At 49.3% G+C, this 72,089-nt stretch overlaps 2 protein-coding genes and 1 long non-coding RNA gene across 3 annotated transcripts; 2 read left to right on the top strand and 1 right to left on the bottom strand.

Annotated features, from left to right (window-relative positions):
• Positions 1 to 37,751: 37,751 nt before the first annotated feature.
• LOC100191955 (HXXXD-type acyl-transferase family protein) lies at positions 37,752 to 39,474 on the bottom strand. The gene has a single exon (NM_001137379.1). It carries the CDS (start codon positions 39,363 to 39,365, stop codon positions 37,902 to 37,904), a length of 1,464 nt encoding a protein of 487 aa, NP_001130851.1. The 5' UTR covers positions 39,366 to 39,474; the 3' UTR covers positions 37,752 to 37,901.
• A 2,320-nt stretch (positions 39,475 to 41,794) lies between these two features.
• LOC103628962 (GDSL esterase/lipase At1g71691-like) lies at positions 41,795 to 43,330 on the top strand. Its single transcript, NM_001352154.1, has 3 exons — positions 41,795 to 42,141; positions 42,247 to 42,371; positions 42,455 to 43,330. The coding sequence occupies exons 1-3, from the start codon at positions 41,889 to 41,891 to the stop codon at positions 43,175 to 43,177; spliced, it is 1,101 nt and encodes a 366-aa protein (NP_001339083.1). The 5' UTR covers positions 41,795 to 41,888; the 3' UTR covers positions 43,178 to 43,330.
• Positions 43,331 to 54,947: 11,617 nt separating this feature from the next.
• On the top strand, positions 54,948 to 55,504 carry LOC109940341 (uncharacterized). The gene is made up of 3 exons (XR_002263141.2): positions 54,948 to 55,021; positions 55,131 to 55,291; positions 55,385 to 55,504. It is a non-coding gene; the product is annotated as an uncharacterized lncRNA (long non-coding RNA).
• Positions 55,505 to 72,089: the final 16,585 nt, after the last annotated feature.

The following is a 72,089-nucleotide window of genomic DNA, read 5'->3' as shown; positions in this document are numbered from 1 at the left end:
TCACCGGAATAGCCCAATCGTGCTCACCAGAGTTCAAGAACCCGCCGGCGCACGTGGACCGGGTAAGCCCCTGCACCGTTTTCCAATTCCTTGCGCGTATGGCCTCTGTGTCACCCCGTGAAGCTCCTCGTGCACCCCAATTGATCTATGCCGCCGTGGTTTGGCCGGAGCAGGAGCCGCCGACGACCCCCGCCGCCTGTGCTCGTGGCCAGGGTAGCTCCGACCACCTCCGACACCAACCCGCACATCGGCGTGACCGTTGCGACCTCCCGGACGTCACTGACCACCCCGCCGGAGCTCTACTGCCGCCGGTAAGCCCCACCGCCGTAAAATGTACCGCGGGCACTGTTTAAGCCGGTCAGGGAGCGCGGGTTAGATTTTAGTTAAGTCCAGGGGGCTTTGCGCAATGTCAGTGACTCAAGCCAATAGTGGACCAAGGGCTGTTCTGTGAGAAAAGAAAAGGAAAAACCCCAGGGGCCTCGGCGTAAACACGTTTTCTTTTTCCATTTTCGAATTTCTTTTCTTTTGTTATAACAGATAGCTAAGTAAATGCATAACTTGTAGAATAATCATCCAAAAATGTTCAAACCAATTTTGCTAGATTCAGAAATTTATGAGCTATCAGAGAAAAATAATAGAACCCATAGCTTCTGCATTTCTTTCTGAAGTTTAGAATTAAATAAGAAAACCACTCAAAACCCAATATTAGGAGGAAAAATAGGAATACTGTTTGACCAGGGTTAGAAAAATTTTGAGAAGCTTATATCTACCTACTAGACCAAGTAAAAATGTTAAACCCCTCTGCCCACTCCATTTAAGTTAGTTTTACCCTTTATTCTATAATATGCTTAAGGATAAGGAAAATAGAAAATGCAACTTAATTAATGAACCAGAGAGTACTTCTATTTTTGTTAGGTTACTTATTCAATATAGTTCACTGGAAAAATATATCATACCTTGGTTTAGTACAAATTAAGTAGGATATCTTTTATTTTAATAAAACAAGGATAACTTAGAAAAACCCTACAAAAATGACCCCAAGGTAAAAACACCCCCACCCTTGGGATGACTATTGTTTTATTAGAGAGAACTTAGGAAAAATATGAAATCTGCTGTTTGACATTTTTCAAATAATAATGTAGTAGAAAGTGCCTTTTTGGCATTAAACTTAAGAAAAGCATAACTAAATAACCACCCCTTAGTTTTCTGTGATTTTTAGCACAGAAACCTATTATTACCATAGGATGCCAACAAAAATAACCTTTAGGGCAGAACCTACCCCTAACTAAGAGGTGTAGTGTGAAGTGGCCCAGTTTGCCTACCTTTTTGTTATTTTGTTTAAAGCCTAACTTTTATACTTTAAGCCTCAAAATTCTTAAAACAAGCTAGAATAGCCAGTGATGACCCACTGGAATTTTTGCAGAATTTTTGGAAATTATTAAAACCCTGTTGTAGTTCAAACCTACCCTAGAAACCCTAAATGGAAATTAAGGAAAGGAAAATTGAATAATGGAAATTAATGTCATCCTAAGACCTTTGTTAATTTGTCCACTGAAATCTATAAAGACAATACCAACCCACTATGTTATCCTAAAAGGAAACCTAAACTTAAAAGGTCATAAGTCTATGTATCTATATCTATATACCACTAGCAGCCCAGCGTGACTAAGAAAACCCTAAGTTACTTCTTAACTTAGTTTCTTTAGCTTATTGTTCTTAAATCCTGCATAATCATGACATACATGTTCATTGCATTTCGATAGACTGTAATCTTGCTGACGGAGAGTACATCCTCATGCCGGAGCAAGGAGCTGCTCAGGAGGTAGCCCCAGATCCAGCACCCGAGCCTGCACCAGAGGACCTGCCTGCCACTGCTTTGGAAGGCAAGCCCCGGTTTTATGCACAACCGTTATATATGCTATTTTACTGCACTTAATGTTTGTAGGCTTGTACTGTGCACTTAAGTGTAGGAGTTGAATGAAACCCTAGCTGCATGAACTCAGGATTCCTTTTTGTGATGGATACTAGTATGCTAGGTCAAGTAGCTGCTTTGCTAATTAGGGATCTCGGTAGAAGTCGAGTGATTTTTCTAGCACTCGCGCGAGGTCAGGAAATTGGTTGTATCCACTTTCTTATCATAAAGAGATTGGTTGGTGAACAACAATCCATGGGGATTGGTTGTTCACGGGACAAAAATTGGAATAAGGATTAAGGTGTGGTACCGTGAGTCAAGCGTTTGAACGTACTAAACACATATCGAGAAATATGGTAAATCGGTAAGCCTAGTACCTGAGTGAACCTGCCCGCAGACATATCCCCTCACGCGACCTGAGACGAGGTCTCCCATTTCGGTTATGGTGGGTACAAGTGTGGTCACTGCACGACGGCCAGTCGGGGTCAGTGGGGCATTGTACGCCAAGGCGGTGAGCCCTGATCTGTTGCCAGGGGATCGATGGGGACGGTTGATGTGTGTGGGGACGGAGTGCCCCTGCATGTTGTGTGTTTAGGTTTACCTTGCAAGGATAAAAACTCGATTCGAATCGTCTGCTTCTCGCAGCTAATGAGACTGCTTGATCCATGCTGCTACATTGAGTAACAAGTGGAATGATGCGGAGATGATATAAGATGTTGATTGCTAAAATGTTTGCTACTTTGTATGAATAGATAGTACATTTTTAGCCTTAAGAGAGTCACACTTAACTTTGACTAAGTTAAAATCTTGATTTAGAAACTCAGCTAGTGCTTTTGGCAACCAAACCCCACAGCCAAACAGCTGCATGTCTAGAGGTAGAGGAGTAGACTCCTCACACCGGGTAAGTCTAGCTGAGTATTAGTATACTCAGCCTTGCTTGTGGCATAATTTTACAGGTTCTCTGGAGGAGATGGTTGCTGGGATAACTTGGCCGTCCACCTTGCCACCGGGTTGGACTGTTGAGTGGGACCCTGCCTCGGCTGAGGAGGAGCATGAGGAGTGATGGGACAGGCTTCCCCATCCCTCTGTTTAATTATCGTTAGTTTTATTCCGCTGCACTTCGAACAATGATGACTACTTTTGCAAAACTCCGATGATGATGTAATAATTTAATACTCTTTAATGCATGGTTTTATGCTTTATTGTATTTGCTCTGTGACTCACCATCGAGTGAGTTTGTGGTACTTGATCCTGTCAGTGGCCTTGTCGGACTGGATCCGAGGGATTGACGGGTTATTCCCATTTAAGTGTGGTCTAGCCTCTAAGGCGGGACTTAGGCACTTAAGTTGGAATAATTTGGGCAGTTCCGCCACAGGACCATCTCACTGACCTCGCCGAGACATTCGCGAACATGCGAGACGCACGACTCCGCCTAAACCCGGAAAAGTGCGTCTTCGGTGTTCGCCAAGGCAAAATATTGGGCTACCTGGGATCGCACCGCGGCATCGAGGCCAACCCAACCAAAATTCAAGCCATCATAAACATGAGGCCTCCGCAGTCCGCCAGAGACGTCCAACGCTTGACCGGGAGATTGGCCGCCCTCAACAGATTCATCTCCAGATCCGCTGAGCGAAGTCTCCCTTTCCTCAAAACTCTCCGTGGCGCAAAAGACTTCGCTTGGGGACCAAAGCAGGCAGCGGCCTTCGCCTCATTAAAACAGTACCTGTCAGAGTTGGCAGTCCTTACAAGCCCCGACTCTTCACTACCTCTGTTGCTCTATGTTGCGGCTTCGCCGCACGCGGTCAGCGCGGCACTGGTGCAGGAGCAGACAGTTGAGGGCGCGATCAGGCAGTGCCCAATTTATTACGTCTCCGAAGTGCTGACGCCGTCCAAATGTAACATGACAGAGCTGGAGAAGATTGCCTACGCAGTCGTTATGTCTTCGCGCAAATTGCGCCATTATTTTGAAGCATTCAAGGTCCGGGTCACCTCAGACAGGGGACTCGGCGAATTGTTCAGAAACCCGGAAGCATCGGTGAGGATTGCCAAGTGGGCGGCCGAACTCTCCGGCTACCACATCAATTTCGAGCCCAGGACAGCCATCAAGTCACAAGTCCTGGCAGACTTCGTCGTCGACTGGACTGGGCCAATAACACAGCCGGATCCGCCCGCAGAAAAGGTTTGGACGATCCACTGCAACGGCGCATGGTGCCATGCGGGGGCAGGCGCCGCGGCAGTCATCACCTCGCCAACCGGAGTCAAGCACAGATATGCGGCTCGCCTCAGCTTCGCTCTGGAATCTGACAGATGCACAAATAACATAGCAGAATATGAAGCAGTCATCCTTGGTCTCCGCAAGCTGAGGGCCCTTGGGGTCACCACCTGCATCATTAGAACAGACTCCAAGGTAGTTGCCGGCAAGGTCGAGAAAGACTATGCAGCAAAGGACCCCGCACTCATGCAATACCTCGCGGCCATCCGAAGTCTCGAGAGACAATTCAAGGGATTCACTTTGCAGCATGTGGACCGGGCCAAGAATGAAGAGGCCGACACATTGGCCAAGGCTGCCGCTAGAGGTGAGTCCCTGCCCTCCGACGTGTTCTACCACTTCATCGGCACACCAGCCGTCCGGAGCCCCGAAGGGCTCCAAATAACCAATGACAGCGAGGGCCACCGAATAGTCAACCTTATCATGACCGAAGACTGGCGGGCACCAATAACTCTGTTCCTATAGGAGTATTATCACCCAACCGACATCAACGAGGCCAAGCGCATCAAACATCGAAGCCGGGACTTCGCACTGATTGGGGGCCAACTCTATAAGAAGGGGGTCAGTCAGCCAATGCTCAAATGCGTCACCGAAACCGAAGGTGTCCAGATCCTACGCGAAGTCCACAGTGGTACCTGTGGCTCTCACGCAGGGCCAAGGGCCCTAGCTGCTAAGGTGATCCGCCAAGGTTTCTACTGGCCCGCAATGATCTGCGCCGCAAATCGGGTCACAAGGTCCTGCGAAGCCTGCCAGAAGTTTTCCCCTCGATCAGGCAGCCCTTCACAATTTACAAAGCTGATCGCCCACACATGGCCTCTCCAGCGCTAGGGCCTGGACATCGTCGGGCCCCTACCCACGGCTCAGGGGAACCTTAAGTTCGCCTTCGTCGCTGTCGAATACTTCACCAAATGGATCGAGTCAAGGGCTGTCTCCACAATAACATCAAAGACTGCCCAAAAATTCTTTTGGCAAAACATTGTTTGCCGCTTCGGAGTACCGTCCGAACTAACAGTCGACAACGACAAGCAGTTTGACAGCCAAGACTTCAAGGACTTTTGCTTCTCCATCGGCACCAAGCTTGCCTTCGCCTCAGTCTATCACCCGCAGTCCAACGGAGTTGTGGAACGCGCCAATGGAAAAATCTTCACAGCTGTCAAAAGATGCTCCTCGACGAAAAAAGGGCAAGTGGGCCGATTTGTTACCCGAGGCGGTCTGGGCACTAAACACGATTGAGTGCTGGGCGACCGGGTTCACTCCTTTCCGCCTTCTATACGGATCGGAGGCCATGACCCCACAAGAAATAAAACATGGGTCCCCGCGAACAGTTCCTTCAGCAGTCCCCGACGTGGACGAGCCCACTTCAAAGGATCTCATCGATGGAGACCGAGTCTTCGCCCTACAAGCTCTAAACAAATACCAAGCCTAGACAAAAGCATGGCGCGACCATGCAGTCATCCCAAGGGAATTCAACGAAGGGGACCTCGTACTAGTCCGAACAGCTCGGACAGAGTCCAGGGGCAAGCTAGAGCCCAGGTGGGAGGGCCCCTTCATAGTCAAGACGAAAGCTTCCCCTAGCGCTTACAGGCTCACAACGCCAAGCGGCAAAGACCTGGAGCACTCCTGGAACATCGACAACCTCCGCAAATTTTTTGTTTGACTCATCAGGGCTGATTCGCCCTTGTAATTCGCAAAAACAATTTTATTTTGGCCCGCATTCTTTTCGTCCCGGGGGGTGAGGTTTTTAACGAGGCGGAGCCATGTAATATACAAGTGAAAAATCCCCCGCAAAAACATGCGTCGAAAAAAGACCGCGACGACGGTCTTCGACATTCGACCAATACGAAGTCACCGCGAGGCTCAGCGCTAGCCACCCTCTCGTGCGACAACTCCGTGCAGAAGTCGCCTAAGGGTGCAGCCGGATTAGCACAACAAGTGCGAAAAATCGAAGTCTACCGCAAAGACTTACCGTGCAGAAGTCGCCTAAGGGTGCAGCCGGATTAGCACAACAAGTGCAAAAAATCGAACTTACCGTGCAGAAGTCGCCTAAGGGTGCAGCCCGATTAGCACAACAAGTGCGAAAAATCGAAGTCTACCGCGAAGACTTACCGTGCAGAAGTCGCCTAAGGGTGCAACCGGATTAGCACAACAAGTGCGAAAAATCGAAGTCTACCGCGAAGACTTACCGTGCAGAAGTCGCCTAAGGGTGCAGCCGGATTAGCACAGCAAGTGCGAAAAACCGAAGTCCACTGCAAAGACCATCCGCGCAGAAGTTGCCCGAGGGCACAGCCGGACGAAGCGTAACAAAAGCAAAAACGACCACACCAAACTGTCCGCACCAAGACCGACTTTATACGCACCAGTCCAGCATAACAAATACACCTGACCAAGCACGTAACGCCTTCGCGAGCATAGCCAAATGTGCGAGGGCACACAACTTCATCATACAAGCCTTTACACATGTACAAGCGAGGGCATCACACTCTACATCGGCTCAACCTTCGGAATAATTCCCATCTCCCTATAGTTAAATAACATTATCCTAAGCTCCTCACCCGCAAAAAGACTTTGCAATTCCCCTTCACCTGTACTCGCGGCGGCAGGCAAGGACAACAGTTCCTGCCGGCCAGCCCTATTCACACGAAGCCGACCGCCCTCCGCCCCGCTCACCCTACGCTTCGCAACCGCCCTTCGCCGCCTGCGCCCAGTACTCGGACCAGGCACATCTTCTGTGTCCGCAGCGTGCGGTGAAGCCTCCGCCGCTGCCACATCCAAGGCCGCAAAGTAGTCCAAGTCCTCCTCCGACGACTCCTCAGTCCACTCAACCAAGCTCCCAGAGTCAGCAAAATCAGAAAACTCAGATGCAGACCCATCATATTTATTACCACCATCCACGGCCGAAGCCGCCAAAAAATTAGTAGTGGCGGTTGCGTGCGCAGGCCCAAAATCTTGAACCTGCGCAGCAACCAAAATTCAGCAACATATCCAAAATTCCCTAACTATCCACACCCACTACGCCACCTGCGAAGACCCAGCCGTCGCGGGAGCCTCCGCTGTTGCCTCCGCTGTCGCCTCCGCCGCCACCGTCGCAGGATCTTCAGCCCTCGGCGCAGCGGCTGCGGGGCATCAGGAGCGCCTTCGGCGGTCTCTAGGGGCGGGTCTCCGCCGGCCGCAGCAACTGCGGGGGCATCCGGAGCGCCTTCCGCAGTTTTCGGGGGCGGCTCCAGGGCGGCCCCGGACATGGCCTCCGCCGGGTTCGGCTCCGGGTCAGGCAGCGCGCTGTTCAACGCCCCGAAATCATCCACCCTCTCGCCACGCGCCGCCTAAGACACAGCACACAAATTCAGCAAACCCACACATAGCCCACATCCAGCAAACGTCAAACAAAAGCCAAACGTTACCTGAGCCCTCGCCGTCTCGGCCCGCTCCCTGACCACCTCGCGACCGTGCGGGCCCCACATCCGGTCGTAGATGGCTCCGGCGGATTCCTTCACTATAGGGTCCTCAACCTTGTAGATATCTCGCTCAAAATCCTCATCAGCTTGGTCGAAGACCTCAAAGTGCCGGCACCCTTCGCGAGAGAGCGCGTTCATCGCCCCCTCGCAGGTGACCAGGGAGGCATACGACATAAACCCCTCCACAATAGTGGGGAGTGCCTGCAACTCCTCCTGCACCCACTCCAGGCAGCGAAGTCCGGGCTCTCGTTCCGGCACTTCGAAGTCACCGGTCCGCGCGCTCAGCTCATGGTATGAATCCATAAGCTGTTTGTGCGTCCGCTCAGCCTCCGTGCGCGTCGCGGCCTCGGTCCTCTCCACACGGCTCTGCAGGGCGTTGAGCCGCTCCTCCAACTGCTCAGCGCGCTCCCTGGCAAGACTGCCCTCCGCCCGCGCCAAATTGGCCTCCGCCAGCGCAGCCTGCGCCTTGGCGAGGGCCTCATTGGCCTCCCTCCTCTCCTCCACCAATTGGCGCCGGAGGTCAGTCTTCTCCCCCTCCAGCGCGGCCACCTTGTCCGCCAGCTTGCGGCACTTACTGTCGGCGGCCGATTTTTCCCGGACGGCGTCAGCATGTTGCGTCCGAAGTCTCTCGACTTCGGTAGACACAACTGCCGTGAGGGCCCCCGACGCCGCGCGGTCTACGAAGTTAGCCGCCTGCAAAACACACGTAAGACCGCGGCCCCAGCCAAGCCGATAACAACAAAAAAAACCGAAGTCTAGCTCAGCGTACCTGACTTAGTGCCTCCTTCATCTCCTTCAGCCGGCGGGACACAGCGCCCGCCTCGTCCCTGACAGCAGCGAGTGCCGGCATCTCGCCTCCGGCACTAAGAGCACCGCCCTTCGTCTTTGGCACTACGGCAGCCGTCATGGTCGCCGCGGCAGGCGCAACAATAACAAGTCGGCCTTCGTCCGACCCTGCGACGTATCAACGAATTAAAAAAAAATCGAGCCAACGACTTACCAACAAGATAGTCGTCCACACTAATATCGGTGGCGAAGTCGGCGACGCGCTTGCCCGGCGACGGCAACCCTCGGGCCGCCTTCGCGACCTCCGGCACCCTGCTGGACGGCGGCACAGCCTTCGCAGACTTGGAACCACTGGCGCCAGCCGCAGCCTCCGGCGCCTTGCTAGATGCAGGGACGGCCGACTTCGCCGCCAGCGGCGGCTTGCCTCCGCCGGGGGCAGCAGCCTTCGCAGCCCCTCGCTGCCTCTTCGGCCTGGCTTCATGAAGCCTGACAACCGCCTGGCGCTTCTGTGCAGCTCCCTGGCGATCCTTGTCCATCACTGCCGACACAACAGCAGCAATATTCCGCCCGTAAGGAAACACTTTCCATTCACGAACCATGCGAGATGTAAAAAAGTCTTCGTCGGCCGCGTGGGGGATAGGAACATTCCTAGGCCACCAACCCCCGGTAACCCTCAGCATCCGCGCCGAAGACTCCCGGAGCTCGGGCGAAGACATCCTTCCCCCCGGGGCCGCGCATGTCCTCATCAACTCTCTAGCAAAACCATCGGAAACCCCAAGTCATCCCATAGCAGTACCTAGTTTCCTCTTCTTAGAGGATGGGGCGGCCGCCGGCGCAGGGTCGTCTCCAGACTCTACCACCGGCTTCTTCCTGCGGCGGTCCACATCGTCTTGGCCGGGATAGCCGTTATACAGCAGTCGATTCAATTCAAACACCCTGTTCAAACGGTCATTCGACCCGCGGATATCCCAACTACGCTGGCCCTCTGTCCTCGGCACGTACCGGCCAACGATCCGCACTGCCCCATCCTCCGCCTCACGCACAAAGGCGGCCGGATCGCGGCTTTGCAGATCCAGCGTGAAGGCAGGACTTCGCACCAGCTTCCCACCATGGGAAGGCATCTGGCGAGGGCACACTTCGCCCAACGCCCAGCCATGCGCCAAGGGCCATACCCCGTACGCCACAAATTCTTCAACCAAGTCGCGCCCACTGCTCAGGCCGGCGGCGCACCGAAGGGCCCCTTCGTCTGCATCCTCCTCCGCCACCTCAAAGGGCGGGTATGCTGAGTAAAAATGCGAACACATCTCGGACACGGGGAGCCCCTCATGGTCTTCGACGGTACCCTCTGCGACGTAAAACCAAAACTCATTCCAATTGCCCCACTTGTTGCGGGCGCAAGGAACCAACTCGACTACCTCCATCGTGGTCTTGCCGGTCTTCGGCGTAAACGTACAGGACCCAAACTGGGCAACTTCATCTCCAATCATCCTCTTCTGCCAGTGCAGGCAATAGTACTTCGCAAAGACTTCGACTGATGGCTGTCCGCCGTACGAAGTCGTCGCCCAGACATACTTCGACAGAGCCACCACGGCATTCGGTGTCAGCTGATGTATCTGAACGTTGAATCTGCGCAGGACATCTCCAACAAATCGGTGCGCAGGCAGGCGGAGACCGGCGGCGAAGAACGCCTCGAACACAACCAACTCGCCTTCCGACTCGGGGACTTCCTCCGTCCCCGGGACACGAGCAACTCCGCCGCCAAAGTAACCCAGCCGCTGCATATCTTGCACGCGGACCGACGACATCCGCGACACACCAAAATCCACCGTATCGCCGGCGCGCAACTCCTCCGCCACCAAAGTACTCAGCGTCTCCTCAGACGAGGCATCGGTCGGCGGCGAGGCGTCGGCCGGCGACGTGGCGGCAGCAGAAGAAGAGGAGGTCGGCATCGCTACGTACCGTCGGCGGCGGCGGGCAGTCTGCTTCACTCGAGCCAGATCGCCGACGAACAAGAGCAAGGAGGGCAGACGAGCAGCAAGACGGTGGAAAAGGCGGCTAGGGTTTTCACGGAGCGCGGAAAGTGAAGTTCAAAAAGCGCCGACCCCCGCCCCTTTTTATACACAGGGCGCGGCGCTTCGGGAAACCCGCAGTCCAACAGTACGGTGTCAATCAACGGTCATGTCAAAAACCCCCACGGAACCACTTCGAGCGAGGGCAGCGTCTCCGCCATCTAGCGACGTCTTCGGCACCAGATGACTTTGTCGAACCGGTCCCTCGGAGGGCAAATGTTGGGGCGAAGGCAAAGACGCCACCCTTCGCTCGAGGCCTTCGCTGCAGTCGTTGGTCCAACGGAGATAAAACGGACAGGGACACCCTTTGCCCCATACGACATCAGACGAAGGCCTGCGACGAGGTCATCCCACCGTGCGGCCTCATCCAGCTCGGAGGCCCACGTGTGATCCGACCCATTGTAACGGGCCCTGCGTGGCCGCTGCGTGTTACGGGCCTAATTTGTAAAGGCATCCCTGTAATTACAGTCTGTAACCCTGCTTTATGGGAATATTATGGGGATAACCTAGGTTTCTGAGGGCACATGTGTCCTTAACACGAGACGCTGGGCGCTCAGATACCTATAAATACCCCCGCACAGTGCCCGTGAGAGGCTAGATTAACAGAGCTTTTGCCATCTCGTGCGAGAACCCTGTTTATGTCAACTCTCATCCCCGTTGGTTCCCCTTGCACCTGGTAGCAAGTTCCAACAGAGTTAAAGTGTCCGATTTGGGCGACCTCATCCGAGTCGTAGCCCTCATCCCCCACCGTAGGTACCAGCGCTCTAAACTCAACAATGTCCCATATACTTGCGTGGAGTGAGGTTAGGTGATGCCTCATTTTATCACTCCACATACAATAATCTTCACCATCAAAATATGGTGGTTTGCCTAATGGAACGGAAAGTAAAGGAGCGCGCTTAGAGATACGGGGATAACGAAGTGGCATCTTACTATACTTCTTGCGCTCATGGCGCTTAGAAGTGACGGACACTGCGTCGGAGCCGAATGTGGAGGGCGACGAAGAATCGGTCTCGTAGTAGACCACTTTCTTCATCTTCTTCTTATCGCCACTCCGATGTGACTTGACGCGAGGAGGTGATTCCTCCTTGCCTTTGGCGCTAGACTCCCTTGATGGAGCCTTCTCGTGGCTTGTGGCCTTCTCGCCGGTTTCCATCTCCATCTTGGTAGATCCTCCCGACATCACTTCGAGTGGCTAGACTCTAAATGAAGTACCGGGCTCTGATACCAATTGAAAGTCGCCTAGAGGGGGTGAATAGGCAGAATCTAAAATTTATAAACTTAAGCACACACTACAAGTCGGGGTTAGCGTTAGAAATGAATTTGAGTCTGAAAGAGAGGGGAAAACAAATCAACCAAGAAATAAGGCAGATGAACATGGTGATTTGTTTTATCGAGGTTCGGTTCTAAAGAACCTAGTCTCCGTTGAGGTGGTCACAAAGACCGGATCTCTTTCAACCCTTTCCCTCTCTCAAACGGTCACTTAGACCGAGTGAGCCTTTTCCTTAATCTCCCGGGTCACTTAGACCCTGCAAGGACCACCACACACTTAGGTGTCTCTTGCTTCGAGTATAAATCACTTTGAGAAAAAAAATGAGAAAGGAAGAAGGCAATCCAAGAGGCAAGAGCTCAAAGGAACACAAAATCTCTCTCTCACAAGTTACTAAGTGCTTGAGTTGAATTTGGGACTTGGAGAGGCTTTGATCTTTTGAATTATGTCTAGGAGTGAATGCTAGAGCCCTTGTATTGAATGTGATGTTCAGAAATCTTGGATGTATGGAGTGGTGGTGGTTGGGGGTTATTTATAGCCCTCAACCACCACATAGCCGTTGGGGATGGCTGCTATCGATGGGCGCACTGGACAGTCCGGTGTGCCAGCCACGTCACCCAACCGTTAGGGTTCGGGCGCTGTCGACCGTTGGAGTCTTTGTCTTCTAGTGGCACCGGACAGGCACTGTTCAGTGTCCGGTGTGCCTCTGACGGGCGGCTCTGACTCTGCGCGCACTGTTCATCATTGTTCCTCTGAATCTTCCGCTTTTGCAGTCGACCGTTGCGCGAAGGAGCCGTTGCTTCGATGGTGCATCGGACAGTCCGGTGGCACACCAGACAGTCCGATGAATTATAGCGGAGCGCGCCCTGAGAAACCCGAGAGTGAGGAGTTGGACGTTGTACGGTCCTGGTGCACCGGACACTGTCCGGTGGCACACCGGATAGTCCGGTGCGCCAGACCAGGCCACTCTTGGTTTCTTTGCTCCTTTGTTTTTGAACCCTTTCTTCAATCTTTTATTGGTTTGTGTTGAACCTTTATGCACCTGTAGAACATATAATCTAGAGCAAACTAATTAGTCCAATATTTGTGTTGGACATTCAACCACCAAAATTATTGGATGGCCGTGATGGGGCTTAGTGTACCAAATCGGCTAACTCAGTCTGGTTCGTCTGATTTGGATCATGCGTATCAGAATCGATCTCTACTATTTTATGCACGGATCGTTGATCTTGGATCCTGCGGGCAGGAGCGCATGCTAGTTCACTTACCACCGCGATCTAATCTGGGCCGTCTGTTGTGGATCGGACGGCTCTTATGGGCCGATACCCTTTGGACCTGGAAGATTTGCTAAAGAATCCCTCAGATTAACAAAAATGAACTCGCCGTCCACGAGCACTGCTCACTGAGTCTTAGGAAATTTACGTGTTAGCCCCTGTTATTCTCTGAATTCATACGCGCAGTCCAGACAACGGATAAACTCAGAGAAAATTATTTTAATACAAAAAATAATGGTAGAAAGTTGTATAAATCATAGAAAATTCATATTAAATTCTTTTTAGTCCATTCCAGTTCCTATAATATTGTATTAATATTGTTTATCACCTAATGACTCTGTTTTAGCATGAAAACTAAATTAAATTTGATCACTTAGTTATTTTCGTACCAAACACATAAAATCTTTGGAAATTCATAACTCACAATCCGTAACTCCGATTTTGTCCGTTCAAGTGGCGTTAGCTTCGTCTAAATATTTAATACACAGTAACAACACTAATTATACCATATTGCATAATTTTATAGTTAGATATTTATTCATCCTATGTCTACTAGATTAGCTCTGCTAAATCAAAACTAACCCGACCATAATCATAATGTGGTTAAAACATGATCTCTAGTCAAGTATAATCTAGATTAAAGTTGAATTGATTATTTAGAGTATATTTTCTCATATGATGTACAATAATCAATTTATAATTTAATATTCCAACCACGTGGAACTTCCATAGATCATAACTCCTTAATCATGACTCTGATCTTAGTAGTTCTCGATCCCATGATCTCGTAGCTTCACGTAGATTATTATTATTCAGTTTGTTCTTATGTTTGATGTGATGTTAATTTTGTCTATACCATGTTTGTTTGTATTACTACGACTAGCGTGAGGTCACGAGTCGCTTGAGGATCATCCTGGTGCTGGAATCTCAAGTCTCAGGCAAGTTGTGCCCTTGATCACATTTATAACCCAATCATGTTCTTTAATATCACTTATTAATGCATAGGTTTAATTTTAATGGGACCCAATAGGTCACCATAGACTGTTTATCTTTTTACCTTGTTTACCCCTGAATCATTGGGTAGTTATGCTATTGCTTTACATGGTTTTGGGTCAATATTTCATTATATCCATGTTCCAATTATTCCGTTATTTTATTTATGTTCATGTCAAGATCATTATTATCTTTAATTGGAACATGGAGCTTAACTTGAGAAACACGTGCCACCACAAGGGAGGAATGGGACCCCTTGGCTAACTAATTAGGAAAGCTAGTGGAGCTCCGAAAGGGGCAAGGGAAGTAGGGGAGTTGCATGCAAGGAGGTTCTCGGGTTGATTTTGCTTCGATGGCGGTTAGACAGGGGATTTTTGCAAATGCTCTTCCCATAAACTGTAGCGGGTTTTCGGAAGCTAGTGGAACTTTGCAAAGGCCTCGTAGTGGATCCCTAGCCATTCACCTCGGTAGTGTCTAAGGGCCTTGCAAACCCTGGTGACATGGGATACACGACTTGTGGGTACAGGGTACAACCTCTGCAGAGTGTAAAACTGGTATACTAGCCGAGTTCACGGTCATGAGCAGCTCAGGACTCTTGCATGATTAATTTATGGAACTTAAATTTAATTTGTCATTTGCATTATATGGGATTATTTATTATTTTTGTTCTATTATTTATTATGGTTTGGTATTTACTTATATTTAGTAACTGCTAATAAAATTTGACCAACTTATTAAAAGCAATGCTCAGCTTTAACCCCTATTGTTGATCAACCTTACACCTCACATGAGCTCCCACCTTTGGCGAGTTCATACACATTATTCCCCACAACTTGTTGAGCGATGAACTAGTGTGAGCTCATCCTTGCTGTATCAAACCCCCCACAGGAGAAGGACATGTGGTTCAAGAGGAGCCACGCAATGAGAAGTTCGATTTGATCTAGGTGGCGTCTCCCAGTTGACTTATTGGCGCCAAACATGGAGTTTAGTTCGATTTATATTTATCTTTTATTTTGTAAGACTTCCGCTATGTAATAAGTACTCTGATTTTATTGTGACATTTATCTATATACACTCCGTTATTATATGTGTTGTCTTCTTTGGCGCATGTATGAGATGCACCCGGCTTTGTCCCTTAAAACCGGGTGTGACAATTTCTTTCCTAATAATATAGTTTACTTTCTAAAATATATGATTTGGCGCTTAACTATTGGAGCTCAATTTTTAGTACCCTAAACACTTCAAATGATGTAGTATTTTAATTCTTATTGCACTATTTTGAGACACATTGTCGGAGATGTTCTAATTCCTTTTGTTGAAACCTTCCACGGTTTCTCTCCTTCCAAATATTCTACCAAAAGTATATGTTGGGGACTTGTTCTCAAATGCTTCGAATTAAGAACAAGGCAACACAAAATGTTAAATATTAACGCCCTTCGTCCTTCGAAACATTATTTCCCTTAGGACATAATGATCTTCAGACGAAGGTCATGAAGGACATACCTTCGAACATCGAAGGTATGAAGGTAAAAAAAGGAAACGAATACAAAAGATAACATAAACAGTCGTGTAACATTATCAACTCATCTTCATTATATTATCATGAGAAAATAAAACAATATTGAATTACATTTGATACCTTCGACTTGATAGACAGCAAAGGTACAAGCGTGATGCAAAAGCAAATGCCAAGTCAGTGTGATGCAAAAGCAAATGCCAACATTGGCGCCCACCTCCGGTGAATCCTTTTCGACCACCTTCGGCAAGCACTGACCTTCGTCATGCCACTGAAGAAAGCTTCAGCGACAGGGGTTGTCGCTCTGCAGCCGCTGGACCCAAACAAGGAGACCCTTTCTCTTCGAGAGGTCTGAAGCCAGAAGAGGAAGGCCACTAGTCCAACACCCCAGGAGGACGAGTTGGACCAAGAAATCAGAAACATGGAGATGCTTCATCAACAAGTACAAAGGAAGAAGGAGAAGATGGCTCGACTAGCCGACCTTCAAAGGCAGATTGACGAAGCCACTGAAGAAGTACGCCATCTTGCTCAAGATGAACAAGAACGAAGGCCCAATACAGGGAGCTTCATCAAGAAGGCTTGTTCGATGATGATGGATGGTATGATGATTTTAATCATGGTACCTTTACTTTTGACGATGCTTCTCCCTTGGCAGCAGAACTGCAGGCTATCCCATGGCCCCCATCATATAAGCCACCTCAGCTTCCTATGTATGATGGGCATTCAGACCCGAAGCAGTTTTTGATGAGTTATGAAGCAACCATATCTTCATATGGAGGCAATGCAGCTGTCATGGCCAAGTCCTTCGTCATGGCAGTTAAGAATGTGGCCCAGACATGGTATTCTTCTCTTCGGTCAGGAACTATTACTACATGGCAGAAGCTCAAGGATATGCTGGTGACAATTTTACAGGGATTTTAGACGAAGCCAGTCACAACTTAGGCTCTCTTTCAATGCACGCAAGATCATGAGGAGTATCTCCAAGCATACGTCTGAAGGTTCTTGCGCCTGAGAGCACAAGTGCCTACAGTGCCCAATGAAATTATCATCGAGGCCATGATTAAGGGGCTTCGTCCAGGACCTACTGCCCAGTATTTTGCTAGAAAGCCTCCACGGACTTTGGAGAAGTTGCTTCAAAAGATGGATGAATACATCCGGGCTGACAATGACTTTCGCCAAAGAAGGGAGGAAGCCTACAGGTTCTCTGAGATGACCAGGGGCTTCGAAGGAAGAATCCATCCAAGGCATGTCAGGTCAATCCATTCCACTCAGAGTGATGACAGAGGAAGTCAACAACAGAGGCCACAATATTACTCGCAAGCTTCGGGGCAACAACAAAGCTCTTTCCGGCCGCCAGCTCCAAGAGGCAGAGGCGCCAGGGGCTTCAGAGGAAGGTTTGGGGATCAGCCTAGAAAAATTTATTGCCTATTCTGTGGTAAGGACAAGGGCCATACTACAAGGATGTGCCATGTCACCATTCAGAAACAGAAGGAAATAGCAGAAGTCACATCTCAACAGAACCACCCGAAGCAGGTCATGCACACTGCTTCGTATCACTCACCCTACATACCAGAGTATGTGGGTAACCATCCTGCAGCTTCTGTTGCTTCGGCTAGCCAGCCACAGGCATCTTGGCAACAACCTCCACCTCCGCCACAACTACAACCTGTATATTCACAAAGCCAGCAGCCAGAAGGGAGCCAACAGACCCATCAGCAGCGAGACTTCAGGGAGGAGTCCGAAGCTCGTACAGTCAACAGTATTGTGCCAGAATCGAAGCATATCTACTAAGAGATATCCTACCCCTGAAATAGTTTTTACATTCATTGTCGTTTTCTTTTTTAATAAGGAACAATTATTGAAAACTTAGTTCTCTTGTCATTTTCCATTTCTTGTAATAGCTTCGTTCTTGCCATAGTGAAATATATCTTCTCCACAGACTCACGAAGTTCAAAAAGTCGCCAAAGCTACAAAAAGTCGTTCTAAGGAACGCGGCATAAGTATCACCGAAGCTACAAAAAGTCGTTCTAAGGAACGCAAAGTAAGTTTGCCGAAGCTACAAAAAGTCGTTCCTAAGGGAGCACAGCGTAAGTTTTCTGCTCAAAAGTCGTTCCAAAGGGAATGCAGAGCCAAATACGGCCGAAATATAAGGCGAAGCGCGAAAAGTCAACGCGAATACCGCCAAAATAGAAGGCAAAGAAGTTCAAAAGACGTTCCTAAGGGAATGCAGAACTTACGGCGAAAAGTCAGCGCTGATACACCGAAAAATAAGCGGTGAAGCCAAAAAATAAACAGCAAAAAGATTGTGTATTCCACTATGGGGGTGTGAGTGTGTGTCTTCGGCACAAATATCATTTTGCATAGCATAACATCATCACATCATTTCGCATAACATAACATCATACATCATATTGCATCAATGGCACAAGAAGGGGATACAATGTTGATCTTCGGAGAATGCTTCGAAAAAGTGAAATTGTGCTAAGGCACAAAATAAGTTTTGAAGAAATACAGCTTCATCAGCTCTGATGTGGAGGAAAAAATCTATTGTCGACGAAACATTAATGTTTTTGCCACGGTTGGAGGATTTTTTATGAAGCATAAAAGCCCTTCTTTACGAAGCATGAAAAGAAGGGAAGGTATTTTTTCGCCGAAGGCTCAAAAATGGTATGTACATAAAAGTTTCATGCATCGCAAAGAAATGAATTACAAAGCCATTTATATATTACATTCAAAAACCATGAGCACCAAATATTACAAGCATAGTCCAGCAAATGTTACATTTATATTCTGGCAATGTTTTTACAATAGCTATTCTTCTTCTTTCAAAACTTTATCTGCAGCTTCGGTCAGCAGTTGGGTAACGACTTCGTCCATAATAGTTTCGGCCATGCTAATAATTTCTGTTGATTCCTTTGCCTCTGGGTCGGCCAGTGACTCGAAGGGCTCTGGGGGAGGAGATAGTTCAGCTGCGGTAGAAAACATAAATTAGTTCGAAGTCATAAAAATAAACAATAAAGTTAAAAGCTATTAAGTAATACCTATCCGCCTTTCGAGTTCCGCAGCTTTTTCAGCTGCTTTCGTTGCTTCTCTAGCATCATGAGTATCTTTTTCGCTCTTCTTTATTATTTCGTGGGTCATCCCTCGGCTGCCATTTTCCCAGATGTCAGTGAAAAAGTTTCCTCCAATTAAGCTTGCTTCGGCCGAGGGGTCCTTCATATCGTCAACAGAGAAAGCAACTTCGGCTTGGGCCAAAATTTTCACATGTTCGCACCCTGCTTTCTCCAAAATAGCTGCAACTCCTCTTGCACCAGAGAAGGCACAGACGTCCCCGCGGTCGCTCAAAATTTCTTCAAAAGCTTCGGCTTCGCTGCTGATCCACTCAATTGGGCCTTCGGGGTCGCCCCGTATGAAGTTATCTTCGCTTGAATATGCGACAACGTTGGCGAAGCTAGTTTTTATCTTTTTCACGCATTCCACAGACTTTTCAAAACATCTTTATTTTGATGAGCGAAGTTCTGCAACTGTTTTTTCCCAATAATTTTTCCAGTAATCACTGGCATCTCGTTCAGCTTCGGCAACAACGCATTTTAATTTGGCTTCAGCCAGCTGTTTCCGAAGGTCTTCAATTTCACATTTCTGGGCTTCAGCTTGGGCTTTGGAAGTAGCTTCATCTTCTTTTATCTTGTTCACCAATGAAATTGTTATTTTATCTTTTTCAAGACCTTCGTTCCTTAGTTCAATTACTTCTAAACGAAGGTTGTTCAGAGCTATAGTGCATCCTTCGTCTTCGGTATTTTTCTGCGCCCTGAGGGCATTGCTAAGGATCAGGCCCTGCAAAAAGAAGTACGGTATTGAGTATAAGCAAATGAAAAATTCGTTTTTAAGTACAAAAAATTGATTTTCACACCTTTATACTATTATATGCTAAACTGTCGGCCAATTCATCTTTTGACAGCACTGAAAGCCCGTCTTTTAATGTCGGGAATCCGAAGCTTCTACTCATCTCCTGGCAGACAGAAATCTCCTTGCTGTCTGGGAGACAATACAAGAAATCCTCTTCTCCGCTGCCGTTGAATACTAATGCCCCCTTTGGATATTTTAGCTTCTGGGCATAGTGTTGAGCTTCTCATTCTTCTTCTTTAGAGAGCTTTTTTCCCGAAGCATGACGGATAATATATTCAATATTTTCTTTTAAAGCTTCAGGAGAAGGAGCGGCAGCTTTTTCAGGCAAAATTTGTTCTATAGCTTCTTCCTCCTCTACCTTTTCTCCAATTTCCGAGGATTTCTCCTTGGTGGGCTCTGAAGGCCCAGCTTCGGCATCGGCCCGGCTCATTGAAGCTTCGGTTTCGGTCGACTTTGTCTCGGTTTCAATCTATGTTTTCGAAGCCTTGGCAATTTTTCCTGGAGTAGGGCTTGAAGTTTTTATCGTCTCCAGCACATCTAATACACTAGCCTTCCTTTTTCTCTTGGGGGTTGCTGCCAGATCTTTTTGTGTCTTCGGCACCTCCACTCCTACCGAAGGGCTTAGAACTTCTGATGTTTTCGTCTCTTCGGTTCTCGGTTCTTCAATTTTGTCAGCCTTCGGCATTGTAGCCGGCTCTTCAATCCTCTGCGTAAGAGCAGGTCCTTTGGCTTCAGTAGCCGAAGAGGTCTCACCGCCAAATTCAGGCACTGTGGCCGCCTCAATGTAGCGCGGTTGGTGAGTAAGAACCTTCACCTTTTTCTTCTTCGGCGCGGGCTCGCTTGGAGCAGCTGAAGCAACATCCTTCCCAGAAGTTGCACCCTTTCTTTTCTGCCCCCGCGGCGGGTACCGGTAGTCAGGGTACACAAATCCAATAGCGTCAAAAACCCTATTTAGTCTTTTCTTTTTTCGGCTCCCAAAGGCCGCGGATAATGCATTATCTTCAGACTTGGAGTATGCTCCAAGTAGTTCATCACTAGTATTCTCAACACATTTCAGCCAGTCATCGTCTGGTTCGATAAATTGGTCTCTAAACATGAAGGTATATTTCAATCGAACCAAACCACCTTCGCTAGGGTTGCTGATGGTCTCTTTTGGCATCTCACAGTTGTCTATCAATGGCCATATCCTGTAGGCCACATGTTCTTGGACTAAATCCCTTGTCCCGATGAAAGAGCAAACTATGCCGAAGGCGCTTCGGCATTCTTTGGCTGCTTCATCAATTTCTACCTTTGGTTTCCGAAGGCCGAAGCAGGACCAAATGGGGCGCATGATGATCTCTGTAATGTCTTCTCTCGCCTTTAAATCATTCTTCACATAGAACCATTCTTTCATCCAGTCTCCGGGCCATCTCTTCCGAAAAGTTGGCACTGGGCAGCTTGAGCCAGAACGAGCAACGAAGCTATAACAACCAAAATTGTTATGATACTGTTCTTTACCCCAGGGCTTCGTCTCATACGAAAGTTCGTGCATGCTGCAAAAACATTTTGCACTTGGCTCCAAACCTTGACTCCTCACGGCCCAAACGAAGATCCCCATTCTGATAATTGCTTCGGGAGTAATCTGGTGAAGGAAAATCTGATATATCTTTAAAACTTCAACCACAAATCTGCTTAAGGGGGACCGAAGCCCAACTTTGAAGAAGCTTCGGTAGATCACGACTTCATTTTCTTTGGAAACAGGAACAGTCATGTCTCCGCTGTCAGCCCTCACAATAGACATATCTCGAAAATACCTTCCTCTCATATTATCAAGATGACTCTGTCTGATAGTCAATTTCCCAAAAACTGCATGGCTTGGTCGCCAGGGCCGATCTTCGGAGTCTTCGCCCCCACTTTCTGCATCATAGATGTCGTTGTCATCAGTATCTTCAGATAAGCCTTCTAGAATTTCTTTCGTAATTTTCTCTATATTTGTTTTTGCGATTGACTCAATGCATCCAGCAGTCTTTTCCTCAAGGAGCTTCACGAAAATGTGTCCTTAAATCCGAAGCTTAGAAAATATAAGAAACTAAGCAACTGTTGGCAGGCAAGAGCTGAGAAATTAAGCAAAGCAAAGCAGGCGTATCAAATGTGCTCGGGGTGAGTTCTTATTTATACGCCCAGCGCGCTCCAAGTTGGAGGGCCCCGTCTGTTATTGACTGTTGCTATTCTAGCAAAGGGAAAGTGTTTTTTCGGACCTTTGGCTTAGGGCCTTCGTCCATATCGCAATCCGAATTCGTTATTCTAACAAATTAACCTTGCGAGGGGCTACTGTTGGGGGCCTTCGTCTTCAGAAGGTCATCAAAAACATGATTTAACAATGTTTCTGGAGTGTAATACATGAACAGGTACCTTCGGACTCGGATCAGAACCACAGTGTGAAGAAGCACAAAGAATACGAAGGTTGGCGCAGAGCTGAAGCTATGCGCAAGGGAGCTTCGGCATGATAGCAGAAAAGGGAACCGACTTAAAAGGGAAAAGACTATTTAGACCTCGATGGATCACTATAGAGTCATTATCAAATGTAAAGGGCATGAGTGTAATTTTATATGGGCTGCGTCCCGTGCCTATAAATAGATGAACAGTGCTCTCGTACTGTTCACGATGACTGTTTATGTTATCTTTTGTATTCGTTTCCTTTTTGTTACCTTCATACCTTCGATGTTCGAAGGTATGTCCTTCATGACCTTCGTCTGAAGATCATTATGTCCTAAGGGAAATAATGTTTCGAAGGACGAAAGGCGTTAATATTTAACATTTTGTGTTGTCTTGTTCTTAATTCGAAGCATTTGAGAACAAGTCCCCAACAGTATACATATTGTGATCCTTTCGATCTATCCTTGTCAATCCTTCTCCCCCGTTTTCTCCAAAATTTCAGGGGTGCTTGGTTTCTATGGACTAATTTTTAGTCCCTACATTTTATTTCATTTTAGAATTTTAGTTTCAGCATTTGATAATTTAGGAACTAAAATGAAATAAATGACTAAAAATTACTTCCTAGCAACCAAACACTCCTTCAGATGCTATATCCTGTGCAGTAGGTCCCACTTATGACACTAGATTCCACTAATCACGTATCATATTGCAACTCTCTTGCAAAGTTGCAAAATTTGCATAGATGTCTTTTTCCCCTACTGGCTGTTATATAACTTGCAAATAGGGTCATTTGGCCCTCCCTTGTGTACGTGCGGGTAGAATTGGGGTGGTGGGCCGCGGCAGAATGGCGCGCTCGTAGGAGGGAGTGGGATGGGCCGAGCAGAGAGAGATTCAGTCCAAGTAAAGGTTTTTCCTTTTTATTTATTTATTTTTGTTTTCTATTTTCAATTCCAAATTCAACTCAGATTTTAGGTTTAAAATTCAAAATAAATGTAAAGTCAAAAATCAAATATGAATGTGTCAATATTTTGTTAATTAATCAATTAATTTCCCTATTTAGACAAGTGCTTTTAAATATAAAACTCATACACACTTAAATAGAGAATAGGTATTTTAAAAATATAATCTCTAGTTTGTACTATTCTTTAGTGAATAATTATGTCGGGGACCATAATTAGGGGTACCCTCAAGACGCCTAATTCTCAGCTGGTAACCCCCATCAGCATAAAGCTGCAAAGGCCTGATGGGTACGATTAAGTCAGGGATCAGTCCACACGAGTGACTCGATCACGCTTCACCCGAGCCTAGCCTCGGCCAAGGGCAGCCGACCTCGAGAGACTTCCGTCTCGCCCGAGGCCCCCCTTTTTACGGCGGACACATCACCGGCTCGCCCGAGGCCTTGGCTTCGCTCAGAAGCAACCTTGACTAAATTGCCACACCGACTGACCAAATTGCAGGAGCATTTAACGCAAAGGTGGCCTGACACCTTTATCCTGACACGCGCCCCCGGCAGAGCCGAAGTGACCGCCGTCACTCCACCGCTCCACTGACCAGTCTGACAGAAGGACAGCGCCGCCTGCGCCACTCCGACTGCAGTGCCACTCGACAGAGTGAGTCTGACAGGCAGTCAGGCCTTGCCAAAGGCGCCACGGCGAACTCCGCTCCGCCCGACCCCAGGGCTCGGACTCGGGCTAAGACCCGGAAGACGGCGAACTCCGCTCCGCCCGACCCCAGGGCTCGGACTCGGGCTAAGACCCGGAAGACGGCGAACTCCGCTCCGCCCGACCCCAGGGCTCGAACTCGGGCTAAGACCCGGAAGACGGCGAACTCCGCTCCGCCCGACCCCAGGGCTCGGACTCGGGCTAAGACCCGGAAGACGGCGAACTCCGCTCCGCCCGACCCCAGGGCTCGGACTCGGGCTAAGACCCGGAAGACGATGAAACTCCGCCTCGCTCGACCCCAGGGCTCGGACTCCGCCCTGGCCTCGGCCGAACGACTTCCGCCTCGCCCGACCCCATGGCTCGGGCTCGGCCTCGGCAACAGAGGACAGACTCAACCTCGGCTTCGGAGGAGCCCCCACGTCACCCTGCCTAGGGCACAGACCCGCCACGTCAACAGGAAGCGCCATCATCATCCTACCCCGAATCGACTCGGGTCACGAAGAACAAGACCGGCGTCCCATCCGGCCAGCTCCGCCGGAGGGGCAATGATGGCGCTCCACAAGCTCTGTGACGACGGCGGCCCCCAGCTCTCTTACGGAAGCAGGACGACGTCAGCAGGGACTCGACCGCTCCGACAGCTGTCCCTCCGCCAGGCTCCGTCGCACCTCCGACAGCCACGACATCACGCCAGCAAGGTGCCAAGATCTCTCCGGCTGCCACATTGGCATGTACCTAGGGCGCTAGCTCTCCCTCCGCTAGACACGTAGCACTCTGCTACACCCCCCATTGTACACCTGGATCCTCTCCTTACGACTATAAAAGGGAGGACCAGGGCCTTCTTAGAGAAGGTTGGCCGTGCGGGACCGAGGACGGGACAGGCGCTCTCTTGGGGCCGCTCGCTTCCCTCACCCACGTGGACGCTTGTAATCCCCCTACTGCAAGCGCACCCGACCTGGGCGCGGGACGAACACGAAGGCCGCGGGACTTCCACCTCTCTCACGCTCGACTCCGGCCACCTCGCCTCTCCCCCCTTCGCGCTCGCCCACGCGCTCGACCCATCTGGGCTGGGGCACGCAGCACACTCACTCGTCGGCTTAGGGACCCCCCTGTCTCGAAACGCCGACAGTTGGCGCGCCAGGTAGGGGCACGCTGCGTGCTGACGAACAGCTCCCCGTCAAGCTCCAGATGGGCAGTCTCCAGCAACCTCTCCGGCCCGGGACGGTGCTTCGTTTCGGGACTCTTGAGTTCATGTCCTTCGACGGCAGCTACGACATGATACTTCTTCCACCGCCGCGCGACTACGACAATGGCGGCCGACAACCCGCCCGCCGGCGGCGGAATCGACGACATCTTCCCCGCGTGGTGGAAGAGCAACATTCGGGCTCGCTCCGTTCTCTCCCCCGCCAACGGAGGAGTAGGCGGGGCCATCAAGGCCAGGCGGGAGGCCGCGCTTCGTCGGCCGTCGAGCGAATCGACGCCCCCGATGCCCCGACGGAAGGCACGCCGGACGTCGACCTCGCGTTCAAGACGGAGGCAAGCGCCGTCCCCCCGCGACACGCTGACCCCGAGCAAGAAGACAACGCCGGCGCGCTCGCGGAAAGCCTGCAGGACGTCGCCCTCGTACCTGAGATGACGGTGCAACCAGTCCCCGATGTGACTACGTCGCTCCTCGTCGACCAAAAGGTACCGACTAACTCCCATCTTGCGTTATTTCGACTCGGCCTCAACCCGCCAAACGACCTCGTTTTGGCGGGCGCTCTCATTGAGGCGAGTGCAACCCCACTGGGGTTTCGTATGCGGTCGCCTTGGGACCGGCTGACGGACGTCTCGACCTACGGGCCCTCTGGGTCCGAGGAAGATGACGATCCCAGCATCTGTTGGGATTTCTCCGGACTTGGCAACCCCAGTGCCATGCGGGACTTCATGACCGCATGTGACTACTGCCTATCCGACTGTTCCGACGGAAGCCGCAGCCTTGGCGATGAGAGCTGCGGCCCAAGCCGCGAATGTTTCCACATCGAGCTAGGGGATCCCTCCGAAGGCAACCATCTCGGCATGCCGGAGGACGGTGATCTCCCTAGGCCGGTGCCTCGCGCCGACATCCCACGGGAGCTAGCTATGGTCCCCGCTCCGGCGGGGGGTTACGACCCACAACTCGAGCAAGTCCGCGAAGCGCAGGCCAGGCTCAACGAGGGAACAGAGGCGCTTGAGCCGATCCGTCGGGACGTCGGACAGGCATGGGTGGGCCTACCCCTGGCCGGAGAAATACGTCGCCTGCCCCAAGGTCTCCAGCACCGCGTCGCCAACGATGTCAGGGTCAGGCCGTCGCCCGCATCCAGCGGGGTTGGTCAGAACCTGGCAGCCGCAGCGATGCTCATCCGCGTGATGCCGGAGCCATCAACCACCGAGGGTCGGCGAATCCAGGGAGAGCTCAAGAATCTCCTGGAAGGCGCTGCGGCCCGACGGGCCGAGAGCACTGCCTCCCGAAGGCAAGGATATCCCTCGGAACCTCACGCCGCGACTTCCCGATTCATGCGAGAAGCCTCGGTCTACACCGGGCGCACGCGCAACACCGCGCCTGCGGCCCCGGGCCACCTCGGCAACGAGCACCATCGACGCGACCGTCGGGCTCACCTCGACGAAAGGGTGCACCGAGGCTACCACCCCAGGCGTGGGGGGCGCTACGACAGCGGGGAGGATCGGAGTCCCTCGCCCGAACCACCCGGTCCGCGGGCCTTCAGTCGGGCCATCCGACGGGCGCCATTCCCGACCCGGTTCCGACCCCCGACTACTATCACGAAGTACTCGGGGGAAACGAGACCGGAACTGTGGCTCGCGGACTACCGCCTTGCCTGCCAACTGGGTGGGACGGACGACGACAACCTCATCATCCGTAACCTCCCCCTGTTCCTCTCCGACACTGCTCGCGCCTGGTTGGAGCACCTGCCACCGGGGCAGATCTCCAACTGGGACGACTTGGTCCAAGCCTTCGCTGGCAATTTCCAGGGCACATACGTGCGCCCCGGAAATTCCTGGGACCTTCGAAGCTGCCGGCAACAGCCGGGGGAGTCGCTCCGGGACTACATCCGGCGATTCTCGAAGCAGCGCACCGAGCTGCCCAACATCACCGACTCAGATGTCATCGGCGCGTTCCTCGCCGGCACCACTTGCCGCGACCTGGTGAGCAAGCTGGGTCGCAAGACCCCCACCAGGGCGAGCGAGCTGATGGACATCGCCACCAAGTTCGCCTCTGGCCAGGAGGCGGTCGAGGCTATCTTCCGAAAGGACAAGCAGCCCCAGGGCCGCCCATCGGAAGAGGCTCCCGAGGCGTCTGCTCCGCGCGGCGCCAAGAAGAAAGGCAAGAAGAAGTCGCAATCGAAACGCGACGCCGCTGACGCGGACCTTGTCGCCGCCGCCGAGTACAAGAACCCACGGAAGCCCCCCGGAGGTGCAAACCTCTTTGACAAGATGCTTAAGGAGCCGTGCCCCTACCATCAGGGGCCCGTCAAGCACACCCTCGAGGAGTGCGTTATGCTTCGGCGTCACTTCCACAGGGCCGGGCCACCCGCCGAGGGTGGCAGGGCCCGCGACGACGACAAAAACGAAGATCACCCAGCAGGAGAGTTCCCCGAGGTCCGCGACTGCTTCATGATCTATGGGGGGCATGCGGCGAATGCCTCGGCTCGGCACCGCAAGCAAGAGCGTCGGGAGGTCTGCTCGGTGAAGGTGGCGGCGCCAGTCTACCTAGACTGGTCCGACAAGCCCATCACCTTCGACCAGGCCGACCACCCCGACCATGTGCCGAGCCCGGGGAAATACCCGCTCGTCGTCGACCCCGTTGTCGGCAATGTCAGGCTCACCAAGGTCCTGATGGATGGGGGCAGCTGCCTCAACATCATCTACACCGAGACCCTCAAGCTCCTGCGCGTCGATCTGTCCTCCGTCCGAGCAGGCGCTGCGCCCTTCCACGGGATCATCCCTGGGAAGCGCGTCCAGCCCCTCGGGCGACTCGACCTCCCCGTCTGCTTCGGGACGCCCTCTAACTTCCGAAGGGAGACCCTGACGTTCGAGGTGGTCGGGTTCCGAGGAACCTACCACGCCGTACTAGGGAGGCCATGCTACGCGAAGTTCATGGCCGTCCCCAACTACACCTACCTGAAGCTCAAGATGTCGGGCCCCAACGGGGTCATCACCGTCGGCCCCACGTACAAACACGCGTTCGAATGCGACGTGGAGTGCGTGGAGTACGCCGAGGCCCTCGCCGAGTCCGAGGCCCTCATCGCCGACCTGGAGAACCTCTCCAAGGAGGTGCTAGACGTGAAGCGCCATGCCGGCAACTTCGAGCCAGCGGAGACGGTCAAGGCCGTCCCTCTCGACCCCAGTGGCGACACCACCAAGCAGGTCCGGATCGGTTCCGGGCTCGACCCCAAATAGGAAGCAGTGCTCGTCGACTTTCTCCGCGCAAACGCCGACGTCTTTGCGTGGAGTCCCTCGGACATGCCCGGCATACCGAGGGATGTCGCCGAGCACTCGCTGGATATTCGGGCCGGAGCCCGACCCGTCAGGCAGCCTCTGCGCCGATTCGACGAGGAGAAGCGCAGAGTGATTGGCGAAGAGATCCACAAGCTAATGGCAGCAGGGTTCATCAAAGAGGTATTCCATCCCGAATGGCTTGCCAACCCTGTGCTTGTGAGGAAGAAAGGGGGGAAATGGCGGATGTGTGTAGACTACACTGGTCTCAACAAAGCATGTCCGAAGGTTCCCTACCCTCTGCCTCGCATCGACCAAATCGTGGATTCCACCGCTGGGTGCGAAACCCTGTCCTTCCTCGATGCCTACTCAGGGTATCACCAGATCCGGATGAAAGAGTCCGACCAGCTCGCGACTTCTTTCATCACGCCGTTCGGCATGTACTGCTATGTCACCATGCCGTTCGGTTTGAGGAATGCGGGCGCGACATACCAGCGGTGCATGAACCATGTGTTCGGCGAACACATCGGTCGCACAGTCGAGGCCTACGTCGATGACATCGTAGTCAAGACAAGGAAGGCTCCCGACCTCCTCTCCGACCTTGAAGTGACATTCCGATGTCTCAAGGCGAAAGGAGTCAAGCTCAATCCTGAGAAGTGTGTCTTCGGGGTGCCCCGAGGCATGCTCCTAGGGTTCATCGTCTCCGAGCGAGGCATCGAAGCCAACCCGGAGAAGATCGCGGCCATCACCAGCATGGGACCCATCAAGGACCTAAAAGGTGTACAGAGGGTCATGGGATGCCTCGCGGCCCTGAGCCGCTTCATCTCACGCCTCGGCGAAAGAGGTCTGCCTCTGTACCGCCTCTTAAGGAAGGCCGAGTGTTTCGCTTGGACCCCTGAGGCCGAGGAAGCCCTCGGCAACCTGAAGGCGCTCCTTACAAAGGCGCCTGTCTTGGTGCCCCCAGCGGATGGAGAAGCCCTCTTGGTCTACGTCGCCGCGACCACTCAGGTGGTTAGCGCCGCGATTGTGGTCGAGAGGCAAGAGGAAGGGCATGCATTGCCCGTTCAGAGGCCGGTCTACTTCGTCAGCGAAGTGCTGTCCGAGACCAAGATCCGCTACCCACAAGTTCAAAAGCTGCTGTATGCTGTGATCCTGACAAGGCGGAAGCTGCGACACTACTTCGAGTCTCATCCGGTAACTGTGGTGTCATCCTTCCCCCTGGGGGAGATCATCCAGTGCCGAGAGGCCTCGGGCAGGATCGCAAAGTGGGCGGTGGAAATCATGGGCGAAACGATCTCGTTCGCCCCTCCGAAGGCCATCAAGTCCCAGGTGTTGGCGGATTTCGTGGCCGAATGGGTCGACACCCAGTTGCCGACGGCTCCGATCCAACCGGAGCTCTGGACCATGTTTTTCGATGGGTCACTGATGAAGACAGGAGCCGGTGCGGGCCTGCTCTTCATCTCGCCCCTCGGAAAGCACTTGCGCTACGTGCTGCGCCTCCATTTCCCGGCGTCCAACAATGTGGCCGAGTACGAAGCTCTGGTCAACGGGTTGCGGATCGCCATCGAGCTAGGGGTCAGACGCCTCGACGCCCGCGGTGATTCGCAGCTCGTCATCGACCAAGTCATGAAGAACTCCCACTGCCGCGACCCGAAGATGGAGGCCTACTGCGACGAGGTTCGGCGCCTGGAAGACAAGTTCTTCGGGCTCGAGCTCAACCACATCGCTCGGCGCTACAACGAAACTGCAGACGAGCTGGCTAAAATAGCCTCGGGGCGAACGACGGTCCCCCCGGACGTCTTCTCCCGGGATCTGCATCAACCCTCCGTCAAGCTCGACGACGCGCCCGAGCCCGAGGTACCCTCGGCTCAGCCCGAGGTACCCTCGGCACAGCCCGAGGTACCCTCGGCCCTCGAGGGCGAGGCACTGGACGTCGAGGAAGAGTAGAGCGGGGCCACGCCAGATCAAGATTGGCAGGCCCCGTACCTGCAATATCTCCGTCGAGGAGAGCTACCCCTCGACCAAGTCGAGGCTCGGCGGGTAGCGCGACGCGCCAAGTCATTCGTCTTGCTGGGCGACGAAGAGGAGCTCTACCATCGCAGCCCCTCGGGCATCCTCCAGCGATGCATCTCCATCACCGAAGGTCGGGAACTGCTGCAAGAAATGCACTCGGGGGCTTGCGGCCACCACGCAGCGCCCCGAGCCCTTGTCGGGAATGCTTTCCAACAAGGCTTCTACTGGCCAACGGCGGTGGCTGACGCCACTAGAATTGTCCGCACCTGCGAAGGGTGCCAATTCTATGCGAAGCAGACTCACCTGCCCGCTCAGGCTCTGCAGACGATACCCATCACCTGGCCCTTCGCTGTATGGGGTCTGGACCTCGTCGGTCCCTTGCAGAAGGCGCCCGGGGGCTACACGCACCTGCTGGTCGCCATCGACAAATTCTCCAAGTGGATCGAGGTCCGACCTCTGAACAACATCAGGTCCGAGCAGGCGGTGGCGTTCTTCACCAACATCATCCATCGCTTCGAGGTCCCGAACTCCATCATCACCGACAACGGCACCCAGTTCACCGGCAAAAAATTCCTGAATTTTTGCGAAGATCACCATATCCGGGTGGACTGGGCCGCCGTGGCTCATCCCATGTCGAATGGGCAAGTAGAGCGTGCCAACGGCATGATTCTACAAGGGCTCAAGCCTCGGATCTACAACAACCTCAACAAGTTCGGCAAGCAATGGATGAAGGAACTCCCCTCGGTGGTCTGGAGCCTAAGGACGACGCCGAGTCGTGCCACGGGTTTCACGCCGTTTTTCCTGGTCTACGGGGCTGAAGCTATCTTGCCCACTGACCTGGAATACGGCTCCCCGAGGACGAGGGCCTACACCGATCAAAGCAACCAAGCTAGCCGAGAGGAATCGCTGGACCAGCTGGGGGAGGCTCGGGACAGGGCCTTACTACACTCGGCGCGGTACCAGCAGTCCCTGCGACGCTACCACGCCCGAGGGGTCCGGTCCCGAGACCTCCAGGTGGGCGATCTGGTGCTTCGGCTGCGGCAAGACGCCCGAGGGAGGCACAAGCTCACGCCCCCCTGGGAAGGGCCATTCGTCATCGCCAAAGTTCTAAAGCCCGGAACATACAAGCTGGCCAACAATCAAGGCGAGATCTACGGCAACGCTTGGAACATCAAACAGCTACGTCGCTTCTACCCTTAAGATGTTTTCAAGTTGTTCATATACCTCGCACCTACGCAAAGTTTAGTCGTCAAGGAAGGGTCGGCCTAGCCTCGGCAAAGCCCGACCCTCCCTCGGGGGCTAAAAGGGGAGAGACCCCCTCTGCGTCGAATTTTTCCTCGAAAAAGGATCTCTTTTTAGCAGGATTTCTTTCGTGCTTCTTGACTACTTCGGAAAGCGAATCCTGGAAACGACGGAGTACACGTAAGCGGCCAAGGCTGACCGAGCCGAGGGACTCCTACGCCCCCGGGATACGGATACCTCACTCATCACCTTCTGCGATAAGTAACTTGCGCTCGGATAAAGCGACTCCGTGGACCGAACAAGTCTTCACGTTCGGAAGCTCTCCTGCCGAAGCAGTCCTTCAAGCTTTCTCGACTAAGTCGGGGACAGGGCCTCATGGACGGGTGAAAGTACGCGTAAGCGGCAAGGCCGACCGAGCCGAGGGATTCCCACGCCTCTGGGATACGGATACCTCACTCGTCCCTTCCGCGAGAAGCAACTCTCGCTCACACAAACATCCCTGTTACCGACAGAGTCCAGATGCTCGAAACAAGAGGAAAAAAGACGCAGCTTCGCAAGCGCGGCGAGGGTGTGTTTTTCTGGCCTCGGCGGCCGCAGAAAGCACACGCTACAAGATGATCTGATCCTGCAGGCTCGGGTCTTCACGCTGAAGGGAGCCGTAGCGCCCTCGGCATCAACGACGTCTTCAGCAAAGTCCGACCCAGCCTCGGACGGTGACGCGGTCCAGGGACTCCTCCGGGAATCCGGCCCGAGCAGGCGGCTCGGCCGGTTACCCCTGGGGCCTCGGCCAACCGGCCTCCAAGGGCGCCAGCCCGACCCGAGGCCTCGGCTGATCGACTTTGGCGTCGGCTCCGCTGACGGACAACACGGCTAGGCTCCGGCCAACCAGGTTCCCATTCTCGAGCCAACTCCGCCTCTGTTCATACTGATATCGCTACCCCTGGCCTCGGCTCATCGAAGGGCGGCCGAGGGGTCTCTTTGACTAAGCTAGAAGAGCCCCAGACAACAAGGCCGAACGGGCCGAGGGATTCCTACGCCTCTGGGATACGGATACCTCACTCGTCACCTTGACACGGGGCGACTCATGCTTGGTAAAGCGGTTCAGATAATTAACAGGCGAGACTTAGTGCTCGAAAATGAGGAAAAGACACGGCTCCGTGCCGGAATTACATACATGTTCAGGCCCCGACAGCCACAATGAACAAAAAACACTGGCATTCGAAGTGCCATTACAAACGGAACTCCGGTTCCCCCTCCGCAGGTGCGAACAACCCCACTCCGAGGGGGAAGGCCTGCGGAGCAACGGAAGACCGACGGGTGGCTCGCCGCCGCCCATCCTGACTACGGCGACAGTGGGCCGGCGCTGCTGCGATCTTGCCCTCGCCCCCGCCGACGCTCGAGGGGCGAGGACAAGCACGCCGGCACGGTGGCCCGGGGCGCGGATGGTGGCAGTGATCCCGTCGGCGACGGGGACTTCTCGAGCCGCCTCCGCCTTGGCGCCGATGGCAGGGGACCCCAGCCCCCCGGCAGATCCCCACTCAAATCCTCCCAGATGAGTGGGGCACCGGCCTCTGCGCGAGGGCGCCGTCCCGGTGCAAAAGCAGGACCACCCCAGAACGCGAACGCCGCCCTAACAGCGCGCGGCATCGTGGGTGGTCCTCCCGTGCACACGGCGCGGCGGTCGCCCTCCGGCAGGAGGGGCCGCCGGAAGCCCGGCCGACGACTCCGACACGCTGGAGGTGACGACGCCCGCCGTCGATCAGCCCCACGCTGTCTAAGTCCGCGCCGCCCGCAGGGCCAGCGAGCGCCTCCACCCCCAAACGCCACGGAAAAGGGTGACCCGCGGACCCGCGCGGAAGGTAGAGCGCCGGCTCAGCGTGGTCCCCACCCCAGCGAGGATGATGAACATCCTTGAAGCTGAGGGTGGGACCCAGATCGCAGCCCGGCTTGCTCTTCCCCACCCAGAAACAGGTGGTCACCATCCTGGGTGATCGCCGGCGTAGGGGTGCGGCCGGGCCGGCTGATGAAAATCCTTGAAGCCGAACGATGGCTAAGAGGTACCAACTCCCATGGGGTTGCGTTCCTCCAACGAGGAGGCGGAAAGGCGGCGGATACCCCCCATCCGGGGGCTTGGAAGATGGAAAGACACGACGCATAAGGGAGGAAGAAGACATGGTTGCCTTCCGAAAGGAGTCTCCCTCCTTTTAAAGGCAACTCTCCCTACGTGCGCCCCCAGACGCCGCGGGCTGAGTCTTCTCCAACACGCTCCAAGGCCCTCCCCTGCGACTCGGGGGCTGGGTCCCGCATGTCATGCAAACCAGCTCAGGGCAGAAGAAGCCAAACCGCCGCGCGTGGTGCGCACGACCGTCCAGCGGTTACAAGCGACCCCCCACTTTTGCCCAGACCAACGGGCGGAAGGGGCAGGCAGCCATGCAGGCGGCATGCAACCGCGCCAGGTGGACGCGCTTCTCCGACTTCTGACACGCCAGCTTGGGAACCCAGGCCCACGCGTCAAGCAACCGGCGCGCCAGTTGCTGCATGCAAGCAACCGCACCGCCACTTGTGCCACCATCGCGCCTCTTCGGTTGCGGAGCCTATGCCGCGACTCGAGGCGACCCAACAGCGCCAGCCTGGCGCGTCGGTCAAAGCGACCGAAAGTGAGCCGGCAGTAATGGCGGTGGCAGGCGGGCGGACGCAGCAGTCACGTCGTCAGCCAGGCTCACGTCCCGTCCCGGGACAGCAAGAGAGCCTCCTCTCACGGCGTGAAGACGGTGCACCCGTGACCCGTTCCTCGAGCGGATCGCGCACGCGCAACTGCCGCCCCGCCAACCACTCGCCCCGTCGCATTAACTCCGCGGCGGGACAGGCGGCGCCTCTGGCGGGAGAAGCGCGCAACGCTTCGCCTTCGCCGTGATAACCGCGTCAGAAAAGGTACGCCACGTCGTTCGATTTCGTATCCTTTTCCTTTTTCCTCTTTCTCTATCTCTTGCGACAGGGACCGGGAAAAGGGGATACCCCGAAAAGGACCCTTCTCCGCGAAGGAACCGGGCTCCGAGCCCCCCTACTGATCAGGGGTTCGAAGACTGGCCCTCCGAAGGGTTCAACAGTCGCCTCAGATCGCGTGGGCCCGACACCCACTACTGGTCAGGGGTTCGAAGGCCAGCCCCCCGAAGGGTTCCATGGCCGCCTCAGGCTACTCGGGCTCCGCGCCCATTACTGATCAGGGGTTCGAAGGCTGGCCCCCGAAGGGTTCACAGTCGCCTCAGACACCGAGCGAGGGATGACCAGGGGTACGTTCGATACATAACCGAGGCTCGGGCTGCGCTCCCGAGGTACCCTAGGACATTTCCGAGACCAGCGGGAACGATCTTGTAACGGAATCCCATCGGAGGGAGGCATCGAGCCCTCGGACCCAGTCGCCAGGGGACCGGGTCCGGCAAATCACCCGCAGGTACTTTTGGGCGTGCCTCTGGGCCCCTAGCCGACCCCCAACGAACGGGGCACGGACGTCCACTCGGATTACCCGCTTGCAGCTCACCGGAGACACCATGTTCGGTGCCCATCGAGGGTAACATGGCGCACTCCCCCCCTCCTCCTTGCGGAAAGGCGACGTAGGGGCGTATGTAAAAAGTCGAGTCTGTCCCTGATCGTCCTCTCGCCCTGTGCAGAGGCTCGGGGGCTGCTCTCGCAAAACCGGCTCCGGCCAAACCGTTGACAGCGTCAACATACCAGCCCGAGAGCTTGGGCCCCGACCGTGCACCCGGGCTACGGCCAGTTCGCATGAGGGAACGACCAGACCAGCCGAAGCGTTACGCGAGGTATTAAGACCTCGAAGGAGTATAACCACTCCTCCGAGGCCTCGGGGGCTACACCCGGCGGGTGCGCTCGCGCGCACCCACCGGAACAAAATGCAACCGAGAAAGGCTGGTCCCCTTGCAAAAAAGTGCGACGAAAGCCTCCAAGCGAGTGCTAACACTCCCTTCGAGGCTCGGGGGCTACTGTCGGGGACCATAATTAGGGGTACCCTCAAGACGCCTAATTCTCAGCTGGTAACCCCCATCAGCATAAAGCTGCAAAGGCCTGATGGGTACGATTAAGTCAGGGATCAGTCCACACGAGTGACTCGATCACGCTTCACCCGAGCCTAGCCTCGGCCAAGGGCAGCCGACCTCGAGAGACTTCCGTCTCGCCCGAGGCCCCCCTTTTTACGGCGGACACATCACCGGCTCGCCCGAGGCCTTGGCTTCGCTCAGAAGCAACCTTGACTAAATCGCCACACCGACTGACTAAATTGCAGGAGCATTTAACGCAAAGGTGGCCTGACACCTTTATCCTGACACGCGCCCCCGGCAGAGCCGAAGTGACCGTCGTCACTCCACCGCTCCACTGACCAGTCTGACAGAAGGACAGCGCCGCCTGCGCCACTCCGACTGCAGTGCCACTCGACAGAGTGAGTCTGACAGGCAGTCAGGCCTTGCCAAAGGCGCCACGGCGAACTCCGCTCCGCCCGACCCCAGGGCTCGGACTCGGGCTAAGACCCGGAAGACGGCGAACTCCGCTCCGCCCGACCCCAGGGCTCGGACTCGGGCTAAGACCCGGAAGACGGCGAACTCCGCTCCGCCCGACCCCAGGGCTCGGACTCGGGCTAAGACCCGGAAGACGGCGAACTCCGCTCCGCCCGACCCCAGGGCTCGGACTCGGGCTAAGACCCGGAAGACGACGAAACTCCGCCTCGCTCGACCCCAGGGCTCGGACTCCGCCCTGGCCTCGGCCGAACGACTTCCGCCTCGCCCGACCCCATGGCTCGGGCTCGGCCTCGGCAATAGAGGACAGACTCAACCTCGGCTTCGGAGGAGCCCCCACGTCACCCTGCCTAGGGCACAGACCCGCCACGTCAACAGGAAGCGCCATCATCATCCTACCCCGAATCGACTCGGGTCACGAAGAACAAGACCGGCGTCCCATCCGGCCAGCTCCGCCGGAGGGGCAATGATGGCGCTCCACAAGCTCTGTGACGACGGCGGCCCCCAGCTCTCTTACGGAAGCAGGACGACGTCAGCAGGGACTCGACCGCTCCGACAGCTGTCCCTCCGCCAGGCTCCATCGCACCTCCGACAGCCATGACATCACGCCAGCAAGGTGCCAAGATCTCTCCGGCTGCCACATTGGCATGTACCTAGGGCGCTAGCTCTCCCTCCGCTAGACACGTAGCACTCTGCTACACCCCCCATTGTACACCTGGATCCTCTCCTTACGACTATAAAAGGGAGGACCAGGGCCTTCTTAGAGAAGGTTGGCCGCGCGGGACCGAGGACGGGACAGGCGCTCTCTTGGGGCCGCTCGCTTCCCTCACCCGCGTGGACGCTTGTAACCCCCCTACTGCAAGCGCACCCGACCTGGGCGCGGGACGAACACGAAGGCCGCGGGACTTCCACCTCTCTCACGCTCGACTCCGGCCACCTCGCCTCTCCCCCCTTCGCGCTCGCCCACGCGCTCGACCCATCTGGGCTGGGGCACGCAGCACACTCACTCGTCGTCTTAGGGACCCCCTGTCTCGAAACGCCGACAAATTATAAATATGTTTCAACAAAGAGGTAACAAATTTATATGGAGATTATTTTAGATCTTTATTAGGAACATAATTATGTTATGTGGTGTTGTCCCAAATGTAAGAAAATTTTTATTGGAGTATTTTCTAGTACCAGAAACCTTGGAGAGTTTATTTATTATTATTTTATTTTTTTATTTTTACTAATTTTTAAAATGAGACTTTAGGTGCTACATGTTTGGTTTCTATGGACTAATTTTTAGTCCCTACATTTTATTTCATTTTAGAATTTTAGTTTCCGCATTTGACAATTTAAGAATTAAAATGAAATAAATGACTAAAAATTAGTCCCTAGAAACCAAACACGCCTTCAGATGCTAGATCCTGTGCAGTAGGTCCCACTTATGACACTAGATTCCACTAACCACTTATCATATTACAACTCTCTTGCAAAGTTGCAATATTTACATAGATGTCTTTTTTCCACTACTGGCTGTTATATAACTTGCAAATAGGGTCATTTGGCCCTCCCTTGTGTACGTTATACTGGGAAAAAAATTTGGTGCAGCACTGCTGCAAACCAGAGTGTTTGCAGCCCCTCACAAAAAGGAGAATAGACCCCACCCGCAGCAACAATAATACAACTAAAACGTTATCTGCTGGACCTGCAGGTGGAGTCTATCCTCCTTTTTGTGAGGGGCTGCAAACCACTCTGGTTTGCAGCAGTGCTGCACCAAATTTTTTTCCGTTATACTGCACAAATCTCCATCGATGCCCACCAAAATCTCCATCAATCGAAATCTGTACCCACCCTGCCCTTGTCACCTTCATCATTACGAAACGTGGTCGAGTAGTGCGATACATCATACATGACAGGGATGCGCGAGTTCGTCGGAGCAATCGCCGTCGCCTCTGCTTTCTTCCATGGGCGCGTCATGTCAGCAATACGAAGACGAACAAAAGACAACTCAAATCTTCTTCAAACGAAATGAATGGACAACGTGGTCGCCGAACAAAAGCCCAGATTTCATGCAACTGATGGATAGAAGAATTGTCTCTCAAAGGTACAGGTGGCTCTCAGCACAGCCACAGGCGGCGGAGGCATTCACGGCGCGGCAGCGCTCACAGCCTCCATGAACTCGTCGTCGGCGACGAGCCTGGCGAGCGCCTGGGGCGCCAGGCACACCTCCAGCGCCATGCTGCCCGCGCCGCCGCGGCCCTCGTACACGGTCACCTTCCCATCCATCTTGTTCCCGGCGCCGCTGCGGACGCTCATTGGCCGGCCCCACCCGAAGTCGTTGCCGTAGACGTCGAACCGCGGCGAGCTCCCGGTCGCGACCGTCGCGGCGCCGCCGTACCCGCGCGGCTCCACGTACGCGAACCGAGGGTCGCGCGCCCACGCCGCGAGCTCGGCCCTCACGCCCGCCTCGTCGAACGACGCCACGGCGCGGTTCAAGAGCAACGCCGCCCAGCCCAGCCCGCCGCCCAGCACCTCGCCGGCGGTCGACTTTGCCACGGCGAGCGTCACGGCGTTGCCCACGTACGCCTGCGGGACGCCTCGCACCCTCGCGCGGCACCCGACGAGGAGGAGGTACGCCGTCTCCGCGCCCGGCGCGAGATCCCGGGCCCGGCACACCGCCCGCCACAGGTGCGCGAGCAGGGACTGCAGAGACGACAGCACGACGGCGGCCGGCGCGGTGCCGCCTCCCGCCGCCATCTCGGCGTTCGCCTTCGCCTTTAGCTTCCGCACGCTCTCCGCGGGGAAGTCGAAGAAGCACTCCCGCACCGGCGGGTACTCGGGCTGCCGGACGATGTCCTCCAGCTTGCGCAGCGGCAGAGCGATGGGGACCGGGCAGGTGTCGAGGAACCACCTGTCCAGCACCGGCCGCGGCGTGGAGAGCTCCGCCTCGCGCCCCTCGCCGCCGGCCCGGCTGATCTCCGACCAGGTGTTGAACAGGTGCCAGAACGTGGTCCCGTCGCCCACGGCGTGGTTCAGCGACATGGCGACGAAGACGCCGTCGGCGAGCTCGGTGACCTGCGCCGATAGCAGGGGGGCGCGGGAGTCGTCGTCCAGGGCGGCGTCCGTGCCCAGCAGCCCGTTCAGCGGGAAGAGCGACCAGACCAGCGCGCTGGGGACGTAGTAACGGCCTGCGGGCGGCGTGATGATGTCGCTGACGGTGACATCCGGCGCCTCGGCGTGGACGAACTCGGCGCCCTCGCCGCTGCAGCGGAGCGAGACGACGACGCCCGGGCCGCCGGTGGCGGCATCCACGGCGAGGCGGCCGGCCAGAGGGTAGAAGCGGGCCAGGGCGCGCGCGAAGGACGACGCGAGGCCGTCCACGAGTCGGTGCGCGTGCGCCCCGCCTGCTGCCGGGGGCTTGGGCAGGAGCAGTCCCTTCTGGATGTAGTCCACCGTGATCATGCGCAGATCCCACGGCGTCATGTGCATTATCTCATCCTCCTCCTCCTCCGGTGGCGCGCTGTTGTTGGCCGGCGAGCTCGCGGTCGGCTCCGGCCGGACGAGACGCCTGGACACGATCCGGACGCCGCCGGTGAAGCCTTCTTCCATCCTTCCTGTCACTCACCACCGCACCGCACTACGCTACTCCGAGTGGCGGGCGAGCAGAAGTAGCTGTGACTGTGAGGGCGGCTTCGCTGCCACCGCCGGACCAACCGACAGGTCTGCCTTTTTTTTCCCTTCTTCTTACGTGGTATACCTTTGACTCGGGATGGCAACAGGAAATGGCTCCCCATACCCACGGGGAGGAAAGGAAAATGCTCTCACGTGAGAGCTTTTTCTCCCATCTCCATCTATATCGGAGAATTTATTCCGTGGAGAACCTTGTGGGATATATGTTCCCGGTAGAAGTAAAATATTTAAAGATAAATTTAAATTGAGTGTATTAAATTATTACAAATTTAATAAACAAGATTAAAAATTATAAGAGTCATCTACTTTAAAGTTTAGTTTTCTATTTTATAATATGTCATGCATTGAGTTTTTACTATAATTTTAGCAAGTAGATTGACTAACTCGGATAAAAAAGCTTCGTGGAGCGGGTACACAGGAACGGGGATGGTTCTCTGTCCCCGTCCTCGTAAACCCGATGGGAATTAAATTTCCCCATTTAGATTCTCACGGGGACTAAATTAGTTTGGGAACTCTATTTTCCCGAGAGATTCCTATTTTACCAAATAAAAATAAACTAATTTTCTTCGGAAAAATAAAAATACCTTGAAAAATAAATTTCTTAAACTAGCTCTAATAGAGGAATTTCCCACGAGGAATCGAGGATCGGTCCCATTGCCAATGTCTACCTACCATTCCTATTCCTTGGTGTGTCCAGGGTACGTGTACACTGGGCTAAAATATTTGCGGGGTGGCAGCCCATCCTCTACTTGAGCTTGCGCAGGCCAATTTTTTATTTATATATGGGCCGAAACCCTCTCTGGGCTGAGAGAAGCATTGATCATTCGACGGCTTTCTGATCATTTCTTTCTTTCTTTTTCTAATTCTCACACTCAAGTTAAAGTTTGCTGCTCATCCCGGTCCCGGCCCCGGGCATGACCGTCTGCTACCACCATTTCGGCGGGCCGCCTGTACGAGAGGATATGCGCAGAGGAGGAATAACTGCATCCACGCACGGCCATCACTCCATCGGCTCCACCACCACCCTTGCCGGCCGGCCATGCATGATTCTCCATCCATCTCCACATACTTCAGCTTCATTCAATTCACACATGCATGCATGCATGGTGGATTGGTGGCCTGGTTAGCACTAGCAGCCTCCATGGTCCATGCTAGGACTGGGCATTTTTAACCCGAAAACCGAACCCGAACCGAACCCGAACCCTAATAGACCGAATAGGTCGGTTTTCGGTTTTCGGGTTCGGGTTTCGGTTCTTAAATCTCTTCTGTTCGGGTATCGGTTGCGGGTTCGGTTTTCAGCCAGCCAAACCCGATTAGACTCAAAGAACCGATCTACAGGCGCAGTCCTAACCGCACGACCGGACGACCCAACTCACTAACGGCCCAACTCACTAACCGCACGACCGCAGGCGCAGTCCGCACGACGCACCCCGGCACCCGCAACCCTAGCCGCACCGCCCGCAAGCACGCTGCACGCTGGTCCGCCGCCGCGCCGTGCCGCCGTCGATCCACCGTCGCTCTGCCGAACCGAGTCGCACTGGTCCGCCGCCGCGCCGTAGATCCACCGCTTCGCAGCCTCTGCGCGTCTGCAGCGCCAGGCGCCAGCCGCCAGCCATCCACTACCACCGGCCACCGCACCTCGGCGTTCGGCGACTCGACGTCCTGCTCGGACTTCGGCGACTCGACGTCCTGCTCCTCGGTGCCTCGGTGGTGCCCACGACTCGCTGCAGACCGACCCACCAGTAAGGTACGCTAACCGAAGGCACGACGGCAACCAGCGAGGAATCTTGCAATGTAAGCCGACTTCTCATTTGCATGCAAATATGAAAGCTATTGCAAACTTGTCGTTCCAATTTGCATGCAAATATGAATGCCGCTGCAAGCTTGTTGTTTGAATAATCGAATTTCCAAATATGTATGTAGTTGCAAACTTGCTTTGCTTATTTGCAGATGACCAGATTTTTAAATTTGTTTGTGAAATGTGAATTGTGATGGATTGATGATGAATCTGTTAAGTTATTTCCTGTGGTGAGTAAACTTGCATGTAGTAGGCATTTTCTACTGTGTGAACTGTTATTTCCTGTGGTATATATTTATTAATTATCATGTCATTGTCTGTCATCTGTGCTCTGTTCGGGTTCGTGAAGAACCGAATAGACCGAACCGATTTTTATGGTCTATTCGGGTTCGGTTCCTGTAAAAAAAATTAAGATTTCGGTTCTTGATATCTAAAACCCGAATTTTTTGAAAACCGAATAGACCGAACCGAATAGACCCAAAAAACCGAATGCCCAGCCCTAGTCCATGCATCTCTGAAAACCATTGTCCATTTTGCGCCACCGATCGATCGAGCTCTAGGCCTCTAGCTAGCGCGCTGCATATGTGCGGCAACTTTTCTTTTATCTGACACACGTACGTACGTACGTACTCTTACGGCCCACGATGGCCGCCGCCGCCGGCCTCCCGCGGTGGCTGCTGCTCCTCGCCGTGGTCCCGGCCGTCACCGCTGCGGCCACCGCCGGCGGAGAGGGGAGGGCGCCGGCGCTGTTCGTGTTCGGTGACTCGCTCATCGACAGCGGCAATAACAACAACCTCGCGTCGCTTGCCAAGGCCAACTACTTCCCCTACGGCATCGACTTCGCCGGCGGCCCCACCGGTCGCTTCTGCAACGGCTACACCATCGTCGACGAGCTCGGTACGTACTCTCGCTCAGTCGCTCATCCCTTGTCTCTTGACCGCATTATGCATGCAACTGCGGCATGCATGGAGGCAGTCGTCATTGATGCTGTCGTGTTCGTAGCCGAGCTGCTTGGACTGCCCCTGGTGCCACCCTACTCTGAAGCCTCGTCCGTGCAGCATGTCCTGCAGGGCGTCAACTACGCTTCTGCCGCCGCCGGGATCCTCGACGACAGTGGCGGCAACTTTGTAAGCAGCCATGCCATGCTCAGACATGCATGACATGCTCAGACATGCTCAGACAAAAAAGCATCTCTCCAAATCCAATGCAGGTCGGGCGGATCCCATTCAACCAGCAGATCCAGAACTTCGAGACGACCGTGGCACGGATCGCCGGCGCGGCGGGCGCGGCGGCGGCGGCGGACCTGGTGGCGCGCTCCGTCCTGTTCGTGGGGATGGGCAGCAACGACTACCTCAACAACTACCTGATGCCCAACTACGACACGCGGCGGCGGTACGGCCCGCAGCAGTTCGCGGACCTGCTCGCGCGCCAGCTGGCCGCGCAGCTGGCCAGGCTCCACGGCGCCGGGGGCAGGCGGTTCGTGGTGGCCGGCGTGGGGTCCGTGGGCTGCATCCCGAGCGTGCGCGCGCAGAGCCTCGCGGGGCGGTGCTCGCGCGCCGTGGACGACCTCGTGCTCCCCTTCAACGCCAACGTGCGGGCGCTGGTCGACCGCCTCAACGGCAACGCTGCCGCCGGCCTTCCCGGCGCCAGCCTCACGTACCTCGACAACTTCGCGGTGTTCAGGGCCATCCTCGCCGACCCGGCCGCGTTCGGCTTCGCCGTCGTCGACCGCGGGTGCTGCGGCATCGGCAGGAACGCCGGGCAGGTCACCTGCCAGCCCTTCATGCCGCCGTGCGACCACAGGGAGCACTACGTGTTCTGGGACGCATACCACCCCACGGCGGCCGTCAACGTCATCGTCGCCAGGCTGGTGCTCCACGGCGGCGCGGACGTCGTCTCGCCCGTCAACGTCCGTGAGCTTGCCGGCATGTGAGAAGATGATCGGAGACATATATATATATATATACTAGGTATATGCCCGTGCGTTGCTACGGTATCAATATGATAAAATATGTTGATATATAAAAATAATAATTGACATTTTGTTAGAATCACTAAAAGTGGATATAAATAACTATTTCTTTTGAACCATTTGATAAGGCTTCTCCCCTGGAGTCGAAACCCACCAATACACTTCTTTTGTTCTAAATTATTACTACCTCCGTTTTCAAATGTTTATCGCCCGCTAGTTTATTTTTAAACTGAACAACCGTCAAATAAAAGAAAGAAGGGGTAGTTCACATCATTTTTAAGGAGCCATTTGGAACCCTTGCCGCAAGACAGGCGCAACACATGCCATTGATTTTCAACTGTATAAAACAAAACAAGTTGAAGTTTTAACATGGCTATCTGTTTTACATGAAGGAAAACAAACAAAGCTGCCAGAGAGACTACTAATTTCAGACATAAGAGGGACTACACATATGACATAGCGCTCCAGCAGCACACACCCACTCACCTCCGTGTGCTCAACGGGAAGGATTGGCTGCTACAAAATGCTTGGTTGCTCGTTATTGCGCCCTTGGCTTGCAAGCCAAAAAGGCAGGACCTCCACCACAACCTTCTACACCAGCTTATCCTCCCGGAAGCCATTCAAAAAAGCGACGCGAAGCTTTCTCTATCCTCTCTGAAATGTGAAATCCACCAACACGCTGCACAGCCCTCACTTTACACCTGCATAAAAGGGAAAGTATATGCATGTGTATCCTGTGAAACATAAAAAGGTTTAATCGTGGTCTGCCATGAACTAAAATGATGCAAGTGGGCATGCATAAAAGGACTCGTTCAGGATCAGAAAAGGGGTTTGTCTTGTGGGCAGGGGGTGCCCAATGAGTTTTGTTTCCTATACATCGGCAGCGACATCACAATCTACACTTCAAGTTCTGTACTGATGACCAGATATCTGCAACTAAAGGAAAATAAAAGGACTCGTTCAGGAATTAGGGGAACAATCAGGTCTGGTGTGCATTCCTATCAACAAAAAAGGGTTGTCAGAGATTTTTTGTTGCAAGCGAAAATAATAGGTGAAGGGTAAGTACTACATCTGAACTCACGAAAGGAGGAGTACATCTGAAGGCAGCAGGTCTCCAGCAGCAACTGTTGTAAGATTGCCATCAAATTCTAAGCGAAATTAATTTGCAAGTCGTTTGTACTGCTCCCGTCCAACAATCTAAGACAAGTGAAAGTTAGGTTAACAAAAACTTAAAGATATTTTTATAAGTTTGCAGGTAACACAATATCACACAAAGTGCAGCAAGATCAACCTAACAACATGATTGCTTGGCTTTAGGATGGATCCAAGTTTTGTTCCTTAGAGTAGGAACCACACTACCTTTGTGCTCTCGCGTGAGGAATCCCCATGGAGCAGTCTGAAGTTTGAACATACCTCACCTGGCCTAACTTGATATAAGTAGTACCTATGTGCCCAAAAAGTCTTCTAAGGTAAAGTACATAAAGCAAACCAAACTGCTCTGAGATGGAAGCCTTGCTTCTGACCAAAGATGCCCTTCTGTTCAATGGACATTGATAAACAAGCAGAAATAAAAAAAATGACCTTGGCAGGTGGAGCAAGGCAGTTGGTGGTGCAATTTGCATTAGAAACAACATTCATCTTTAGATCATAGCTATTCTCATTAACTCCAACTACAAACATTGGAGCATCTGCAGATGTCACCACTTTCTTAGCACCACCCTATAAACAAACAACAGAAACATCAACATGTTTTCGATACGAAAAGATATGCATATAGTTAATTAGATGCCATTGTTAGAAATTATTCTGGTACACACAAACCTTTAAGTGTGTTAATGCTTTATCAGTCGTTGTAAGGACACCAGAAGATTCAACAACATATTTAGCCCCAAAGTTAATTGGTATACTGGAAGAGCAAACAGAGCCAAGAAGGCAGTTAAAATCAGTGCCCACAGCCTCGCAAAGCTCGATAAAAATGATGAAATGAAACCTGCTGCAAAAGCTTGGGCATCATCCTTGGTTCTGCGATCAATAATGCCAGTCGTGGTTGTCAAGCTGATGTCAGTCCTATTCTTCACTGTCTCTTTTCCTTATAAAAATAAAATAAAAAAGAAATCTCAATCACATTTTGTTCTGGGTCTCACTCTGTACTATATACAGAAGGGGGCATCTATTGACTGTTACTATGATAATTACTTTCTCCTAGCTTTGCCTGTAAATAAATGGTAAGAAGGGAATCTTTGGTGCTACATTTCTAGTATCTCTTTGCCTGTAAATCGAATAAATTCTCTTACTCTATCTTTGGACCTCACTCTGACGTTGAGTAAAAATGGATGTACACAGAATACACAGCAGTGGGAGTATGTAGTGCAGGGATTGCTAATTGAATGCTTGTATGGAAGAGTAAAAAAACATTGTGCACATAGCAAGCTAGCCTACCTCTTCAACCATGGACAAGATCATGGTCTTCCTCTTCTCGAGCTCCATAAAATCCATGGAGCTCAGAGACACCCTAGAGGCCAGATGAAGACGTCGGTGTTTCCAAGTTGCCCCACCTGCTGCTACTCTGGGAGCTCCCTTGTTCGCGGTGTGCAGGTCCTCTTTCAGGCTGCATAACTCGGCGAGCATCTCTTACATAGGGCCCAAGTACTTGGAACACCTTAGCTGGAACACAGGTGGAGCTGTCCAGGCAGGACGTGTGACCAGTTGGGAAGCAAATCTCTGCAGTCCAGTCATTGACAGATCACAGGTGGAGCTCATCCAACCCAGTGGGCACCAAAACTGGGTTCTATTGACCAACCCTATCACTTGCGGATGGTTTTTGAAAATTTGCTAATGTAAAAGGCACAATCTTCAGAACAGATTGCTATTTTTATTTGTATCCACTACTCCACACTTTATAATATTGCTTCAGGACAAAACAAAATTAAGTATTTATTCAGAGAAGCATAAAATCAATGTTCATAAGAAACATAAACTCCAGTGCAACCACATAAACTCCAACAATAAGCGGAAAAACTGGTGTTGGGGTCAGTCCTTGCATCATACAAAAAATATAGGATCTCCTAAACAGACAAAATTACAGTTAAATTTGACTCACTAACATATTTACACTTGACACTTCATTCAAGTATGCAGGCATCAGATCAAAATCAGTAGGAATGAGTAGTGAATTAATCTATTTACCCCACCAGTCCCCAACAAAATTCCAATTAACCTCGTTAGTACGGTGAGATGCCTCTTGATCTAGCTGAGAAACACCTATCTCACGACCCACGTGCTGCAGCCTGCACTGGTATTCCCAAACGCCCCAGAGACCAAACAAGATGCGACATAATAAACTAAAGGAGCTGCAGATAATAACTACTTGGTTTAATATGTTCTTGCTTTGTTAAGCTCTGTTCTTTGTTATGGTGTAGTGTGACATGTCGGCTATTTCAGGCTAGGAAAGCAATATTTATTTTGACATATATAATTCTCATTTTTCGGGGAGCTCGACGACGAGCTGGTGTCTGAGCTGCCCAAGAACCTCCCATTCACCGAAGGGGTGCGAGGTTTGTCTCCTTTATAATTTTACTTTACTTCTTTACTCCTCAAGAGGAGGTTCTGTTTTCCACCCCCAATTAAATCGCTTGTCCCCACTATCTCTACCTTTCCCTTTCTTTCTCGATCAAATTCCCATGGCCCAGTCACTATCTTCATTCTGAGATCGGATATCTGTTACTCTACTTGGAAGCATTGGGGTGGGATGGATTTCAACTGTTGAACCAAAGTAGAGCAGAGGCATTCCGGTTGAGCATGCACTCGAAAACAACTAATGCACACGGGCAGCAAAGACTTGGGAAGGGAGGAGCAGTGAGGACTTACCAGCAATGGGTGACGCGCACGAGCAGCATGGACCTGGCAGCGCGTCGTGAGGCCTTGCACTCCTCCTCGCTCTCCGGCACGCGCGCACTTCGCCAACAGGGTCGTCGGCAAGGTTGCGAGGGAGGAGAAGTGAGTAGGAGAAGCATGCCGGTGGACTGGTGGGAGAGGATCAGTGAGGACTTACCGGCGACGGGTGACATGCACGAGCAGACCGGACTTGCTTCGCGTCATGAGGCCTCGCAGTCCACGCTCTCCGGCACGGACACACTTCACCGACAAGGCCCTCCTTGCTGTTCATTCCATATGACAAAGCCGCAGCAGTGGGCTCATTGATAATCCTCATAACCTCGAGCCCTTCAATCCTACCAGCATCATTGGTAGCCTGGCGCTGAGCATCATTGAAATAAGCTGGGACATTTTATAAATAATATGCTATCTGTTATTTACTTATTTTAAAAGACATCAATTTGAGGACAGAAGATGAGTAGCGTACCAAACTCCATGAAATCTCACACAATGCCTCAGCCCATCGTGAGGTGGAGTCAGCAATCATACATAGATTTGCCAGGAATCATAAAAATCAGGTAACAATTACGAAGAAGAGCCATGAAATCTAGAGCACAATTCTTTCAAGTTATATAAAATATATGCGAGTATCTATGTTAACCAATCTGAACCACTCTGACAGGGAAGAAAACATTAGGTTAGCCATACTAATCAACATACAAATTGAAGAACTGACATGACCAGCCACAAGAAAACATCTTATTGCTAAAAAATGTTTAACCATGGCAAAATGGAAAGTGAACAGAAATATAAATTTAATATCTTTAAGCAATCCTCAATAATAACAAGAATGATGACAACATACCAAGTGCACTTACCAAGAAGTGCTCTGCAATGCATTAGGATGCAAAAGGAAAATATATGCTAATAGTTAAGTGCATGTATATCACATATGTATACTTGATTGAGAAAACAGTAGCACGATTCCTCTCTTAGAATCCCTTGAGGCTTCCAATGATCGCAACGTACATACCATTCCTTGATAACCAAAGAGAGAGAAAACAATCATCTAATCACATAAAAGCATGGTGACTTTCCTCTAGAAAAGATACTGAAATGCTTTAGGAACAATGTATACATTATAGTTTATACGTACTGAATATCAGCAGTTTCAAAAGAATCAGAAGCATCAATATTTCTGGGATTGACTATGAGAGAACCAAACAAGCAGTATTGCAGTAGGCTCACCATTTGTTGAAATCGAGGCGTCCGGTGTCGAGCGTGAATGTCACATCGGTCGCTTGCTCCACCTTGCTGTTAACCATCCCTACAAGTCGAATCTAAAAAGGGAACCATGGCAGATGAATTAATGATGAGAACATGTGCATATCAACAGATCAAAGCACAAAAAAGAGGAAAAGCTGTGAGACGAAATGAAATGCAAAGCACAGGACATAGGTGAAGAGGAGCAGTATCAGATTTAGGCCTGCGTACATTAGCCATCTCGACGCTATCCACGACGAACAGAGCGCCCTTCTCACCCGTGCCAGACTGTTGTGCATCGACGACATACTTCACGGTGAGCAACATGGTGCTGGACATGCCTCGTCACCTTCTCGCCACCTAGGGACGCCAAAAACTTCTCCGCCACCGGTGGTCTCGTGGGATCTGGCCGTGGGGGTGAGGACGGGGGACATCGTCGTCCTCACGCCGCCAAGGGACGCCAAAACCTTCTCCGCCACCGAGGGGGTCGGGGGAGCGGGGATTCGGGCGTCAGGGTAGCGCACACATCCAAATCGGGCGTCGAGGGCGGGGTGAGCAGCGCTAAGTATGCGAGGGTGTCGAAGGCATCGGGGGCAGGGTGAGCAGCGTCGGGGGCGTCGGGCGTCAGGGGCGAGGTGAGCAGCGCCAAGGACTGTGCGTGGGGTACAGTGGGTGCGGGGAGGGGGTGAGGGCGTGGCGTCGCAAGGAGCCCACCGTACGTAGCAGCGAGGAGGGGCCGAGGGCGGTTGCTTACCAGTGGGGAGGGGGGTGAGGGCGTGGCGTCGGCTTGGATTGCGGCGCCGTTGGTGGGGGAGGAAGCCGCGCGTAGAAGGAAGCCTGCGCGTCCGCGCGTGTTGCCCGCGCGCCATGGATTGCGGCATCGAGCAGAGTGGATCCGCGTGGACTGCGGGCGCGGCGGATTTGCGGCCGCGAGGACGGCGGCGGTGACTGCGGGCGTTGCTGGCGCGGCGAATTCTGCGGGCGTTGCTGGCGAGGGGAGTCGCGGTCGGAGCGCGCGATGGCAGAACAAGGAGCTGTGCACGCCTACACTAAAGACATAAGGAGTAGTAGATATATATATATATATATATATATATATATATATATATATATATATATATATATATATATATATATATATATATATATATATATATATATATATATATACTAGGAACGTGCCCGTGCGATGTCACGGAATACAAATTGCGACCCTTTCATAGACTTAGGGCCCTGACGACGTGCGGCGTGAGTACAATAGTGACGGCAAAATATGTGATTATTAAACATAGATATAGAACGATATAAATAAGTCTACCCAAATAGATTGAAATGGAATCACACAAATAGTTTATAAAGAGTAAATATATAATGCTTAATCATAAATAAATATGTTGACACCTTGTACACTAATCTAATCTTTTTTAATAATATTGTTAACTCTCTGTTGTATATTTGTCGGGATGGCATATCTGCACGAATTTTCCTCGTAACTTAACAGTTCAATAATAAAGTTCCTCCGAAGAACCTTTGCATCCTACACATAAGACATATAAGAGAACAAAACGTCATTTTTTATTATTTAATTGGAATGTATGTTTGAATATGAAAGGAACGTACTCCACTCACCCTAACAAATTTCATTGGACTATCATTCCCCCACATGGCCATAGCTTGTAGGATAAGGTAGCTGGTGTTAAGCCTATAAAATAATGTTTTGCCAACTAAGTTATATACAATGGAAATCATAGAAAAAATGAAATTGCTAAGAAGATGGTACGGAGAAAATACTCTTTTAAGTCAATTGGAACACCAGGTTGAATTGTATGTTGCCACTTAAACATATCCTCTGTCCATCCAGTACGTTTCTTGCTATAGGCAATCTTATATTTCTTTGAAGCGATGATAATCGCTTCAGCGAACCTCTTGTATGGCATATGCTTACACCAATCTTGAATAGGTGCAAAGTCAATAAAAGTGACGTGTTTTTTACCATGATCTATTACGAAAAGGGCGTAGCAACCGTTGAATTTCCATGGCATAAGAACCTATAAAATATCAGTCATTAGGATTGCAAAGAAGTGCCCTTTATAAATACATTTGAAATGAACTCATACTTACATATTTACAAGTCGTGATATAATAGTTCATTGATGGCCAACAATCGAGTGTTTTTGTTAACTCTTCTGCTGTAGGGTCCTGATAGTACTTTGGCAGTTTACCAAAACCAATCATTCTCTGGATAAATATTAATATATATACATGACCACATGAGGATTAGATATAGATAGATACTATATATTGCTACATTATTGATTGGAAATAAACTTACCCAGAAGCGCATGTCCATATAATGCTTTCTATTCTTTATGATTTCACCTTTCGGCCTACGTGACTCTTTATTGGCAAGCAATCGAACAGCCATATCAAAACATTTTAGAGTCATATCTAGATTTATACTTAATATGTTCTGCAGGTCTTTGACAGATATTTCTATCTTAAAAGGATTGAAACTTCGCACCCATATCATCCTGTAATGTAGCATGACATGACGGAAGTCTATATCAAGACTATACGTAATCGGTATAAATAAAATAGACAAAACAATAAGCACTTACTCTAATGTCCTATCGTCTTGGATTGCCATAATGTAATCACATAGCACATCTATTAAATCGGCTTTAGTCACTGGCATGTCTTTTGTGGAGAGACCACTCATTAAAAAGTCGTCTGTGCACCCATCCGCCGAGACTTTTGTAGGAGTTCTTTTATCCCATTCATCAACAAACCACCTTTGTAAGTCTGCTTGAGTAATGGGGCTATCCTCATCTTCCATCAATACCTCGCTATTATCAAGCACATGGAGTAGTTTCCTCTTCTTATGATTTGTTGGGCTATATAATATCTCAACATCAGAGGGGCTTCCAGTATGAACTTCTTTATCATATTTGTATATTGGATATCCCCTTCTTTTGTTCATGTATGAAGATAGTAATATAGCAGCCAATTTTTTTCTAAAATGTGACATGTCATCCTGCAAATAAGAAACAATTTACTTAGCATTATATGTAACACAGACTGTAGATGTGCATATATGCCATAATAGTAATAATATACCTGGGTAAAACTGTCAGATAGCTCATCCCCTGTCCAGTACTCGATATAGTTCAAAAGAAATAGGCCACATGAAGAGCTACATTATATACATGAATAAAAATGTCAAAATTAATATTTGTATGAAGAAATTAGTTAAGAAGAATTTATGGTATACCCATCTGTCTGCTTTGCATATCCCATATCTATTTCTCTCAGCGGCCAAGAAGCAACTTGAAGGTTTGGCCACCTGTGATCTTTTAAATCTTTACGTTGAGATACCATATCAATTTGCCTTTGCAGCCCTTTAATCTTTATATTTTTGTAAAACATGGAATCAGATGTTGCGCTAAGTTAATGAGATAATATTAGTAATTGTTTAGTTTGTGCAAACTCACCGAGTCAGTGAGGTCATTGCGGTCAAATGTAGTACCAAGTGAATCGAGTACTTGTATCTCCATATTTCTTGCATTGATGACGGCAAGATACCAGTGTGTTCCTCGGATGTTTATCGGAATAAACACCTACAAAATAATTATAAATATTCCATAAAAATAAAATACATGTAAACACTAACCATCTAAATTGCAAACTAATATTTACCATATCATGGTCTAGGTAGAGTAAAACCCTTCGTTCAGCACTACATATTTGTGCCATGTCTGTAATTGGATATAGCTCATCTGTTTTAGTTTTAACATCACCGTCTCGCTTTAGAAAGTTGAACTGAAAAGCATTTTCTATGTGTACACGACCTCCAGATCTGCACTTTAGTTGCTGTGTGGTTTTTATTAAATTTATGTAACAGTCTATCACCTGCAGGTAATTTATGGTTAAAAATACCAGGGTGAGTAAAAAAAATTATACATACCAGGGTCACCAGATGAAAAACTAATCATAGATTACCTCATCACCTATATATGCGCCCGGTTTAAATAGACATTCTATCCATTTCCTTTCCACACAGGCATCATCGATGAGCACGACTTCTACCCTTGGTTCACAAGGGATTTCTTTAATCCAATCGATGAGGGCAAGATCAGCATCCGTGCAAATATAATCTAGGAACAAAACAGTTGTGAGATGAAAGTAAAATCGCTTACAATATAAAACAAATTGATCCCTACAGTATTTATAGAATATATATAATACCTTTCGGAACAATTACAGTTGCCACCGATTTTTTTGGCTTGTTATGAGACAAGCACACAAGTAAAGATTCATCTACTGATAGTTTATTATCTCTTTGGGTGGTAGGAAGTACAGTATTTTTCTCTTGATCTTCCATCCTCGCGAGACAAAAACCTACAATCATTGATACTATGTTTTACTTGATATATCAATAAAAATGTCTCTACTATAACAAGTTGAAAATATGTCTCAATCTGGTATCACGATTGCCAAATAACCAAGTATAGCAATAGCAAACATATATATTCAATAATATGTAACCAGCTGAAACAAGGTACATGGCAAACATTAGTGAGGACATAAAAGTGAACAACTATTAGTTCAAACAATGTGATTAAGGAATTGATTAAATAGTGATAGTAGATATAACTAACATACAATTGTAATACCTTCTTGGACAGCTATATTTGTATTTAGAGGTGATCCATTATCAAATGTTGCATCCTTGTCCAATTGACTTTCATCAACTCGTACTTCATTTTCTTCCTCTAAAGAATCCATCAAGGAGAAAGAGTCCTGCATACATTGCGAATAAAATCATCTAATCATCTAAATATATTGTACATACATAATTGCTATGGAATCAATATGATAAAATACAAATAGGTCCAGTGGACAATTAGCCCCACCCGGTGATTCCCCTTTTAGGCATCCTATTTCACCCTTTTAGGTTGGTGTTGATTTTGATGATAAAAATAGCTGGGAGTATCTTTTCAAGTTATATTGGTTGGATCTGAAAGGGAAGCATTTACTAACGATTGAAGAGCTAAAAAGTGCAAAGAACTATTGGACTGTTCCTACTACTGCTAGTAGGAGAGAGAAAGAGGAGTCATCTGATGAACTATATGATGCAAGCAATGACCAAGATGCTTACTGAATGGATCTTTATGTTCACATACATAGCAAAATGTCACATTATAAAGATGTATTATCTGGTTTGATTAACTATTAGTCTAATACTACAGAGTATAGACCTCAGATGCTAAATACTTACACTTTCATATCTAATCCTAGCCGACTGGTGACATGCACGATCTAATTATAGCGGATGAGATTAGATGGCGAAGGGGTATGAACCGGTATGCAATTCAACCCGTCAGATGTAAATCCGAAGGCTCAGAATTTTAAGGAACCGTGATCCCACCAGGGCGGTCCGGATCGAATTTAACGGCTTAGATGGACACACTAAAACGGTATGGCTCAAACTAATCGCCACCGTCCATTTACGGATCTATGGTCGCTCTGGCGTCTTCAACCTCACCGGTTCTCTCTCTCTCTTCTCTCTTTTCTTTCTCCAGCCAACCCGCCGCGGCCGAGCGCCAAAGACACGGCAGCGACCACCCGAGCTCGCCGTTCGAGCCCCCGATAAACGGCACAAACCCTTCTTCTCCCCAAACTCCCTGTCTTCGTCTTCCTAGGTCGGCACCCAGCCTTCTTCTACCATCCGCCCGAGTCTGCGCGCCTCCCAGCGGCAAGTCTCCCTCCCCGACAGCGCCTGGATCGTTGTCTCGCGCACCACCAAAAAAAATGCAACGGAGCGAGAAGGGGGACTCACCGTCGATGGAGAGAACTTGGCCGACGGCGTTGCAGAGGGAGGGAGCAGTTCGATGGCGGCACGCAGACTCGATCCGGGGTGTCTCTCACGAACGCGGTGATGTTGGTTGGCCAGATGTCCGAGGGACGAACGCGCCTGGATCGTTGGCCGGATGTTCGTTGCAGAGGGACGAACGTGGTGACCACCGGTGATGGGAGGAACACGCGCAGCACAGCCGCACCCAGAGCCGGCGAACATCCGGGCGGACGCTTTATAGGCGAGCTAAGGCGGAGAAGTCGCGGTTGGCAGTTGCGACGTGCGTACGGGGACCCCGTACTCTACGGGCACCACAGCGGAATGCAAGGGATGATGTTATTCATGACGCCACGACGATGTCACGCCCGCGTTTAATATTAAAGTATTGACCACAACGGATCGACATGGGCCCAGTCGCCAGTGACAGCATAGGAGCTGAAGCGCGGCCCCCGAGCGACAGTGGCACACGACACGCGCGGATGGCTCTGGGCTGCGCAGTGGACGCGGGTGAGGCTGAAGTGGGCCACAAGATTTGATTTGGGCCCGGCACGAGTTTCACCATTTTCTTTTCTTTTTCTTTTTTCTGTTTTCTCTTTTAATTTCTTTAGATCTCAAATTAGATATTCAAATTTTTGTTGTGAGTTTCACGTATGGACTAAATACACGAATTCAAATACTGGTCTAAAATAGTTTCTTTCTTTATTTATGTATTTATTTTTTTTCTCCTCACTTGCATAGTATTCAAACTTCATTGCTTACATATTTGCGCCGGGTGTACTCGTGACTCCACTTGGGGCGTTAAGCATAATCGTAAGGTGAATTTCCTTACAATACCATACCACAAGCTGGTTCCACACTTTCACTCACATACGGGGTCCTGCAATCTTCTTTGTTTGACATAATTTTTTTACTGGAATTGGGCAGTTCAGTGTTGGCGCACTTTGTGCTCAAGGAGCGGCTTGAGAAGCTCGGGGTCCTTGGCTGTGTGTCGTGCATAGTAGGTTCAGTTGTTGTTGTCATGCATGCTCCTAAAGAGCATATGCCTAACTCTGTCAAGGAAATCTAGAACCTAGCTACTCAACCAGGTGAGTCATTGCAACCCAGTCTTGCGCACGACAGTTCGCTGGAGTTGCAGTTCTCACAGAATCTCTCCATCCTGGGGTGTCGATCGTTGGTAGGGTTTCTAGCATATGTGGTGACAGCATTGTTACTTGTGGGAGCGCTAGTGCTCTTCTTTGAACCTCGATACGGTTAGACTAACATCCTGATATATCTGGGTATCTGCTCTTCAATGGGATCGCTAACGGTAAGTGTGCTTTGAGTGGCTGACGTACAAATTAACTGTAGGAATATTCAGTTACTAAGCTTTCCTGACTCTGCAGGTCGTGAGCATCAAAGCCATTGGTGTTTCCATAAAGCTTACGTTGGATGGGGTGAATCAGGCTGCTTATCCATACACATGGCTTTTTCTTAATTGTTTGTGGGGTTTCTCAAATAAATTACCTGAACAAGGTATGGACATCCTTTTTTCACCCTGTTGCTTCACCCGTGGATGTGTTTTGCTGATTGCACCTACATCTTGTAGCCTTGTACTTCTGAGTATGAACTACTAAAAGTTTTTGTTATTCTGCAACATCTACAAGCATATTTTAAGTATCCATTACAAGTTATCAAGAAAACTTGCATCTTAAATTGGTTAGTGTATTTCTAATCGTTGCAGCGTATATCTTAGTTTGAGTTATTCTAAATTTCCTTCTATTTTTGCAGGCATTGGATACCTTTTTTTCTTATTTTCCAGAATAGTTACTTGTCTGATGTAGCAGAAGCATTCAGACTCAGAAGATACAAAAAGCAATGGGATCCCTATCAATCCTATTATATATATCATGTTAACTGAAACCAGTGCTCCTATTCTAGACATACACCTGGTTTGAAGTAAAACCTATAACAAGAGCACTGTAAAAAACGTCTAACAGACAAAAAAAGAGTAAACTCATATACAAATTTGTTTAATCTCTAATAGAAACTGCACATCAAAGCACGACTCTGTGTGGTTGTCTTGCAGGGAACTGTCAACCAAGGATCAACTCTTCAGCTGAAAGAACGTGTACACAAGCCAGAGATCATGTTATGCCACCTCAAGCCTTCCTCAGAGCCTTGACCCGAGCAGACAATTCATCAAAGTCTGGCATTTTTGGGTGAACATGCGCACTCCTAGGACCTTCCGGCTGAAGTGATGTGCATCGAGCATGAACCTTCGCATCTTTGCTCGGGCCAACAGATTCAGGTGGTAGCGAGATAGCTCTACCCGTGGGATGCAAGGAGCCAAGGAAACCTTATGCACAGCATCTGTATGTGTTTCATTGTTGGTCAGATCCGAACCTTTCTTTCTATAGTGCATCAAAAGCTTGTCCATCATCCTTTCCTCCTCATCCATGTCTCCGCCGCGCCCGCTGTTGTGTCGCATCTGTCCATTTGCATTTCGAGGAAAGAGATTACCACAATCAATAGCAGTCTCAGCTGCTTCAGGTTGCATACGCTGCATCAACCTGCCAGAGTTGTTCTTGTGGTTTAAAGCTCCATTCCTCATGCCTATGTGCTTTGATTGGCTATTTGGAGTTATCTGAGCATTTGTCTCCTACCAACATCATCAGTCCCATTACATTTTCGGTTCTGGTCATCTTTAGCACCATTCCTCCTGCTTGAGTGGCTTATGTGACTTTTGGGTGTTTGGGTTGTGACCTTCGCATTGTTAGGCACCTCAACATAAGCATCAACAGGCGCTGGCAGCTTTGCAGTTCACCTTCTGACAGAAACAGGTCGAAGCACATTTTTGTTCTCCAAGTGATCAGTTTGTCCAGGGATGTTGGGCTTTCTGTAAACACTTGGAGTTTGCTTTTCAGGATCATCATTCACAGGTTGTATGAAGGCATTGCTAGTTCTGCTGGCTTCCTTGAACCCTTCTCAGGCATATCCTAAGGGAAAGTGTAAAACACATTAAATGATTTCAAGTTAAGGACATTTTAGTGTGCCTACATCACAGTTCATGTAATAAATATGTTTTGGAAAAATAGGTAATAAATTTGTGGAGGACTTACATGTTCTGTTTGTAGTGAGGCCCATAACTTGAGTTCCAATTACTTGGCATCAACACTGTGCATGACTTGGAACCTTTCCTCATTAGTGAACTCTGTACTGTCAAGTTTCCGAATGAACTGCAATAATATTGTGTGTAAAGCAGAGGACCACAAAAGCATAAGACAATTCAATAACAACATATTAGCATCATATTGCGTACCTCCTGGCTAACAAAATGCTCAACAAAATTTCCATATCTCTCAGTGAATATGTGCCTTAGGTCACAAAGTTCAGGTAAATCAGGATACCGAGCAACAGTAAATATCAGGTTTGAGACAGCTTCCCTGAATTCTGGGGGGCAATCCTTGTTTGGAAAGAAAAGAACACAAAACAAATGGGTTCATTGTTTGAGCATCAGGATAACGCTTTTCTGTTTGCACTCTTCGCACACTACTAAAGGGTAGTTGGAAGCTTGGAATTCACTAACTGAACTATGACGAGTATTTTTTACTAACACCAAACATACAAGCAGAACCATTATGAACCTGATGTGCTTGGTAGATAAGGTCCAAATGTGAATGAAACACCTCGATCATTGATGACCCAGCCTGTTGCTTCATTGGAAGGATAAGACCAAAGATTATCACAGAGCAAACCAGCATCAGGCAACATGTCTTACAACCACTGTAATATGCAGTGCTCATTCTAAGTTTGGATTTAATCTGTCCTTGTTTAGGAAGTACAAAATGTCTCACAACCACAAGATGAAACAAGCTATCAGACATCACAATCAGATATTTTATAAACTACAATGCCCATATATCAGACATTACAATCAGATCTTCGACCCTAAACTACAATTCACAAGACTGATGGCATGAGTAAAACCTCAAAAATTAAATGTCCATAGTACAATGACCATATATTGCGACGACATACGAATTATACGAGGAAATATTAGTGCATAACAGTTACATAAAAACAAACAACATATATAAGGAAAAATACATGTTCCCATTAAAAATAAAATAACAAAGTGCATTACAAGTTGTTAATTGCTATGTATTAATCAATATCAGCTACAATGTAAGGACCTCCTTATAAACGATATTCTTTGTGTATGTTGCACCATTTATCGTTGAATTCTTTTCCACCCAGTTCTTCTTCTTCTTCTCATCAATGACTGGAATGGCAAGTATCTTCACTTTCGATCGAGCTGTGGCCCTTGATAGAGCAACATAAAGCTAGCCATGAGAGAACACTGGTTCCAACAAGTACACACCAACATTAGGAATCGTTTGGCCCTGGGCCTTGTTAACAGTCATGGCAAAACTTAGTCTTACCGGAAATTGCTTCCTTTTAAAATGGAAAGGGAACATCTCGTCATCAGAGGGGCACAGGGGTATACGAGGCAAGAAAATCCGCATTCCAGCGTGCTGACCAAGAACAATTTCAGCCTCAATACTGTTTTTTTTGGAAACCACGAACCACCAGTCGTGTACCGTTGCAAAGTCCGTTACCCGGGTCTATATTCCTAAACAACATGATTGGGCATCCAACTTTTAGCTTCAGAACATGCGGGGGTAGTCCATTAGGAGTGAGGGTGTTTAGAAATTCCGATGGGTAATAGTTATTGGGATCATCCATCGCGGTGTCAAAACTATGGTACATCATCTGCTCCCCTTGGAAATGGTCGATCATCCTCATATTTATCATATCCACCCAGTCGTTCCGAGTAGTCAATATTGCTCTTGAAGTGATGTAGCTTGTGTTAGACATATTCTCATTTAGTTTGGGGTAAATGTCATCTATCAATCTATCAAGGTCGTGGTCATTACCAGTATATGGCACACATACCTCATCTGGAAGGCGAACATCCCCATCGTTGTTCTCTTCCTCAGTGCCACCACCGACGCGCAACAAATATTCCGCAAACCATGGGTCGCTCTGTGCCCTCATGTTGCGAACAAGCTTTAGGTGGCACATGGATTCCCAGAGATAAGAACTTCGTAGTGAGGCAGCAACTATTTGAGCCCTTGACCCCTTGCGTACGACAGGAAGCACTTGTCTGAAATCTCCGCCAAAGACAATTGTCTTCCCACCAAAGGGCACCCCAGTCCGTCCCATTATATCACGCATGCTATTGTCTAGTGCCTCAATTGCTTGTCTCTTAGCCATTGATGCCTCGTCCCAGATAATGAGCGATGCTTTTTGTAGTAACTTTGCTGTCCCACTTTGTTTCGTGAAGCTACACACTGCACCATCATCAATAGTAAGTGGTATCTTGAAGCGCGAATGGGCGGTCCTCCCCCCAGGCATTATGGATGCGGCAACCCCAGATGTAGCTGTTGCAACTGCAATCTTGTCCTGACTGCGCAGTGCCGCAAGCAATGCCTTATACAGATAGGTCTTTCCAGTCCCACCAAGCCCATCCACAAAGAAAACTCCACCGTTATTGGTGTCAACGACAGATAGAATCTTATCATAGGCAGACCGCTGCTCCTCGTTTAGGGTTTCTTTCAAAGCAATGTCTTCTGTCGTTGGCTCGATACATTCCTCCTCGTAAATCTCTCTATCAGTACCATGTGAATTGTCATATATATCGATGATAGCAGGGAGGGGAATGTATTTATGTCTTTCCCCATTGACTGCAATATATTTCTAATGTCAATCAAGACCATCTGCTGCACATGTGTTTTGCTTTGAGTACTACGGTGATAGTCCTCTGACATTGCGTCAAGGTGTCTCTGCCATAATTCTGCCACATCGTTCGGCTCGCAGTAAACCAGAATTGTTGCAAACAACCTTCGTAGCGCTGATGGCATTTGGTAAAGAGCAGCTTCATTGAGACATTCATCTATTGTGTCGTCAGCTTCAAGTAGTCCCCTCCTTTGTGCTGCCTCACGAAAAGATGGTAGTATGTCACCATCTACTGTCCTTAGATCCGCAAAGGAGGTAGCACCAGTCACATGGTTTAGGAGAAGCCGAAGATAGAAGCGCTCCCCCTCAGCTGGTAGAGCAGAGACTATTCTACCAACCTTTCCTCCCGTATTTCGTTTCCTCCTTTGCCACACCTTGCCCTGCTGCCAAGTGTACCACTCAGGGAAGTCACGATACAGGATGTTTCGAGCCTCCTTGTGCATCCTATTCTCCTCAAAATATGCTGTGAGCATTGACCTATCAGCACCTTTACGGTTGACGACTCGCTCGACCATTTGTCGCTCGTGAAATGTCACCATGTGCATGTTTGGAAGATGGAGTTGCAGTTGCATCACAGGTGGAGAGATTTGACTTAGCTCAAATCCGTATATCCTCCATAAGGCTTCTGGAGGAGTAACCCACCTTGCATCTCTATACTATTTGATCTCATCTACTTCATCTTTTGCCTTGCTTGCATCTCTCATAACAACAGACGCACGATCATGGCCTTTGTATATGTACTTGAACAGGTATTTAACAGCTTTAATGCTCCCGCACGCCTCAACATTGATGTGACAGTTGAAGAGACGAAGGAGGTAAGGGTTGTAAGGGACAACCCATCTATTGTCCAATTCACACCCTCGAACCTTTTCCTTACGCCCATCGTCACGACGTCTATAAATAGGGTATGAATCCTTCCCTTGCAAGGTTGCTTCACTGTAAGGCTGGGGGTATTGATTCTTGCATGATGCACGACCCTTAGTGCATGGGCAGTTAGGGTTTAGCGAACCGCACGGACCATGCATCATATGCTTGATAACCATCTTTCGCAGTTCAGGATACTTGTTGGATGGGATCTCAGCTGAGATCAAAAGGTCGTACTGCTCAGGGCACGTTAGCTTGTACTTCCTCTGCATGATGAGTAGAAAATGGGCATGTGGCAAACCTCGCTTCTGAAACTCCACGACATAGATGTAGGCACGAACCTTACCGAGAATATCCTGTTTAGTCAGCCTATGCTTTAACTCCTGTAGTTTCGCATGAAAGACACGCACTACAAGATCTGGACGATCCTGTGGTGTCTGATCAGGGAGGAGCTCCCTCCTTATCTCATCCCAGTTGGGGTTACATGTCATGGTAAGAAAGATGTCTAGTTTACCAAACTTTCGCACCAGAGCCATAGCATCCATGTACCGACGTCTCATGTCACGAGGACCACCAATGAACGACGGAGACAGCACAGTTCGTTTCCCAACCTTCTCTGCACTAATATCTCCATCTACCATGCTATCCACTAAGCCTTGGTATAGGTCTGCCCTTAACTGTTCCTGGTTGTTACGTATGAAATCTAAACGGGAGCTCTCAATCTTAATGTACGTGTCGACCGCGAACTGTCGGAACAGCCGCTTACCATGAAGTATTGGATTGAATAAACCTGGACGGATCTGGAATTTGTAGCAGTAGTAGTCACGTACGGACACACATAGATGGATAGGAGATTCTGCATATTCATGTGTTGATTATTTAGTGATGCCGAAAGCATAGATAACAATGTGCAAAAATCATAAATTACAAAGAAACAACTAACCTGCATCTTCATCATTTGCATTACTTGCCCTATGTATCACACGGTATGCATCCACTTCGTCCATAGATACACCAACCTTTGTAATATTTGCATGCCATCCAAGCTCACCTTTAGGGAAGAACAATGGATATGATAGTGCATCATAGCATCCATGGTATGAGCGGATCCCGTGGTTTGACCTATCCTTCCCATGTAACATAACACTCTTACTGAACTGGCCTCGTCGTTCGCTCCCCTCGATCCAGACAGCGGCCACCTCTGAAGTGAGAGGCGCATTATACGTCTTTTGGTTCAACGTCTGGTCAAGGTTCAATGCAATATAATAGTCGTCAAGATTCTCAACATGGCCCATGCTCCTTAGGTGCTCGGAGTACGGGTTTCCACGAAGTATGCCAACTATCTGTCTAATAACCTCTTTGTCTCTCTGAAGCTGATCTGCACGACACTTACGGTACCGATGCTCAAGACTGGGATCATCATCGTAAAAGTAAAGCTCTAGGTGTTTATGCTCCGCCCCACCTTCCCTACCAAATGACTTGATATTGTGGTACATCATGCCTTGAGCCCGGAACGTGTATATACCAGAATCCCTCACATTAGTAGTCATACTATCGAGGCAACAATACAAGGAAGTGAAAGAGAAATGGCCATTAAAAAACCTGATGTTATCACGAAAGTGCCTAGCATCAGAGTCTGTACTATCCCATAACCTTTTGAGCTGCGGAGGGGTCTCCAGTGGTGCTAGCTCAACCTTCCCACCACGACAACAAAAACCAGGTGGCTCATACTCAAATTTCTTCGCAGTGCAATAACCACAGTCGGGAACAGGCTTCAGCATATGTGTTTCTTCAGGGATGTTATTGTACACATTATCGTATGGATCAGGCACATCAGTGGCAGTAGATTCATCTTGAGTACCATGGATATTGATGTCCTCGTCAGTACCCTCATCTGATATTTTAGTGGAAAACAACAACTAAGACATTTGTATTTAAATAAGCATTTGTATCGCAACAAAAATTACCATAGTTACATTGGCCAGTGAATAAGTATCCCTCGTTCTCATCATCATCCTCTTCGAATATGATACCCTCATCATCATCATCACCTAGATTGTGAAAAGTTTTGCCACATAAATGTCAAGGACATTCAAGGTGGGGAAAATTTGTAATCTAAAATAAATATTTTTAGGAATTACCATTGGAAATGACCCTAGGTTTCGTCTGGCCATGCACCACCCCACTTCCTTGCTCGGACATGCATGCATTCCCATTTGTTGCCACGGTACCACCTTGGCATGGATTCCTACATTGTACTGATGGAAACACAAGTTTAATTGGGCTACATACTATTGACGTCGTGCAAGATACATCTTCGCATGATTAGTAATTATAATTACCAATGTTGGTGATCTCTGCAGTTGTATGGGGTTGTGTCCAATCGTCCCCTTCCCCAGCGTCACCGATAGTATCATGTTCTGTTGCATAAGCTGTTGGGTGTACAACCACAGAGGTATATGTTGGGTCCTCTATGGCGAGAGACACCGGATTCAAAGTGTCAGCTTGTAGTGCTCTACGTTTCCTTATGTACTCTAACTTCCCCTCTTTTCGCCTTGGTGTTTGATTACATAACCTATGGTGTTCATGCATAGACTCCACCACGCCTAGATGTGTTTCCCCACTGCCACTAACAGTTTCATGCACACTACCTGGAATGAGGCATGTCTATGTTCAACCGCATGAAATAAGGTGTTTTTTGCCTATTTAGTCAAGTGAACAGTCATGTACCTGGTGTCAGAAGGTCTATCATTGGGACAATGTCATTTGCCTGGACATTTTGTCCCTTCTTTCGTTGACGCGCTTCCCGACGCTTCTTATTGATCATGTTCCTTTGTTCAACGGACAATGTTGCACGCCTTTCTCTAGCCCTTTGAATTTTTTGTTTGATAGAATTACCAACCAGTGAAATGTTTTTAGTAGGGTTTGTTGCGGAATGTGTGAAATCAATGGTGCTACAGTTATCTGGAAAGCTAACTGCGAATTACGGTGAAAGCCAAAAACGGGGTTAATACATACTCATTAATCAACTTCATGATATATTAAAATTACTGGTAAAATTGTCATGTACCTGAACCAAGATGCACATCTGCAAATATTTCAACGTTAACCGCCTCACGTGTCTGATTTGTATTAATGTCTTCTTCATATATATCTATATATATAAAAAGGGTACATGTCAACTTTGTAATTCAGGGGCATGTAGGTATAACAATTAGGAATTTAACTTTTCATCACCTCTGGATGAATTGGGCTTTATCGATAGTGCTTTATTTCGCTGACGTGCTTCTCGACGGTTCTTATTTTTCTCATTCTTTTGTTCAACAGACATCGCATCATATCTTTCCTTATCCCTCTTCCTCTTACGTTCCTTAGCATCGACCATTGGTCCAAGCGAGTTTGATTCATTTTGATCACCTATAATGTAAGTTTGCTTATTAATGTTCCCCTACTTACTACGATTCAATCATCAATTGACACGTGCTAATTGAAATTTTACCTCGAATGATGGTGTTTGAGATGTCTGTGAATGGTTTGTGACCAGCGTTATGTCCCATCTGATCCATAACCACAACAGTGCCATGGAAATATGAGCATATAAACAACAATGCAAGAGGGCCAACAAATATATAGATTAAACATGAGTTAACCATATTGGCCATCAAGGGAGAATAAATTGGGCATTATTAACTAGCATAATATATGGGGTCATAATTAACAAGGACAACTGAACCACTTATAATAACTAAATGCCTGGTGCGGCTAGATTATTGTTCCCAACCCTCAGGCTTGCTCCCAGCATTCTTACTTACCGCCTCCTCCTTGACTGCCTATCAGGCTGATCCCTCGATCCTCGGTGCATTTTATAATAGTAAGTATTACGTATAATAGCGTCATTAAAATATTAGTGTTACATTTAAAATATGGCACACGAATTTTACATATCATAATGAAGTTTGTCGTTCCAGATCTCTGTTTTATACTATTTTTAACTCCCCTGGCAACGCAGCCTAAATGGAGAACACACAGGATTGACAACTCTTGACATATGTAAGTTTGATGTCATATTATAACACCATGACAATTATTGTATCATAGAATACAGATTTGGTAAAAGATCTAAACTTGATGGGGAAGTGTATTGTTGTATGTTCCGAAGACTCAAGGCACTTTACAATTGCACTCTAGCTACACCTCTTTTCTTCAAGGAATGTAATAGCAAATTGACGATCGTGACCCCGCTCCATCAAAGCTTTCCGAATAGCTGCAATGAATGCCACATTTTGATTACATGTATATGACATTTACTTCATAAGTTATAATGTGAACATAAATTTTATTTTAAGAGTTTTTTTCAAATACTTACGTTCAAAATGATGGGTGCTGTGATGGTACGGATTGAAGTGTATTGTTGTATAATCAGATGACTCGAGGTACTCTAGCGTAGAACATTAAAGTTATCATTACCAATCATTAAACGAAAATTACTAATGACATATGGGCATGAAAAGACGTAGGTAAATATTGTACCTTGCCTTCTAAATCGCCGAAACATAGTCCCAATTATTATGCCATAATTCTCATTAGCCAACGCCCAGCGGAGTGCATTTTTGTTTAGTAAGTCACCCCAAACTTTAATAGTGTGTAAAGACCACCTAGCATCCATGACAACAATCTTCCTGACATTACCCCACATTGTGTGTTGAACTGTATCTAAGTGGACTACAATAGCCATAATGTCTACAAAATTGTGAAAAATCGATTAATACTGATTTCTGCGAAGGTGTTAGAAATAGTAGGAGATTGATATACATTCTTACCAACTAATGTCCGGTTTGGCAGTTCGGCAATAGCAGCAAGGTTCAAGAATATATGTTTTGGGAATGGCGGCATTTGAAATGGAACAGTGTACGGCTCCACAACAGTTTGTCTGGTGAGATACAATTCCAGGGGACCACTTATATGTCGAAAACGATCACCTAAATTAATGCTGAACTCTACATTGTGCATCTTGTAAACATGTTTTTCGTTGATCAAACTATCGAAGTGTTTGACCGTCTCATATGAACTTGTCATGGCCTCGATCTTGGATCCCTAATATTATTTTAATAGTTAAAGAGGCAATGGTATTAAGGTCATATATAATTTATGAAAAGGAAATTATGAAAATGTTGTCTTACGTTGATGTCAGACAAAATGAAATGTTGGCTGTCTCGATAACGTGGTTCAATAGGAAATTTAACTTCTACCCGAGCGACAATATTGTACTTCCGCAGTAGCCCATAAAAATCTTCATCACGATAGTCATCGAACAACCTGAAGCTATATTAACCATTTGATTAAATATAGGGTCATAAGTTTGATAGACAAATCGTGTGTAACCATTTAATATAACTTACATAGGCATCCTTTTTGGGCGGTCCGCTGCAGCTCTTTCACGATTCAATACGACGGGATCCATCGAAAATTTGTATCCTTTAACAATGTTTAAATTTTAATTTTTATAATTGAGTAGAGGGGGCAAGCAGAACAAGGTTGATGCTAAACATTGATTATATTTGTTTATTAAACACCAATGCACGATAAATTTGCTGAGCAATAAAGGGTCTTTGTCTTTGTCTTTGTGTTTAATGTTAGACCCGCTAAAGAAGCAGAAAGAGAAGCAAGTGAGAAAGAGAGTTGGGAACGGATGCAAGCGCACCGTACTCAAAGTATACTACCAGCTAAGCCTTCCCACTATCATGTTATCTCAAGTTTAGCATCAACCTATATATACAGGAAGCATGCATATAGAATTTTATACCCCAAAAAATACCCCCAATACACACAATGGAATTAACTCATGTCATATTTTAATTACAAATTTTACCATATCTTACTAAACTCACCGATGGGAAGACCAAAAGTTATTATATAAAGAGGACATCTAAACTTCAGTAGATTCAAAAAGAGAGGACCCTAAATCCCACTTTCATGTATCTCAAGTTTAGCATCAACATCTATATACAGGAATCATGCTTATAAAATTTATACCCCAAAAAAGACCCCAAATACACAAAAGTTAATTAACCTATGTCATATTTTAATTACAATTACATCATATATCTGACTGATGGGAAGACCAAAAGTTATTATAGAAAGAGGACCACTAAACTTTAGTAGATTCAAAAAATAAGGACCCTAAAGCATAAAAAGTAAAAATGGAGTTAAGTCAAAAAGTTTATGTGATTTCAGTGAAGGCCAGGCATGAAGAAAGCAAATCAAACCTGTTAAGGGTTGCAAGTATATCGAAGACAGTCTGAATGTTGAACAGGATCTTTCAGCAAGAACACAATATCCAGATAATGATGTGTCGTTGTCAAATTGTTCCTACCTACAAAAAGAGGACAAAACATGCACTGTGGTCAGAACTTTCATTATTCTAAAAATAAAATACCTGCCCCATCAATCCCATTGAGCAGTAAGTTTTGTGTGCCATTTAATTACATTATCACAAGATCTGTTGCAGGCCCACAATATTTGCATACAAATGATTATCATATACAAAAGATCATTAACAATATTGTCAGCATAATCATATGGTCTCTTCTCCAGCTGGGACTGCTTACAGGATTGCCTATGGTGATGGAGCTAGGTTTGGAAAAGGGTTTCTGTGCAGCTCTGAGTGATTTTATCCTCATGCAACTGCAGTTAGCATCAATTTTCTTCACATTCTCACTTGGAACAAAAGCACACTACTACGGCCGTACTATTATCCATGGGGGTGCTAAAGGAATTTCTTATTGCGCCCATGTCTAGGAGACTGAGATGGGAACTGAGACCTATATATTGGATGCTAGGTGCAGTTATATAAATATAAGTTTGAATTGGCCACAATAAGAGGTTGTGTAAATCATATGGTACCCACCCTCTATACTCTAGTGTAGGCCTTTATTAAACTGATTTTAGTTATGGTAATACATAACCCAAACCCAGCTCGAACCTTGTTCCATTATCTAAAAAAAACTTAACCCAAACCCATGTATGGTTCAGTGGCTCAAGCAATCTTAATAGCAATTCAAAATGCAATAAGATGAATTCCTACTCAAATATATTACCTTCAGGAATTTTAGTAGGTCATCATAGTTTGTTTGGGTTACTTATATTAGGCTTAGAGATATTATATAATGAACTGACTGTCTGATGAACCTGAGTCATTGTTGTATGGTTCTTCATTGTATCATTAGTAGAGATTGGAAAAAACCCACAATGATCAAAGTGATAACACGATCAATTATCAAGCAGTTGAGAAACTGATAGGAAAAAATATCAAACATGTAGCAATTCCGTACTCCTAACAAAAAAACTGCATTTGCTTTACACAACTAAGTGACTGGGATTTGATAGGAATGATCAATAGAAAGTGTAAAGCTTATGAACACATATATAGATCAATGAAGAAGCACATTGTTAGACCAAAATGATGACCTCATGGTCGTATAACTGGACTAAAACTGAACAATTAGCAGAGTAAATTATACCACATACATGATTCTTTGGTAAACTGTACAGGTTATACGGATACTATATCTGAGATATATCACTCCTGCATATAGTAGGTGTACTTTTAATAAAAACAAAATTGATGGCTGACACTGAATCGAAATGGCAGCACAACTGTGGACATTGTTAGCTGCTACTGTCGACTATGAACAGACTGAAAAGCAGTGGACGGACTGAATCCATAAGTGTAGAATGAGTTAGCTGTTGTTACTTGCAAATGTGTAAGCTGCTTGTGAAGTACTTTTCAGTATTAAACATTGAAAAGAAAAAAACAGAATTACTATCATAAACCATATTAATCACTGCACACCTAAAATTTTACGTGTTTCCACACTGTTGGAGAACACGTCCATTTTAAATCAAAGTGGCCTTGAACATGGTAGTCCACTAACAACGGGAGGATTATATTCAAATGGAGCAACTACTAACATGAATGGGTGGACATCAACATTTCAATAAGAAGTATGGATACTGACTATTTGACATGACTTACTCTTCATGCCTAATTTATCACCTTGAAAGCTTAGGTTAGGTTTTCTCTAACTTATTTTTAGTCAACTATAGATGCTTACATTCTTCGTACTTCTTGGCACCTATGCTAACTCACTAACTATAATACAATCCCTTGTGCACATAAGTAGCTAGATGTGTCATCGACAATCTTTTCAGCATAATCCTATACTTATTCGGATCCATCAAACCGTACCTAAGGTAGCTCCTCTGGACTCTTGTCAAGAAAACATTGAAGGTCGATATCGCAGTAGACAAAAATCCGACAGTAAGTATGCCATTTCTCAAATTGGTTTACTCTTGAATTGCTACATCTTTATCCATTTGGTGAAATTGAATCTAATTATCCACAGAGTACAACATGAATCAGAACGTTTCAAGGCAAGTAACATCAGTACACACCTGAAATGAAAAGGTTTTCTTGGGCGGGTTCTCCTTGGCGGGGATTGCTCCTCCTTCCTCGGCTCCTTCCTCAGCTTCTCCAAAGTCCACTGCTGCACACGATTGACGCTTGAGAGAGAAGAAGAACATAAATCAGAACGGTTGAGGACAAGTAGCATCAGTACACACCAATCATGTGTAGGTAGACTCGTAGGGGAGAAGATGAGTCGCAGGTGGTGAATGGGATGGGGCAGGTTCCTGGGCGTGTATTTAGAGGGGGTCAAGCATGAGCGCGCAGATATGTTGTAGGGCAGTCGAGGATCCGGTGGAGGCGGGTGCGGGCATGGTTGTTTACATGCGACAGACACAAATCTAGACATGCGCATGCGGCTGCGAGGATCTCGCATGGTTGTTAGGATGGAGGCGGCTGCGCGCGTGGCGGCTGCGGCTGCGGGCTGCGTTGCGCGGGGTTGGGGGCGGCTGCGCGCGTGGCGGCTGCGGCTGCGGGCTGCGTTGCGCGGGGTTGGGGGCGGCTGCGCGCTGCGCGGGGAAGAAGGCGGGGGCTGGGGCGGCTGCGCGGCGTGGGGAAGGAGGCAGGGGCGGCTGCGCGCTGCGCGGGGGCGGGGTCGCGGGCGGATGCGCGCATGTCGCGGGCAGATGCGCGCATGTCGCGGGGGCGTTTGCGCGCTGCTGCGCGGGCGCGGGTTGGGGGCTGCGCGCTGCGCGGGGAAGAAGGCGGGGGTTGGGGCGGCTCCGCGCAGCGCGCTGCGCGGAGGGATGCGCGCATGTCGCGGGGGCGAGGATGGAGGCAGGGCGTTTGCGCGCTGCACGAGCGCGGGTTGGGGGCTGCGCGCTACGCGGGGGCGGGGTTGGGGGCGGCTGCGGTAGCGGGATCCGACGGTCGTGATGACACAATTGGATTGGACGGTCGGGATACAGGGGGGCACGGTTGTGCCTGGTCTACACTACCGTCTTAAGGATTAGTATATATATATATATATATATATTCTCCTATATAGTAATAATAATTTGTTTGGTGAATTATTGTATCAGCAGATTTTGTGCTACAAGCCTCCATCCACAAACCATGCATGTAGTGGTTATTTGTTACTCCGATCTATTTATAAATTAGCTTTGCACTATATGAGTTTTTTACGTGTGTGTTTATTCTCTGTACTACAGGCCTGTTTGGTTCCTTTAGTTGAGGAAGCTAAGTTTTAGTTTCTACTATGTTTTATTGTAGGCACTATGATGAGCATAGTGTATGCCGCACTGCCAACGGAATGGACAGACACGCCGCCTGCAAGATGGCCTGGTCGCCATCCGTCAGCGGAGTGGACGGGACACATTAAATGCTGAGGCGGCACATCGCACGTCAGCGGAATGGATAGGGCTCATTAAATGCCGAAACGGCACATCACTTGTCAGTGGAATGGACAAGCGGCGCGTCTTATTCGCAATTAATGCAGAGACCACGCGGCCCAGAGACCTTACGTCAGGCTCCGCCCGCTGGCTTACGTCGCGGGCAGTAGGCCACGTGGCAGCATCGGGGCTCCGCCTGAGCGGGGAGCAGAGGCGTACGTGGTATGGTCCGGACACGTGTCAGCTCCGGACCCCGCCTGGCCTTGATTAAGGTCTGGGTATTCTTTGTCTCAGAATCCCGGGACCCTGCTGTGAGTGGCCCGGACCCCACACAGAGGGGTCCGGGACCCGTCCGAGAGGTCCGGTTAGTACCCGTGGAGGTCCTGGATGTAACACCCCTGGTGTTACGTGAACTAAAACTCGGACATGTCATTATAAGCATTTGCATTAACTTGCTTGTTACACTTAGAATGCATTTACTAGGTTAAAATTTTCGATTCAAAAGTGTGATGTGGTGTGTTGAGTATAGGACTTAGGTTGGAAAACTTGCTTGGAATTATGGATAAACAAAATAATTCCTAAACCGAGGACTTGTTGGGAATTAGCTGCATATACTAAAGTTGGATCTTAGACTAGAGAGTAACTTTGTTTTTGATGGATGGATCAAAGGGATGAATCCCTGGAAGAAGCTGAAAAACAAATGAAACTCATTTGAAACCCTAAACTAACCCCAAATGTGAAATTTAAAATCTAGAAGGATTTAGCTAAAAGTCCATGTACCAAGGATGTAGAACTTGGAAAAGTGAACAAATTTTATATCTGGAGAATTCCAAGTTGTGTGGAGAAATTTGGAGTAATTTGCAAAATTTCAGATTGGGTTCAGTTTGAATTGGGCTGAAAACAATTTCATATAGCTGTTTTTGGACCCTTATAACTTTTGATCTATGGACTTTTGTTAAAGAGTTACTATAACAAACTTGTAAAGTGACTGTTGGAGAACAATCCTTATTAAGTGTACCAGGCCAAAAACTATATGCAACTGGCTGAAAAAGTGGTCCAATTTAGGGCTGTCAGATTTCAGACTTAGTGTAAATGCAAATCCTGAATTTCAGTGTTTTGGTGTAACCTTGGAGCTCTCTATTGCTCTATCCATAGGGTTATAGGTTATGATGATTATAACAAAATTATAGATCTAAATTAGGAGTATAAGTTTGATTAAGATACTTAGCCCTAAGGCTACTTGGAACCTAGAGAAAAGCTGGTCTAAAGTAGAGCTGTCTGAAAGTGTGGATTTCAGACTTAGTGAAATTCAGAGTCTGAATTTCAGTAATTTGGGCAAACTTTGGACCTCTGTAGTTTGGAATCTATGAGGGTTTATGTAACGCCCTGAATTTGGGGGTAGAATTTTTTCTTCTTTTCTCTCACCAAATTCGGGCGTTACTCTCT

Source organism: Zea mays, chromosome 6 (assembly GCF_902167145.1).
Source record: "Zea mays cultivar B73 chromosome 6, Zm-B73-REFERENCE-NAM-5.0, whole genome shotgun sequence".
In the NCBI taxonomy this organism is placed as follows: domain Eukaryota; kingdom Viridiplantae; phylum Streptophyta; class Magnoliopsida; order Poales; family Poaceae; genus Zea; species Zea mays.
This window is presented reverse-complemented; position numbering and strand designations above follow the sequence as displayed.

Coding starts and splice junctions, on each gene's coding strand:
- LOC100191955 (NM_001137379.1), bottom strand. CDS start 39,365: ATGGAAGAAGGCTTCACCGGCGGCGTCCGGATCGTGTCCAGGCGTCTC.
- LOC103628962 (NM_001352154.1), top strand. CDS start 41,889: ATGGCCGCCGCCGCCGGCCTCCCGCGGTGGCTGCTGCTCCTCGCCGTG. Junction 42,142..42,246: donor CACCATCGTCGACGAGCTCG/GTACGTACTCTC, acceptor TCGTGTTCGTAG/CCGAGCTGCTTGGACTGCCC. Junction 42,372..42,454: donor ACGACAGTGGCGGCAACTTT/GTAAGCAGCCAT, acceptor AATCCAATGCAG/GTCGGGCGGATCCCATTCAA.